At 37.5% G+C, this 71070-nt stretch overlaps 4 protein-coding genes across 9 annotated transcripts; 2 read left to right on the forward strand and 2 right to left on the reverse strand.

Annotated features, from left to right (window-relative positions):
• Positions 1 to 7377: 7377 nt before the first annotated feature.
• Positions 7378 to 33861, forward strand: LOC121976819 (myosin-11-like). 2 transcript variants are annotated; one of them, XM_042529181.1, is made up of 39 exons: positions 7378 to 7691; positions 7882 to 8010; positions 8217 to 8360; positions 8450 to 8595; positions 8674 to 8830; positions 8937 to 8995; positions 9059 to 9218; positions 9318 to 9467; positions 9550 to 9686; positions 9766 to 9912; positions 10021 to 10122; positions 10213 to 10270; positions 10546 to 10647; positions 22703 to 22740; positions 22834 to 22960; positions 23032 to 23202; positions 23302 to 23433; positions 23534 to 23643; positions 23757 to 23814; positions 24085 to 24262; positions 24336 to 24541; positions 24646 to 24765; positions 26109 to 26207; positions 26390 to 26611; positions 27594 to 27733; positions 28371 to 28482; positions 28571 to 28621; positions 28704 to 28787; positions 28892 to 29062; positions 29155 to 29304; positions 29387 to 29593; positions 29781 to 29924; positions 30034 to 30104; positions 30188 to 30287; positions 32567 to 32623; positions 32874 to 32930; positions 33010 to 33090; positions 33183 to 33265; positions 33367 to 33861. In XM_042529181.1, exons 1-39 carry the CDS (start codon positions 7689 to 7691, stop codon positions 33488 to 33490), a joined length of 4587 nt encoding a protein of 1528 aa, XP_042385115.1. In that variant the 5' UTR covers positions 7378 to 7688; the 3' UTR covers positions 33491 to 33861. The 2 variants fall into 2 exon arrangements, with proteins under 2 accessions (XP_042385115.1, XP_042385114.1); XM_042529180.1 differs by having other exon boundaries at positions 29149 to 29304; positions 33367 to 33860.
• Positions 33862 to 35058: 1197 nt separating this feature from the next.
• LOC121976821 (deSI-like protein At4g17486) lies at positions 35059 to 39067 on the reverse strand. Of its 2 annotated transcripts, none has more exons than XM_042529186.1 (4): positions 39048 to 39067; positions 37812 to 38026; positions 37064 to 37351; positions 35059 to 35725 (listed from the first exon to the last, which is right to left on the reverse strand). In XM_042529186.1, the coding sequence occupies exons 2-4, from the start codon at positions 38020 to 38022 to the stop codon at positions 35481 to 35483; spliced, it is 744 nt and encodes a 247-aa protein (XP_042385120.1). In that variant the 5' UTR covers positions 38023 to 38026; positions 39048 to 39067; the 3' UTR covers positions 35059 to 35480. The 2 variants fall into 2 exon arrangements, with proteins under 2 accessions (XP_042385120.1, XP_042385119.1); XM_042529185.1 differs by lacking the exon at positions 39048 to 39067 and adding an exon at positions 38900 to 39004.
• A 1632-nt stretch (positions 39068 to 40699) lies between these two features.
• LOC121976820 (myosin-9-like) lies at positions 40700 to 51974 on the forward strand. 3 transcript variants are annotated; one of them, XM_042529183.1, is made up of 26 exons: positions 40796 to 40854; positions 40948 to 41074; positions 41146 to 41316; positions 41416 to 41547; positions 41648 to 41757; positions 41871 to 41928; positions 42199 to 42376; positions 42450 to 42655; positions 42760 to 42879; positions 44223 to 44321; positions 44504 to 44725; positions 45708 to 45847; positions 46485 to 46596; positions 46685 to 46735; positions 46818 to 46901; positions 47006 to 47176; positions 47269 to 47418; positions 47501 to 47707; positions 47895 to 48038; positions 48148 to 48218; positions 48301 to 48400; positions 50680 to 50736; positions 50987 to 51043; positions 51123 to 51203; positions 51296 to 51378; positions 51480 to 51974. In XM_042529183.1, exons 2-26 carry the CDS (start codon positions 40949 to 40951, stop codon positions 51601 to 51603), a joined length of 3054 nt encoding a protein of 1017 aa, XP_042385117.1. In that variant the 5' UTR covers positions 40796 to 40854; position 40948; the 3' UTR covers positions 51604 to 51974. The 3 variants fall into 3 exon arrangements, with proteins under 3 accessions (XP_042385118.1, XP_042385117.1, XP_042385116.1); XM_042529182.1 differs by having other exon boundaries at positions 40797 to 40854; positions 47263 to 47418; positions 51480 to 51973; XM_042529184.1 differs by lacking the exon at positions 40948 to 41074 and having other exon boundaries at positions 40700 to 40854; positions 47263 to 47418; positions 51480 to 51973.
• A 1215-nt stretch (positions 51975 to 53189) lies between these two features.
• Positions 53190 to 57441, reverse strand: LOC121976823 (deSI-like protein At4g17486). Of its 2 annotated transcripts, none has more exons than XM_042529188.1 (4): positions 57178 to 57441; positions 55942 to 56156; positions 55194 to 55481; positions 53190 to 53856 (listed from the first exon to the last, which is right to left on the reverse strand). In XM_042529188.1, the coding sequence occupies exons 2-4, from the start codon at positions 56150 to 56152 to the stop codon at positions 53612 to 53614; spliced, it is 744 nt and encodes a 247-aa protein (XP_042385122.1). In that variant the 5' UTR covers positions 56153 to 56156; positions 57178 to 57441; the 3' UTR covers positions 53190 to 53611. The 2 variants fall into 2 exon arrangements, with proteins under 2 accessions (XP_042385122.1, XP_042385121.1); XM_042529187.1 differs by lacking the exon at positions 57178 to 57441 and adding an exon at positions 57030 to 57134.
• Between the last annotated feature and the right edge of the window lie 13629 nt (positions 57442 to 71070).

The following is a 71070-nucleotide window of genomic DNA, read 5'->3' on the forward strand; positions in this document are numbered from 1 at the left end:
GCCTATTATACCCAATAACTGCAAAGAAGACCAGCTGAGGTCGACGGAGGAGTACTGGGTCGAGCGGCTATCTCGCTAGGCCGATCAGTAGGATCGCTGACCTATCTCGGGATATCCTTTTGGGAGATGGGCCGCCGACATAGGGCATGGTCAACAGGCGGATCATATGACGACAAATCGGAGGGCGTGCCCGTAACCAATTGGAGAGTGTGTCCATAATCGCGTGTCCATAATCACGTGCCCAGGATCAATTGGAGAACGTGTTCATGACCACGTGTCCAGGACCAATTAGAGAATGTGTTCGTGACCATGTGTCCAGGACCAATTGGGGAGCGTGTCCACGACTAATGGGAGAACGTGACCATGCCTAAAAAAGCGCACATGATGTGATAAGTAGAGAGGGGAGGGGTATTTTGGTCATTTTATTGTAGTACCATTTTTTAGGGCACTGTTCACGCGAAGGAAAAGGGGAGGCTTTGGCTTGGGTTTTTCTGCTCCGCAGCTATGAAGGAGAGGAGGGCACCTTCACTGTGACGCCAACCACCTCTAAGGCTGACCATCTCTGATGTCGGCGACCTGCTTCCTTCTCGACACCAACGACTTTGGACTCGCGCCGTCAGCGTCGCTTCTCCCTCTCGGCATTGCACCTCGCTGCCTCCTCCTCTCAACACGCGCTGCCTCCAATCGCCGTCAATGCTAGCAGCCGCCTCCTTCCCCTTCTCCCTCTCTACGCGCCACAATCTTGCTCGCCGGCAACCATCCAACACCGCAGCCACGGCCGCCGACACCTCCTTCGGCTTCTCACACCACAACCGCCTCACGGGCCCACGCTAGGATGTCGCCTCTCCCCACCCCACCCCGCCCCCTCCCTCTTTCTCTCCTGAGGCCAAGCTATCGCTAGTGGATGCTCGTCGTCTCCCTCGTGGCTCGCCATATGCTTCACCTCGCATGTAAGGCACCGCTTCCATTGCCAGATAGGCCTTCGACCGTCGGCGACACTCCCAACAGGCCGCCTCGCTAGCTTCGTCACATGCCGACGCACTCCACGCAGTCACTACCTCCGCCTCTTCTCCTTCGCTGCAGCCAACCACTATCGTCGGTCAGGCACACCGTCGGCCGCACTTTTGCCGTATAGTGTCTTCATTCGCTCCACAGCCACTGGCGAGCGATCCCTACCCGTCGGCGCCCCCACCGTCGGATCTGATCACTTGACATTCTTGCCTTCCAATCTGTCAGTCCGGTTCTCCGGCTCTCGATCCGCATTGTCATACGCCTCCGATGTCGATCGGGCCCCTGAGCCCTCGCTATCATTATGTTCTGACTTGACTTGTGTGATGTTTTTATGTTTCGGCCTTCGTACCGCCCTTGTATCCCGGCCTGTCCACCGATGTCTTATTTCAGCCTGCGTGCCGATATCTTATCCCGGTCTGCGTGCCGATGTCATATTCCGGCCTACGTGCTGAGGTCACATTCGATTTCATGCCACCGTGTCAGGCTCCACATCGTCAGATCCAGCTCTGCACCCTGCTCAGAGTCATCTACTCTTCCAGACCATGACAACTCGAGTAACATCCCGGCCAGCTCACCAATCCACCCAAGGGCGCCCCCATGAGCCAGGGTACGTCTTTCGTTCATATTCTATACGTATTTCATTATTTTATATCTTAGTCTGTTACTTATATATTCGTTGGATTTGTCTCGAGCATCAGGTACCAGGAATCGGGGTGGCTCGGTCGCTGGCTGCAAGTAGCGTTGACCAAAGGACTTTTGACGACTTGGTCAACATAGAAGTCATCTCAGCATACGCCCTTCGGGACGTCGTGATTTGGTCAACATTCCATCCACCTCATCCGGTGGTTCGTCTGACTCAGATTCTGGACAGGATCAGCACACATCGCCCATCAGGGTATTATATAAAAGGGGTTCGTATATCGGTGGAGGTACGCATTATTCACTGTTTACACTTGTGCTATTGTTGTTTCATCTTCTTCTTTGTGCCGGTGACTGACTTGAGTATCAGAGGGCCAACGCCGAGGACCCCTTCCCTAACTCGGCACTGACGTTTTTTATGCTTACAGATCAGAGCGTGGTCTATATCCAGTAAATGCAACAGATACGTTCCCAACTTTCCGTCTCCATAATTTTTGTACAGGATCAGAAACCATCTTAAACTCTTTCATGCAAGTATCTACACTACTTAAAGGTCTTTGAAAGCTTGGATAAAACCAAACACTTGATAGTTTCTTCAGTCTGCACATCACCTTTTATATTTAAAAGAAGAGATAAATTATAAACGTGCTAGTTAAGGATAGCAAGAGATTTATCTTATTTGGAGTGACTTACTAAATGAGTCATATGAAATACAAGGTCTTTCACCCACATTAAATCTGTTTTAGCATGCATTTTCTTTATGAAATACAAGATTATTTTCACTAGTTATTGATGTATTTGACACAATCCAACATATATTTTGGAAATCTTCCAAACATTTTTGGATTTTGTCTACTGCCTAACTGCTTGAGGTACAAGTAAAAAATGAAGCACTGCAATCTTCCATACATCTGGGAGTTTGTTCAAAATCAATACAATCTTGTACCATCAACAAATCCATCACAACTCTTCTAGTCTATATAAACTACTCAACTAGCAATGAACTCACAAGTTAAAGGAGTTTAATGCACCAAAGAAAAAAAAAAGAAAGAAAGAAAAAGCTGTTTGCATCTATGCCTTGGTGCATTCTGCCAAAGAACTTTCAGCTTGTTCTTCCTTCTTCGTAATGATTGATTATTTGATTGCATCAATTTAGACAGCTGGTTAGAACATGTGCAAACTTGAATGAATGCCTCGATATATTTGTGAGAATGAGATGTTAATGCTGCACCCTTTTTGGAGGGGACCTGCTGATTTAGGGGGACAATGGAACGCATGCAATTCTATAACATTGACATTCTGCATGCTGCAGCATGTGTGTCGCCATAACTGTTGCTGTGGACTTGGTAAATGCACGAAGGAATTCCTCCCATGTGAGCTCATTCAATCCCATTTAAGTGTTTTGCTACCAAAAGTTGGATTCACGATAAGATATTGTCTGTGTCGAGTGGTAAAAGTTTTTGAGTGGGAGGGATTGACTTCTGGATGTCTAAACAGTGGAACTGGTGTGATCTACGTGGTCCAGTACTTGTCTTCGGTAGCTGTCTCTGAGGCTGTTCCATTCTGCATTCAATTCCCTTCCCTTCTACGTATACACTCCTCCTCCTCCTCCTCCTCCTCCTCTTCTTCTTAAACATTTGTCCCTCGATTCTATTGGATTACGATGGAGGAGGAAGAGGTGGTTGAAGGTGTGATCAGCTCAGAACACTACAGCAGCGGATCGTGCCAGTCTGGTTGGACTGCCTACTTAGACCACCAGTCTTGGCCATGCCACCACTCTCTTCTTTTCTGCGACAAAAACTCTGTTTCTTCTTCTTCTTCTTCGTTCTCCTTCTTCTGCAGTCATGTTCATCCTCGACAGGAACAGGAATAGGAACAGGAGGAGGACATGTCCATGGTGTCTGATGCATCCTCCAGACCACCTCAATTGCATCGAGCAATACACAGGCATGATGATGATGGCAGGAAGAGGAGGGCTGAGGCAGACCGACAAAAGGGCTGCTCCAGCTCCCTTTTGGAGGACACTGCTAGCTCTCAGCTTAAGGTACAAACACAGTGCAGAGTCATTTCCTTCTTTGACTATGATTTTTTTTTTTAGAATTCTCCATCGATTTTCAGAGGAAGAAAATGAGCTACCTTGAGTCCTTCCCTGCCATGAAGCCGACTGCTAGACCAGTTGAGTGATTTCCTTCTTTCCTTTCCTTTCCTTACCTCTTTCTTCTACCTCAGAATTGTTAATCCTTCACATATTCTGTGCATTTGGTATCTGAAAAGGCAGTAGGTGTCGAGGAAGGAGGAGAAGAGGAAGAACTGATGGATGATCTGTGAAGAGCTCATTTGCCCTGCCACTGTTGTAGTAACCAATTAAATTTAAGTAATTTCAAGTGAGCTGAAGTTGATAAAGAATTTTAATATAAAATTATTATATGAATAATATTTTTGATAAGTTGAATATTTTTTTTCCAACGCCATTGTAACTTGTTTCTATAATAATGCCGCAACAATAATATTTTTGATACGAAACATAAAAATATGATGAAATATTTTTATTTTTTATTTTAAAAAAAGAGCCCTTTTGATTTTATCCAATAAAAACATTTGAAATTGAAAAGAAAACATTAAAAGAAGTTGGTGTATTTTTAGGAGACGTTTTCTTATTTTAATTAATCAAATTAATTAGTTTTTTATAATTTAATTAATTTAATTTATTCACTGGATTCTTTATTAAATATTGACGGCTGCCAATTGATTAATTTAATTAATTGAGGTTAATTAAATATCATTTAAATTAGACTAATTCTTGTCCTTTTCGCAGTCTAGTTTTGAAATCGGTTGATTACATAATTAATTTAATTATTTGACGTTAATTAAATTAGATTAATTAGATCAATAGTGTTTCGTGTCTAATAAATTATCATATCATAATAGACTGCTAACGTCCCGTAAATAATAATTTGTACAACCTTATAAATTGACTTACTATACAATTGACTTCCATAAAAAAAAAAAAAAAAAAATTATTTTCTAGCCTTTCATAGAAGGTATATCAAAACCAGACCCAACAAAATATCTTGTCTTATAGATCGAATCCTCTGGTCCTATCTATCATAGTTCATTCTTGGATCAAGGTAGTGATTGGAGGAATTCAACGATCTCTACCTATTTAACAGGTGGGGATCATTGAATCCCTCCAATCAATATCGTGGATCAAGATCTAATCCATTAAAAATAGATCAGAGAATCTCTGCTCCTTGTCTTGGTCAATAAACATCTACCATATAAAAAACGTTTAAATAAGCATAACATTATTATGTAAGTAGATATATTTTATTCTATATATAGTCAAATTCTAATCCTTTTCTATAGAATCACAATCGGGCCTCTAAAGAATACGTGCTATTGTATTTCCATCTCTTACCTATAGAAATTACATTACCTGTCCTTCAAATAGTTTTACCTATCCTTGATGGGAAGATGGCTCTAAATGTAATTGCATATTTGGGTTGGATATACAACTTTTATGCTGTCCATACCCGATGTTTCTTTGTGCTAGGATGTCTAAAAAAAGTCATATATACTTCTTAGCCATCCCTTTGTCCCGTTCAAACCACTCCATCATCTTTGTATACCATCTACTGACAATCTCGATATTGAAAGTATAAGATCCCAATATAAAGTACCTATTTAATTAGGAATGAATCTAAATACACCACCTCTCAAGTTCATACATCAACACGTCTCAAGTAAATATAATGTATCCACTTAATTCAAAGAGTAACCTCTTATAACTGTATCATGCAAAGTACCTTAGTAGTAAGATAAAGTTTCAAACATTTAAAATTTAAAATCTCAAGCCTCCTCATCTTTCTTTCATATCTTGAAATTATTTTATCAATAATTTTACATCTTTTATTGATCCTATAAAAATTAATATAATATATATTTAATCATTTTTTTTTTAAAAACATAAGTATACAACCTTTACACTTACTGAAAAAATCAAATAACGATTAAGGAAAAGATTTAATTGCTAATAAAATGAATCTATAATACACTAATCTAATAAAAAAAAAATCTATTTTTTTTAAATTCTTGAGTGCTATAAAATAAGAAAAATTGAATTAAAAAACTATGTTATAATTATATAGGATATTTACATTTTTAGAATTATATAATATGTCTTAGGTTATAATAATATTAGAATAATTTAAAAATAAATAAACGCTAAAATAATAATGATGACGAGTAATTAAATTCATATTCGAATGCGTTGAATTTCGATCATAAGACTTTCATGTTACAATATCCTGTATCAACTATCTTAACGTCCCGAGAGAAAAAAATGAAATATACTAAAACATTGCTCTTGGGATGGCAATGTTTTAGTATATTTCATTTTTGTTGATGCATAGACCATGTTAGTAAAATGTGCGCATCATTATTCTTATTCTAAAATATAGTTAAAAGTAAAAAAAAAAGAATGAAATTAAAGAAAATGTATATATATGATAGTTATGAGCACAAATTTTTTGGATCACTTTTTTATAATTCAAGGGATGTGTCACTCATATTTGTGGTTGGATCATGATCGCGATCCGGTCGCAAATGGTTACGATCCTTTCTTGAATTCATCGTCCCCATCAAGTTATAGTTTTTGTTCGAAACGGGCGGCCGGAGGCTGCCCGGAGGCCTCCGATGGTGGATAAGTGGCCAGGTTACTTAGCGCCGAGCGAGGGTGTCCTCCGGCCGCCCGCTCCGAACAAAAACTATAATCTGGTGGGGACAGTGAACCTAGGAAATGATCGCAACCATTTGCGACCGGATCACAACCACGATCCGATCGCAAATATGAATGGTACATCCCTTTGATCACAAAAAATGGTCTAGGAGATCCTACCTCTCAATAGTTACTTACAGACTTAATGTTATGTTAAAAACTAAAAAAATATATTTTAACACTTAACTATATTTAAGCCAAAAATATATTTGTATGTCAAATAAGAATTATGAAGAGTAAATTTTTTAAATATGGCCATTTAAAAAAATATAAAAAATTACGATTTAGAACTTTTATTTTTTTAAAAAATAATTGAGTCTAAGAATAACTTATAGCCACTTTTTAGTATATTCGTTTCATTTTATAAATTTGCATATCATTGCTTTCATTTTGACACTCAATATTTTGATAAGACAAAAACAAAATACAATTTATGGCCGCATGTGATTTTTAAGAATAATAAATAAATTTTAGCTTAAATATGGTGGAATGTTAAAATAGAGTTAAAGACATTGATAAATAATTAAAAAAACATTTAAAATCTTATTATTTAAGTAAACTATATTTTTGATATTAAATCTAAAATTTTATATTTCTTCTTGATAATTGATATGCAGAATAGTTAATTTTTTTAAAAAATATTTATTATAATTATTTATAAGTTTCTTCTTAAAAAATTATACATTATCATTCTTTGTGAATCATGTAAAATATGATTGAGTAAGAGGGTGAAGAGTTTATACTTTTAAATATTCAATTTAATGTATTTATATTTATTGATAAAACAGATAAATTATTATTTTTCCTTTTACATTATTTTTTTATTCAAAAAATATTCTTTTCGAATATACGAATGTTTTATTCATATATTGTTTACTGGGATGCCGTAGGTAATTCATTAAAAGAGAGGGGGGTTAATAAAATTATCCAATTAGCCATTTCTGGTAGGTTTGAAGAACGCGGGACGGTGAGGTCCGATGGAGGTGGCGAGGGTGAAGGGGAACATCGGCAAACGGGCACCACCAGCGACCGCGGATGAAACGGGAGGTTTCGTGGCTCACCTCGCGCGGCCTCTTCCAATGGCTAGACCATGCGCTAAATCGTTTTTGGTTCAAGCACTCCCCCCTCCTTGCTCTTCACTCCCCTCGCCTTGCCTCGTTTCAGGGTTTCCTGCCCCGCTTCCTCCTTCCTTCCCTACCTTCTCATCTACTCTCCTCCTCCTCTTCCTCAGGAGAAGTGGTTTGATGCGAACTGATAAAAAATGGTGCGTAATCCTAAACCGAAGGCCGAAGCCCTCCATTGGTTCCCTATCTTGCAACATTTTGTTATTTCTCAGCCCTCAGTAACAATCTTCCAGTATTTTTTTTTTCTGGGGAAAAGAAAAACACCTCTTTTTTTTGTTTTTTTGTTTTACTACCAGAAGTGGAAATTGTAAAAACTCTCCTTTTTTGTAGGGAACTTCCGTTAACATTATTATGGGTTCCAATGTGTGGGTTGAAGATCCACAATTGTCTTGGGTTGATGGACAGGTCACTAAAATTACTGGTGAAAACGCCGAGGTTCAGACTTCTAATGGCAAAACGGTAAGCTAAATGCTAATGCCGCTGTCCCTATTTCGTTCAAGCGTATCAATTAATGGTTTTAACGTCTAAAAGAGTCAGTCACATTTTTTTTTTGAAAAAAAAAATTATCTTGAAGCAAAAAGGTGGAAACCCATCAATTCATTCGGAGAATATATTTTAATCACATGTAAATGGCAGCCTCACGTATATAGTTCTGTTGATATTAGGTTGTCACTACTCTGTCAAAACTATATCCAAAAGATATGGAAGCCCCTCCCGGCGGGGTTGATGACATGACAAAGCTCTCGTATTTGCATGAACCTGGAGTTCTGCAGAATTTGTCCGCTAGATACCAACTGAATGAAATTTATGTATGTTCTACCTCGTTATTGTCTGTTTTTATTGGATAAAATGTTTTGGTATAGTGTTCTAATCTTGATAAGCATTTTTTTCATGGCAGACTTACACAGGAAATATTCTAATTGCTATAAATCCATTCCAAAGGTTAACCCATCTATATGATTCTCACATGATGACCCAATATAAAGGGGCTCCATTAGGCGAGCTAAGTCCTCATGTGTTTGCAGTGGCAGATGTGGCATTCAGGTTTTACTTAAATGCTGTTGCTAAAAGGATTGTATTCCTTAACTTAAGACTATGAGCATTTAAATTATGTATGAGCAGGGCAATGGTAAATGAGGGAAAGAGCAACTCCATTCTAGTTAGTGGTGAAAGTGGTGCTGGAAAAACTGAGACAACAAAGATGCTTATGCGTTATCTCGCTTACTTGGGTGGACGTGCAGCCACTGAAGGGCGAACTGTAGAGCAGCAAGTTCTTGAAGTAAGTTGAGGGTTTATAATGGTTACCAAGCACTGTTGAACTAGAGCTCTCTACAAGCCAATTCTATCATTTAGTACTAAATGTTTGAAATGTGTCTATTTTTCAGTCAAATCCAGTTCTTGAAGCATTTGGCAATGCAAAAACTGTGAGAAATAACAACTCAAGGTAATGCATGTGTTGTCATCTTGTAGCGGTACTCTTTACTAATTCGGATTTTAATGAATGCAGCCGTTTTGGAAAGTTTGTGGAAATTCAGTTTGATAATAAAGGTAGAATATCTGGTGCTGCCATCCGGACCTACCTTCTTGAGAGGTCACGAGTATGCCAGATATCAGATCCAGAGCGTAACTACCACTGCTTTTACCTTCTATGCGCGGCACCAACAGAGGTGTGTCTTTATTATTCTTGGATTATTATTTGCATTGTACTTATGTGCTATGAAGTGACATGGTGATTGATGAAACAATTTGCCATCATAACTTCCCAGGTGACTGAAAAGTACAAATTAGGAAAACCAAACACATTCCATTATCTTAACCAATCAAACTGTTACGAATTGGTTGGTGTGAATGATGCCTACGAGTATCTAGCCACTAGAAGGGCTATGGATATTGTTGGAATCAGTGCACAAGAACAGGTATAGATTTTATATATTTAACAGCTATCATGGCTGACAAAATGGAATGATCTGATTATATTCTGTTTGATTCTCTTTGTAGGATGCCATTTTTAGGGTTGTCGCAGCCATTCTTCATCTTGGAAATATTAATTTTGCCAAGGGACAAGAGATAGATTCATCTGTTCCCAAGGATGACAAAGCTAAGTTCCATCTTAAGATGGCTGCTGAACTTCTCATGTGAAGTCTAGATTCTCATTTACTTATTTTCTTGCTATGATGCTGTTTCTCCAAGTTTGTGATAATTATCATATTTTAGGTGTGATGCTGAGGGTTTACAAGATGCACTGTGTAAGCGTATGATGATAACTCCTGAAGAAGTCATTAAGAGGCCGCTTGATCCTCAATCTGCAGCTGTAAGCAGGGACGGCTTAGCTAAAACAATATATTCTCGCTTGTTTGACTGGTAAAGAAATGTCTGACAAATTATATTTGATAGTTATCTTAATTTTTGTGATACAAACATTATGAATTTTGGGGGATTGTTTGATGATCTATTTCATTGTACCAACAGGATTGTCGATAAAATAAATGTTTCAATTGGACAAGATCAAGCTTCCAAGTCACTGATTGGTGTCTTAGACATCTATGGTTTTGAAAGTTTTAAAACGAACAGGTAGTTACTAACAAACAAGAGTTCATTAATGATGCAGCATATCTTAGCCATTTTAATATTTTATTTTATATTGTCAACTGTTATTCACAGCTTTGAGCAGTTCTGTATCAACTACACAAATGAGAAACTACAACAACATTTCAACCAAGTAAGATTTTCCAATATGGTTTATTCATTCTTGGCTCTAGCAATTACAGTATGCCAGGAAGCACAATTTCACTCTGTAGACGTGATATGCAATTTCTAATACTTCCAAGTTATTTTCCAATTTGACAAAATTTTCAATTGCAAGCCACTTTTCAAGATAATGTTTGTGAATAATGTTTTTAACCCACACGAAGAATTTGATCATTCAATGAAATAATTATTAATACTTCGAATGATTAGTTAACATTTAATCCAGATTGCAACTTTTTATTTCAGCACGTTTTCAAGATGGAGCAGGAAGAATACACAAAAGAGGCAATAGATTGGAGTTACATCGAATTTGTTGATAACCAAGATGTTCTGGATCTTATCGAGAAGGTTCTCTCAAATTACCATACTAGCTCAAGATCTATTACAATTTTCTTCTTTCTATCTCTCGGTTTCATGTTCAGTGGTATGCCTATTTTTCTAAGCAGTGCATTGTTGGTGAATCTTGATCATTGTTCTGAATAGTGTCTATAGTGACTAAAATGATGCATGAAATTCAGATGGTTATATTGTAGTTGAAATGGGAGTAATGTTGATTTTTTAAGAATATGTTTAATCTGAGTATAGATCTCATTAAAATATCTATCAAATTTATTACCTGAAGACTGGCCTGTTAGGAGATTTTCTGCAAGTCCAAGCATTGTGTACCGGGATCAGCTTAATCTGTGACCTTAGATCATGAGAATAAGCAAGCATAGTCATTTCTTGGACCCTTTGAGGATTTGGTTGGCCAATCTTCCTGCAAATTACTGAAGCTGATGAATTGCAATTCTCTTTGATAAAGTGGAAATCAATCTTTAGTGCTTACGTGATTTGTCCTTTTATGGGATACTAGACTAGAAGCTATGTGTATGGCAAACAAATTGTCACAATACAACTTCATAGTCTCTGGGAATATATTTCAATTCAGTCATTAACTTTTTAATCCAAATGAGTTTACTATTACTAAAGCCATAGCTCTAAAGTTTGCCTCTGTTGTTGACTTGGTACTACAATCCTCGACTTGGAACGGCAATCTACTTCTTTCTCTTCTAGGAATTAAATTACCTCTCAAAGAGTATACTCGCTTGATATGGATCAATTATCCGGAGGAGAATGTGCCCAATTAGCACTAGTGAACTCTTAAATGTGAAAATAGTCTTAATTCTAAAACAACAGCCTTTCCCAAAGGATTTTAAACAGTACCGTATAATTCTTAGGTTGCCTCCCAATGATCATCATATAGGACTAACAAATTAGTGAATTACATTTATCACAAATGAGATGTCATGTCTTGCAAGTGGGAGGTAGTTCAATTTTCTTATGAGTCTTCTGTACTTCCCTATATCAGATAATGACTCTCCCTATCTTGATAGAAATTTTACAATATGACCCATAGGAATGTTAACGGGTTAGGTCCCTAACATACCAATTTTTCCAAACCTATCATCTATCATCTACATACTTGTAGTGAGAGATGTAAATTACCCTGATCCTGTCTGAAGGCTAGTGAGATGGCGCGCTGGTTCCAGTGGATGGTCTGTTGACCAGCGGAAGACTTCTTTAACTGGCGATGAAGCTCCTCCACGATCCTACACACAATCCAACAATCTGACAAAGCGTTAGTGGCTAAAGACCAGGGAAGGGATTCTGGCAAGGCCCTCTGACGCTTAAGTCAGTACAATCTCCAGCGGATGAATGAAGAACAGCAGAGGATGAGCGTAATGTTTAGATTATGCCAATTGTGTACCTTACCAACGGAGAGGATCCCCCTTTATATACCACCTTTCACAACTTCTATGATCGTGAGGTGGCCCATTGCGTCAAAGTTTGTTAGGTGATGGAAAAAGTATAGTCTGGGTGATCCACAATGATAGTCCGAGGAATCTTTTATTTTACCCACAGATGTACCTCTTTTGTCGCTTACGACTTAGGCCTTTGGTGAAGTTATTGGAGTATACTTATTATAACGGATCAATTAGTGAAGAAATCCCCCTTGAGAATATTCCCCGACAACTCTGATAGGCTGTTAGAATGTTGTATGCTGCTTGTCTGCTAAATATATCTCGGCCGGTCCTTAAGCAGACTGCTTAATTGGAATATCTTTTATTGAATATATTTCGGTTGATCTCTCATTTGGCTGGGCATTTATGGTAAACCCCATAAAATGGAGCACCTTTAACCCGTATTGGTATCAATGTCTGTGCTAAATGCTGCAAAGATCCGTTCAAAGACTAATATAGTGACTACAGTATGCCAGAAATCCATTCAAGGAGCCATATGATAAATTATGTATGTTAGAGTCTTTATTTCTAGGGACAATATGACATCAGGTGTTTTTAAGCCCACCCGGGCGAGCCTTATGTTTGCCTGGCCTTTATCTGACTGATCATATATTAACAGCTTTGTGAGGCTAAGTGTCTTTAAGCCCACTCGGTCTTTGCCCAGTCGGGCGTACACAGAGAGCTTTATGTTTGACTGGTCTTAATTTGATCGATCATATATTAACAGCTTTGTGAGGCTAAATGTTTTTAAGCCTGTCCGATCTTTGCCCAGCCGGGTGTACACAAAAAGCCTTATGTTTGACCGGCCTTTATTTGACCAATCATATATTAACAGCTTTGTGAGGCTAAGTATCTTTAAGTCCGCCCGGTCTTTGCTCAGCCGGGCGTACACAGAGAGCCTTATGTTTGATCAACATTTATCTGACTGATTATATATTAATGGCTTTGTGAGGCTAAGTGACTTTAAGCCCGCCCGGTCTTTGCTCGGCCGAGCGTACATAGAGAGTCTTATGTTTGACCGGTCTTTATTTGGCCGATCATATATTAACAGCTTTGTGAGGCTAAGTGTTTTTAAGTTCACCTGATCTTTGCCCGGCCGAATGTACACAGAGAGTCCTATGTTTGATCGGTTTTTATCTGACCGATCATATATTAACGGCTTTATGAGGCTAAGTATTTTTAAACCCGCCTGGTCTTTGCCTAGCCAGGCATACATAGAGAGGCTTATGTTTGACCGGCCTTTATCTGGTTGATCATATATTAACGGCTTTGTGAGGCTAATTGTCTTTAAGCCCGACCGAGCAAATTTATGTTTGACTGATCTTTATCTGATCGATCATATATTAACGACTTTGTGAAGCTAAGTGTCTTTAAGGCCGCCCAATCTTTGCCCGACTGGGCATACACAGAGAACTTTATGTTTGATCGACCTTTATCTGACAGATCATATATTAACAGCTTTGTGAGGTTAAGTGTCTTTAAGCCCGCCTGGTTTTTGTCCGGCCGGGCGTACACAGAGAGCCTTATGTTTGACCGGCCTTTGTCCGATCGATCGAGTATAAAGAGGTTTTAGAAGGCTTGAGTGTTTAGAGCCCGATCATCCTTTCATCCTGCCAGGCTCCCCTGAATTCGGCCGGCTATTTGACTAACCAGGTATATTACTTCTTGATTCCATAGTAAAATACTAGAATCCTTTTATCCGGCTGGCTTTATGGCCGGTCGGCCCTATCTGAGCGTCCTGCTTTGGAGCCACTCGGACAGGACCCGAGAACTTTGACGCTGGGCGATTAACAGAATCAGAGGGGAGTGCTCCTCCATTCTGACTTTGACCGCCACATCACCTTGACTTTGATCGTCACGTCATCTTCTAGATTCGCTCGTTATAACCCGTATCATACCCTTTGAGTAAGCAACCTTTGTGCTGAAGAGATACTTAAGTTCATCTAGGTTTTGTATAAAATGTTGATAGAGGTACTCCTTCAATCATGCAATTCTAATGAAATCATAACCAATAATGATGATACTAGAAGGATGTGCCTTCTTGACTAAGAAGGAGAACTTTCTTGACGAAGGAGAAAACTAATTTTTGAATAAAGTGCTTGAAAGTTGCTTTAGCCCATACAACATTTTTTTCCCAACTTTTATTTGGTCAATCTCCTCCTTAGCAGTAAATTCTTGAGGTTGCTCCATATCTCCTTAGTAAGATCGCCATGAAGGAAGATATCCTTAATGATGAGTTGATGAAAGAATAAACAAAAGGCAACTACTAAGGTAAGAAATATGTGACTTGGATTAAGCATGGCCATATGAAAGAAAGTGTCAAGTAGTCCACATCATAAACTTAAGTCTATTTTCAAATGATCTATAGTAGCATGTGCATTTAACACCATGATGAAAATCCACTTCTAGCCTATAGTAATCTTACTTGAGGGAGAGTAACCATTTATTACTAGAGGGGAGATCATCTAGCTTATCAATCATGACCTACCTCTAAAGAGGACAAAAATATGGAATTTGGGTGTCACACTAAGTAGAACACTTTTAAGTATCGTTATATAATGGTAAGATGCATGTGAGAGGTAGAATCCAAGATGATGATAGGCAAAAAGAGAATTGGAGAGCTGCTTGGATATACTGGAAACATGTAGAGTTGGCTTGTTGGGTTAGAGGATGTGGTGGTAGGAGGTATGAGAATGATCATTGAAGAAAATATAGGAAGTACCTACACCTACCCAAAATGATGGTGTAGAGATGAGAAGGGAGTCAATTTAAAGAAAGCCATATCATCAGAGTTAAACCCACAACGTTACTCTAGAGAGTAGAGAGAGGTTACTTTGGAGAGAGAAATAATGGTAGCCCTTCTGGAGATATAGGTAGCCAAGAAAGACATACTTAGTAGATCTAGGGATAACTTGTCCAACCAAGAAAATGAGAGATTGACAAAGCATGTACAACCAAACATTTGTGAGGGAATTAAATACAAAGCATCCCTAGGAAAGAGGAATGTCAAAGGAACCTGTTTTGAAGAGTAGGGGATGACATATGATTTTATAAGATTCCATGTAGTGAGAGGTACATCAATCCAAAAGGAAAAAAGGAATAAGCATATGTGGAAGTAGATCATTAGCAGTCTCAACTAAATGAAGATTCTTCCTTTGTAATTATGCTATGGGATGTAAAGGCAAGAAGGCTAATGAAGAGTACTTAAGTTCAAAAGAAATTACTGAATTATAAAAGAATTACTTCTTAATATTATCACCGTGAAGAACTTTAATAGACACTTAATTTTAGTGTATAGAGAAAGAGAAAAATACCACGTCATTCGAGAATATCCATCAACTAAAGTTACGAAGTACTTAAATCCAAGAGTGAAACTAACACGACTCAAAACCATATATTTTAAATTCTAGAAACTAAGAGGACCTAAAGAGGTGGTGGGACTAAAAAACACATCACATCTAGCAGGTAAAGTTGGCAACACTTATGCTCTCGCTTTGCTTGTTATTCAATGCTGAATAAAACAAAAGTGACATTGAATGTTACAAAACAATTAGATGATTTAGTTTGTTTGCTAATAGACAATGAATTTAATGGAAAATCAAGTATAGGAAGATAACTAGAATAAAGGTGAAAGAGAAACATTGTGAGACCTATTGACTATGTGGCATTGGTAGGACAATGCTAATAGTGTAAAGACAGATAAAGAAAGATGCTTTTAGAGTTGTACTTGCATGCCTCAAAATTTAGAATCTTGGATAATGGTCCAAATGCTTAGGACTAGTAGGCAGTAAATGCACCTCCATAAGTCATAAAAGTAATTGGTTGAGATGAGGCACTTATGATAACTAGAATTAAAGAAAGAGTGAATAATACTTGGCAAGAACTATAATAATGATACTAGACTTAGAGTAGGTGTGGGTGGATAGATTCTTTTGAGAAGTAGAATTTGACTGGGCCATATATACAAGCAATGTGTAAAGGATGATTGATGCAGGATCATCCCAACATGACCCCTTGAACTTCAAACGGTCATAATTTTTTACTCAGAACTCAAAATCAGATTTTGTTTATCGTCACGCGTGCGGAATTTAAAAATTTGCATCCGTAATCGCCAATTTTCGGGCCTAAATTCCACCATTTAGGCCCTCAACTGAGGCTCCAAAGATTTTATTACTATTTTTAATAATTTTTTGTTTTTATGGTATTTAGGGTATTTTTGGTATTCCTGGTAATTATGGGTCATAATTAGTCTATAATACTGTCCTGTTTTATTAATTTTAATTTCTGTCAAGAGATTACCTTTTCTGGAAAAATCTTTCTCTCTTTACAAGATTGGAATTGAGGTCCCTATATTGGGATTTCTTTCCTTTCTTTGTCTTAGGGTTTAGAGTCTATATAAACATCTGTCTAGTTGTATGAGGATTAATCCCTCTTTAATTAATAAAGTTTTCTTTTCTGGTAAATTCGACGAGTTTTTCTTGTTTTTTTTTTTGGCATTCTCTCCTTTTGAGCTTCTCCTCCAATGTTCCCTCTCATTAGCATGTAGGATAATCGCTAGCCTGCTCGGCGTCAGTTGGTATCAGAGCTGGTTGTGTCTGATTGAGGAAGTTGAGCGTCAGATTCCATGGAGGATCATTGTGGTCGCGGTTGCAACACTCGGCAGGTTTCGATTGAGGAAGCCGAGCACCATGGGCGCAGCCTCGAGGATATAATGACGATTGAGGACTTACGAAGGCAAGTTGCATAGTTAACTCATCAAATGGTAGCAATGGTGGCGGTATAAAATCTTGAAGGTCAGGAGATTTCAGATCAAGGATTTGAGTCTATCTTTGAGAATCCTTACTACTGTTAGACTGCTAGCCCGAAACGTCATGTTCGGGAGGAGCCTTATGAAGACCTTGGTGTTTGGTTGAACTATCCGAATTTTTTGGTATGTTTCAAGTAGAGAGTTTTGTTGATTGACTGAATGAAGTGGAGCGAATCTTTGAATATAAGCAGGTTCTGGATTGGATGAAGGCGAAGCTGATTGCCATCAGACTGAAGGGGCAAGCATCAGTGTGGTGGGAACAGATGCATCGTTCACAGGGCAGACAGGGCAAGTCCAAATAGATGAATGGGAGAAGATGAAAAAGCTTAGGGGTCACTTTCTACCTTTCGGCTACACCCAAATTATGTTTCAACGACTTCACTCGTTGCGATAGGGCACGAGATCGGTTGATGATTATATTGAAGAGTTCCACCAGCTGATCGCCCGAAACGACCTATCCGAGACGGAGGAGTAGATGGTTGCACGATACTTAGGGGGGTTACGTCAGTCCCTACAAGATGCCCTTAGCTTTCATTCATTTCTGACGGTGTTTGAAGCATACTAGTGCGCACTAGTTGTTGAAAAACAATAAAATCGAAAGGCAGTGGTGAGGGGCGACAAAAACAATCGATTAATTCGTCCTAAGGCTCACGTTCTATACTGCAGCAGCCTTCGCAGTAACCTTCATAAGTTAATCCTAATGCTCCTGCCACATGTTATTGTTGTAGCGAATAAGGACACAAGGCTAAATGATGCAGGAAACCTTCTCTTACTAATCAGAAAGGAAAAAAATCTGTTGATCGAGGAAAATATGGAAAAAGAGACCGAAGCAATTGACGACCCGGAATATGATGTGTTTGACGAGGTGAATTATGGTGATGGCTAAGAGACATTGGTTGTTCGTAAGAGTGCTGATTTCCAAGGGCAATTCGAAGGAAAATTAGTTAAAAGCCAATATTTTTTATACTACCTGCACCATCGTTGATAAAGTCTGTAAGATAATCATCGATAGCAGCAGTTGTGAGAACGTAGTCTCCGCTGAGGTTGCCCAGAAATTTTAGCTGAAAACAGACTGTCATCCTAAACCACAAGTTATCATAACTTAATAAAGATAGTGAGGTATCTGTAGATCAACGAGATAGTAGATTAACGATTTCTTGTGTCTTTTTTAATTGACAAATATTTTGAGAGTGCTTGGTGTGATGTGATGGTCATGGATGTATGTCATGTATTATTGGGGCAACCTTGGTAGTATGATCACAGTGTTGTTCATGATGGGTGGAGAATACATATACCCTTCAGGTCAAGGGAAAAAAGATTGTATTGGCGATACGTTGGGAAGGAACCACTTCAATTTCGGTAGCCAAGAATACTAATCTACTTTCTATATCCAGGTTTTTAGATGAGATGGAGCATATGAGCATTGTCTATGCTTTACTACCGTGCCAAAGCGAAGTTGTAGCCATAGACGTTGAGTTACCGGTCGAAGTACAACAGTTGTTAGTAGATTATGATGAACTGATGCCAGAAGATCTTCTTTATGGGCTCCCACCGATATGAGATATCCAACATTAGATTGACTTTGTTCCGGGGTCGAGCTTACCTAATCGACCAACATATCATCTCATTCCCAAGGAGGTTGAAGAATTGTAGCGACAGATGATGGAATTATTGGAGAAAGGCTATATCCATGAGAGCATGAGCCCATGTGCAGTTCCATCCCTACTAGTGCCAAATAAAGATGGTTCATGACGTATGTGTGTTGACAGCCGAGCCATCAATAAGATCACGGTGAAGTACATATTCTCAATTCCTCGCTTAGACGACATATTGGATTAACTCTCCAGTTCTAAGGTCTTCTAAAAAATTAACCTTAAAAGCATATACCGCCAAAATAGGATAAGGCCCGGAGATCAATGGAAAACTGCATTCAAGACACAACACGAGCTATATGAGTGGATGATCATGCCTTTTGAATTGTCCAATGCGCCCAACACCTTCATGAGGTTTATGCATCAGATTCTGTGGCCTTTCATGGGAAAGTTTGTGGTGGTCTACTTTAATGATATTCTCGTCTATGGTCCGACATGGGCATCTCACTTTGATTACCTCTATGCTGGTTTTGAAAAATTAAAGACAACGTGCTTATTTATCAACATGAAGAAGTGTTCTTGCTTTATTACATTGGTAACTTTCTTTGGCTTTATTGTATCTATTGATGGTGTACACACAGATCAAGCAAAGATAGCCGCAGTCTTGGAGTGGCCGCAGCCGATGACCTTGCACAATGTCAGAAGTTTCAACGGCTTGGCTTCTTTCTACCGTCGGTTCATCAAAAATTTTAGCACTCCTATTGCTCCCATCACCGAATGTCTCAAGGCATGAGATTTCAAGTGATCTAAAGAGGCAAAGATTAGTTTTCAACTGGTCAAGCAGAAGATGATCGAAACATCAGTCCTGACACTTCCTGATTTTGACTAAGTGTTCGAGGTCAATTGTGATGCATCTAACATTGGTATAGGAGGTGTTCTGAGTCAGTCTGAACATCCAGTTGCTTTCTTGAATTAGAAGTTGTCCGAGTTCAAAAAGAATTACTCTACTATGACTTAGAGTTCTATATCATTGTTCAATTTTTAAAACATTGGCGTCACTACCTAATACAGAAGGAATTCATCCTGTTTACTAATCATGAAGCATTGAAATGCATCAATGGTCAACACAAGTTGAGTAGACGACATGCCAAGTAGGCGGCTTATTTATAAGAGTTCACCTTCATGCTGAGACACTAAGCTGGAAGTCTGAATCGTGTCGCAGATGCCTTAAGTCATTGTTCTTCATTGCTCACCATCATGAGTACCAGTGTTGTGGGCTTTGAAGTTTTTCTAAATATGTACGTAGCTGACCCATCATGTTCTCCGACATGATTTTATTTTGCGTAATGGTTATCTATTTCGTAAGTTAACTGCATTCCAGATTATTCTTTGAGGCAACAGATCATGAGCGAGCTTCATAATGAAGGGCATTTCGAACATGATAAGATGTTGCCCTCATCTTTGCTGATTTTTATTGGCCCAAGTTGACTAGCGATGTGACCTACTTTGTGAACCGATGTTCTGTATGACAGCAATCTAAGGGGGTGCTCACCAATGCAAGCTTGTACACTCCCTTACCTGTCCTTGAAGCTCCTTGGTTCGATGCCAACATGGATTTTGCATTGAGATTACCTCGCACCCAACGAACCTTGGATTCTTTTCTTGTTGTGGTTGACAGGTTTTCAAAGATGACACACTTTGTAGCTTGCAGGAAGACTATGGATGCTGTCTGGATTGCCCATCTTTACTTCAAGGAGATCGTGCGCTTACATGGCATACCTCTATTCATGACTTTATACCAAGTTTATCAGCAATTTTTGGAAAAGCTTATGAGAAAAACTGGGAACACAATTGAACTTTAGCAGTGCCTATCACCCCAAACAGATGGTTAGACTAAGGTGATGAATCAGAGTTTGGGCAATCTTCTAAGGCGTCTTACAAGAACTAAGCCAAAGCAGTGGAACTTGACGTTACCTCAAGCAGAGTTTGCCTACAACAGATCGAGAAACAAGACGTTTGAGTCCTTTAGAGATTGTCTATGAGTGGAACTCATCATATGTTTTGGACTTAGCCCCTGTTCCACGTATAGGATGATATAATCCTAAAGCAGGTGAGATGGTAGAACATCTTTGGAACATTCATGAGTAGGTGGCAATTTTGGATAGCAATACCAAGTATAGAACTCGGGTTGACGGTCATTATCATCAAGTACTTTTTGAGGTCAAATATTTTATCTGGGTTGTTTTAACTCATGATCGTTTCCTTGTTGGTGAGTACAATAAGCTGAAGGATCATAAAATTGGACTATGTGAGATATTACAAAAGATCAACAATAATGCCTACAGGTTATCTGAAGACCTTTGATGTCTTCAATGTGAAGCACTTGACTTCTTATTCTGTGGATGTTGATGAGGCTACTATGAACTTAAGGGCGAGTTCTTTTCAACCCGGAGAGACTGATGGAGGATTAACTCAACGTAACCCCTTGAACTTCAAACAGTCATAACTCTTGATTCGGGACTCGAAATCAAGCTCTGTTTGTCGCCACACGTGTGAGAAATCGTAGCCGTCAATTTTCAGGCATAAATTCTACCGTTTAGGTCCTCAACCGAGCCTCTAAAGATTTTATTACTATTTTTGGTAATTTCTATTTTTATGGTATTTAGGGTATTTTTGGTATTCCCGATAATTATGGGTCATAATTAGTCTATAACAACGTTCTATTTTATTAATTTTAATTTTTGTCAAGAGATTTTCTTTTCTAGAAAAATCTCTTTATTTCTTTACAAGATTGGAATTGAGGTCCATATATTGAGATTTCTTTCCTTTGTTTTTTTGTCTGGTTTAGAGTCTATATAAATACCTGTATAGTTGTATGAGGATTAATCTCTCTTTAATTAATAAAGTTTCCTTTTTTGGTAAATCCGATGAGTTATTCCTTGTTTTTTTTAGCGTTCTCTTCTCTTGAGCTTCTCCTCCAATCTGCCCTCTTATTAGCCCACAGGATAATCGCTATCCTGTCCGACGTCAATGATGAGGTGGGTGGCCATGTATAGTAGCAATCATTTTTGAAACGCCTAAATTTCCTGCACTTGGAAAACTTGGGATTGACTTGTCCACTAAGATCATTTGCCACAACCATCAATGAGCCTCATTGAGAATCTCCTCTACAGCTATGTGATCCTCTAGATGGAAATTGAACCACCAATGTTGGTTGGTTCACTGTGGCATCAGAGGATGATGAGACAGTGATACAAGTCTGCAACATCCTCATGTACATGTGTGATATAAGCCTGCACTGGGGTGAGCGTTGCTACAAGAAAAGTGATATAAGCCTGCAACATCCTCATGTACACATCTGGCATGAGTGGAATGGAAGAGCCTTCTAAAATCCTTGTAATCAGCTTGATACTTTCCTATGTAAACACAAAGAACTTGACACTATCAATCTAGATCTGGGTTCTATTCTTACAAGTTATTCAAGGCAGACCGCACCTCCTCTGGACATTCTAAGATCAGAAGTCCTAGGAGCCAACTCAATATCATCCATCTAGACCTGTGGTTTTATCTTAACCAAGTTATTCGAGGAAGACTACACCTCTGAACATTCTAAGATCAGCAGTCCTAGGAGCCAATCCATTCCACCCAACCCAATACATATTTCAATCAGGTTAGCATTAGCAGAATTAAAACTCCACAGGTGCTAATACCAATGAGCAAAACCCTACATAAATCCTTATATCTATTAATCATGGTGCCTTAATTGGATTAGAAAAAAATTAGTACTTTTCTCTTGATCATACCTAGTTTAACTTGGATTTAGATTCCACTTAGATGTTTACAAAGATCATAATATTTGGTCCCTCCTAAACATAAACAATTGTTTTTCCTATACTGCATGCTTCTACTGTAGTTTCTATGAATTTATTAGCCCCTTGCTACTAACTTTCCTTCATATGTTGCTCATAGTTCCAGGATTTCATGTTATTTGATGAGATGTCTTATCTCATGCAAACTAGCATGAATTCTATTTTACATGTTGCCTCTTATACTGTTTTATTTCTCTTTGTTTGATGGAAATTTTATTTTCCTTAATAACTCACTTGATTTTCTGGTATTTTACTACTGATTAAGACTGTAAATGTTCTGCAAATGGTTATAAATTGTTGTAATGAATAGAGATTCATACGAGGAAGCTTATTCTGCTATTCCTTTTTTTACAGAAACCTGGAGGTGTGATTGCACTTCTTGATGAAGCATGGTTTGGATTTTCATCTTAGTTTTTAACACTTACCTTCTGGATTTAAATTTTGAGAGCGGATAAATTATTGTCTGATAATCTACTTATATGCAGCATGTTTCCTAAATCAACACATGAAACCTTTGCACAAAAACTTTATCAGACATTTAAAACGCACAAACGCTTCATCAAGCCCAAGCTTTCACGCACTGATTTTGCAATTAATCATTATGCCGGAGAGGTTGAATTCTTGATTTAGCCTACAATTATTATAAACACTTTTATATTAATGTGTTTGTTTTCTATTATTAGGTTGTGTATCAATCTGATCTTTTTCTGGACAAAAACAAGGATTATGTTGTGGCAGAACACCAAGATTTGTTGGGTGCTTCAAAATGCTCATTTGTTTCAGGCCTTTTTCCTCCTCTGCCTGAGGAAACAAGCAAGTCTTCTAAATTTTCATCAATCGGTGCTCGCTTTAAGGTTCTCTTCTACTATTGTTGAAAATATTCTTGCTTGAGAACATTAGAAGGCCCATCTATATGGAATGATGTTTCTCACTGTAGTTTGCATTTGCTTCAGCTACAACTGCAGGCTTTGATGGATACATTAAATTCCACAGAACCCCATTATATCAGATGTGTGAAGCCAAATAACCTTCTAAAACCTGCCATATTTGAGAATTCCAATGTCATGCAACAATTACGCTGTGGTGTGAGTAGCTTAGGCCATGTTATTTGGTTTTGAAAATTGTTATTTCATACCACTTGTCATTCTGTTATATCTTTTGTTATAATGTTTTTGGGAACATCAGGGTGTTCTTGAGGCTATAAGAATCAGCTGTGCTGGATTTCCTACGCGTCGTATTTTCTATGAATTTTTACATCGTTTTGGTGTTTTTGCTCCAGAAGCTTTTGTTGGGAAGTAAGTTCTATCTAATCTTGCAAATGATAGAATGTTTGGGGTTTAAATTAGATTATATGACTTTATATTTATGTGGAATTTTTTTTTTTTTTTGATTTTGTATTCATGATTAGCGATGAAAAGACAGCTTGCAGGAAGATTCTGGAAAGTAAAGGCTTGAAAGGATTTCAGGTGATTCCTTGACCATATTTGTCACAATAGTTTTCTCTTTGCTTCATTATTTTTGAATTCTTCCTACCATAGTCTATTTAGGAATATACACTACGTTGGCTATATTGACTAAAATTTTCAGAGTTATGTAGGCCGCAGGCCACTTTTATCTGGAATGAGCTTTGCATCATGATCCTGATTTTTGTGGCGTTTGCCTTTGCTTTCAAATTTCTTGGGGTCAATTCTCAACTATTCTTCATGTCTTTCTTGCAATGCTTCCTGAATTTCCAGATAGGTAAAACAAAAGTTTTCCTTAGAGCCGGTCAGATGGCAGAGTTAGATGCTCTACGAGCTGAAGTTCTTAACAGAGCAGCAAAGACTATTCAAAATCAAATACGAACACATATTTTGCAGAAGCAATTTATTGCTTTACGGAAGGCTGCCATTCATGTGCAATCATTGTGGAGAAGTGTGTCCAACTGATCTCATTGTCTCATTATATTCTTTGGTTTTTTACTCATCTAACATGATTGTGTTTATAGGAAGATTGGCTTGTAAGTTGTATGATAACATGAGAAGGGAGAATGCTGCAATTATAGTTCAGAAAAATTGGCAGCGACATAACTCTAAGAAGGCTTACAAAAAACTGCAATATTCAGTTCTTGTCCTACAAAGTGGTTTTAGATTTTTGGCTGCTCGGAATGAGTTTAGATTTAGGAGACAAACAAAGGCAGCAATTTTTATTCAGGTGGTTCTTTCATGATAAGACCATCAGTTTCTTCTCAGTTTTATAATATCTATAATATTAAATCTGTTTTTTTTCATAGTACTGCTATCTTGTCTTCTTTGCAGGCTAAATGGCGTTGTTATAGAGCTCATTCATACCACAAGAAACTAAAGAGAGCAGCAATTGTTACCCAGTGTCGATGGAGGGGAAGGGTTGCAAGGATAGAGCTTAGGAAGCTAAAAATGGTTGGTACTTCGCTCTTGCAATTTAGCTATTTCTGCAGGTTCATGGTGATAGAAACATGTGATCAAATTGGGTTCTTTATGTTTTCTTCTTCATTAGCTTAATGTTTGCTTGCATATCCTTTCAAATTTTTTAACCATCACTGAGAAAAGTGTTTGTGTTTCTATTATATATGTGTGTATTTTTATTATTATTTTCTTACATATTTTCTTGGAGATGTGAACTACTTTCGTTTGAACAAGGTTTGCAATACAAAACACTTTTGGATGAAACATGCTGACACATATATACTCGGAGACAGTAATGTAGATGAACATGCCAAGGATTACTTGTTTTCTTTTATGTGGCCTATGTAAAAAAAAAAACATGGTACTGCTACATTAGCGACCCCCTCATAACTGCCCTACGCCATTGAGAGGGAGTTCAACATGAACCCAAATTGACAAGTACATGGGTGGGGTCCGCAGAGGTGATGAAATCTCCTATTGAGTTTTGACCCCTCAACCACTACCGTCATTATCCCATGCACATACCAACTGAGCCTGGGGGTAGAATGTATGCACTAGCATAAAAGGCTACATGAATTTTGATGAGAGAGCAAATACATTTTATTTCACCATGGAATGCCAGTGCCATAGGAACATATAACCACAACTTGTATGACTAGGATTTCTATGAAGTTTTTGGTTAGTTTTGATGAGGTCCCAAGCTGTTATAGTAGTGCATATGATTTACTCTGGGATATGCTCGAAATTGATTTACGCTTTAATTTTAAGAGAATAAGGTACAATTAGTTGTAAACTGGAAATTTTAAAAACCCTCCATAGTTTTATTGTTCTCTAAACAGTCATGTATGAAATCATTGCATAAATCCAGAATCAAGACTATATTTCTGTTGCTTGGAATTTCATGGGCATAAATTAGTATACATTCTTTGCATTAGTCTGAGAGCACACATTTGAAAAGGAAAGTATAAGCATCTGCCCCTTTCCTTCCTATCCTTATGTTTAAAAACAAAACAACAATAAGATGCTACTAGCCCAACTACTTGGGAACTTCCACTATGAATCATATCAATGATTGTGTATATGCATTGTGCTGAGTAATAATACTCTATTTTCTTGAGTTGGAACAACTGCAAAGAATGGAGAGAATGGAAATACCACAGCTGTTTCATTCCAAGTACTTATTCTTTCATTAGACCTCATCCATTGACAAAATACTTCCAAACACAATTGCATCCTTCTCAATTTTCACTTACAAAAATTGTTTGGCAGAGGAATACTTGTAATCCATGATATGGCCATCATTATTAGTTCTTTTCTGTTTCTTTTGTTTGTTTCAGGCTGCACGAGAAACAGGTGCCCTCAAGGAAGCAAAGGATAAACTCGAAAAGGCAGTAGAAGATCTTACATGGCGTTTGCAGTTGGAAAAGCGTTTGCGGGTAATGTTTGGATATTTGGTAGTTACTACTTTAACAGCTGCAATGATGGATTTAACCTACAGTGAATAATCATGAAAGGGACACAGATCTTCATGCTTTGTTTTATGTATTCTCTTACACATTTTGTTTCATTTTAAACATTATACTGAAGTTGATTTAGGTTAATCATGTGATGCATACAGACAGACTTAGAGGAAGCTAAAGGACAAGAAATTGCAAAATTACAGAACTCTTTGCAAGAACTGCAAAGTAAAGTAGATGAGACAACTGCAATGCTTGTCAAGGAACGAGAGGCAGCTAGGAAGACTATTGAGGAAGCACCTCCTGTTGTCAAGGAAACTACTGTTCTTGTGCAAGATACTGAGAAGATTGACTCCTTGACAGCTGAGGTGGAGAATTTGAAGGTGCTTGTCTTCATCTGTGGCCATACCTTTAGCATAATGTTTGACTTTTCCTATATTGCAAGGTCTAGTGGGTATGATGTTCTTTCAATGGTTTGCAATCAAGATTTATTTAACAGAGACTTATTTCCCTCCTTCATGTTCACATCTTGGGGTAGTAGCTTCAGGATGATTCTACCAATAGATTTTATCAGTAAGCATAAGCATTTTCCTTAATGGAATGAGAAGTGGAAATACATAGCATTTTCCTTTCCAAAGAGGGAATGGATAATGTCGTATCATGGTTCAACATGTGTATGCTTATCTAAGAGGAATTTACTCAATACCAGACAAGGATTGTGATGCGGACAACAAAGCTTTGAGTGGCCATAACTTTTGACTCGGGTTGAGTCAGGACCTATAATATATCAAATCGAAACTTGTTCTGAGAGTTTTTGGGTGTAACCCGTAAAGGCCTAGTTTTAGGGGGGGAAAATGTGGCCTTTTTGGAGGCTTTGAAGGAGTTTAGTCCTTTATTTATCATTTGGAGGTTATTTTCGTCTTTTGCAGAGTTAGTTTGAGACTATTTAAACCATTGTTTAGTTGATTTTTAGGGCAGCTGTTTTTTTCATCAATAAATGTTTTTGGCATTCCTTTCCCCAAGACGGCGAGTTTTGGATGTCTATTTTCCTGAATCAACAAATTTTTAGAAGATTGTTTTCGGGGTTTGTGTTCAAATCAAAAGATTCAATAATTTCCGCTGTCATATTGACAAAGTTTAGTTTTCCACATTTGATGTTTTTATATAGTTTAAGGTTATTCAATTTGGTACATACACTAGTGTTGTTTATGCTTATCATTAATCTGGAGGATTTCTCTAGTGAAGCAAATATCTAGGAAAGTATGTTGTTTTTATTATTTGTATTTTACACGTCTTCCAGAAAGCTGTGCCCTTTACAATGTGGACTTATTGATTAATTTCAATGCAATTTTCTTGTCCTTTTAGGCTTCACTACAGTTTGAAAAACAAAGAGCTGATGATGTTGAAAGCAAATACACTGAAGAACGACAAGCAAACGAAGAAAAAACGAAGAAGTCACTTGAAGATGGAGGACAAATACTTCAACTGAAGGAAACCGTGCATAGGTTTTTTACTTTCCCTCTCTCACAGGTCATCACTATTAATACGAATGTTTAGTAGCTCTTTCTCATATGCATAATTATGGTGAAATCAAGGACTCCATAGAGCTTAATAGGTAAATATTATTAGATAAATATGTTGGCCTTAGCATCAATTTCTCATCTATCTGGTGTCTAGTCTACTTCACTTTTGAGACCTTCATTGTAAAAGTTGCTCACAAGTTGACTTACCCTGCTATGATTGTTATGAAATTTCCACTTTAGGAGTACTTCAAGAAGTATATTTGAAAATCAATGCTGCAGAGGTTGAAATTATTTGCACCAGCATTTATTCTCTACCAGTGATTGGTATAGTGAAAAACATTATAGAGCTTGTCTGATTGTGTTACAATAACTTTCTTAAAAGTTGCTACTATCTGGCCATGGAAGGTTTGCTTTATTTCGTTGAAGGAGGCTGCGAACACCAAAAATTATGGCCTTGATTGGAGTTCCATTTGGTGTGAAAATGCTTTCTAATATTCACTTCATGTGGCATGATAAGAGAAAATAGCTATCTAAAGTTCTAAACCTGTTTCTATTGCTAAGTTGTATAGTAGCAATTTCCAGTTTAGATACGTTAATAATATTCTTCTTGCTCAATTAGGCTTGAAGAGAAGCTAGCAAACGTGGACTCAGAAAATAAGGTATTTCGTCAGCAGGCTTTATCCATGGCACCCAATAAATTGTTATCTGGACGCACAAAATCAATACTTCAGGTGAATGCAACAAAATTATTATTTTCTTTATCATGCCTATAGTTTTTTTTCCCTATTAAACCTTTTCTTTTCCTGAATGTTACACCAGAGGAGTTCTGAAAATGGTCATTCTATCAATGGCGAGACTAGAAGTCTCACAGTAAGATGAGGCTTCTTTCTGTTAATATTCTAGCTTTGTACAGAATAACTGGACATGATTTTTTTCTATTGATGTGATTTAGGATTCCCTTAGTTCATCATTTAACATGAGGGAGAGTTCTGAAATAGAGGATAAGCCACAAAGAAATCTCAATGAAAAACAACAGGTTGATTAACTTATTACCTTTATTCTGCCTAAAGAATGGTTCTCTAATTGTGCACCTTTGTTTGATTCTGTCACATCAATCTGACTTGTTTACTGCTATTACAGGAAAACCAAGAATTGATGATTAGGTGTATTGCACAAGACTTGGGATTTTCAGGAAAAAGACCTGTTGCTGCTTGTATTACTTATAAATGTCTTCTGCAATGGCGATCATTTGAAGTGGAGCGCACAAGTGTTTTTGATCGTATTATTCAGACAATTGGTCATGCCATCGAGGTTTGAAACGATCTATTATTTCTGTTATATTTTCTTGCTTTTGAATAATTTTATTGATCATGTTATGTTATTCTTTCTATATTAAGACTCAGGATAATAATCAGATATTGGCTTATTGGCTTTCCAATTCTTCAACGTTATTGTTGCTGCTCCAACGCACATTGAAAGCAAGTGGTGCAGCAGGCATGGCACCCCAACGTCGCCGCTCATCATCGGCTACTCTTTTTGGGAGGATGACTCAAGTCTGGAATTATGTTATTTATACATTTTGCATTTGGAAGCAAATCTGCATGACACTTTCTTATTGTACACTTTTTTCATCAGAGTTTTAGAGGTACACCACAAGGTGTGAACCTTGCGTTAATTAATGGGAGTTTGACAAGTGGAGTAGATAAATTACGCCAAGTTGAAGCAAAGTATCCTGCTCTATTATTCAAGCAACAGCTCACTGCATATGTGGAGAAAATATATGGAATGATCCGGGATAATTTGAAGAAAGAGATATCTCCATTGGTTGGTTCATGCATTCAGGTAAAATTGGGCAGTTTGTGTTCTGATACTAGTCTAAGAATGGACTTTTGACTTTCAGTTCATGCTATTGCCTTGCTAACTTTGTGTTACAAGTTTGGTCATGATCCTTTGTTTCTAGTTAAGTAATGTCTTTATGATTTGTGTTTTCCTAATTCTTTGGGTTTGCTTCTGTAATTAAATAAATCAGGCCCCACGAACATCAAGAGCTAGTCTCGTCAAAGGGTCTTCTCGTTCACCTGGAACTACTGCCGCACAACAAATTTTGATTGCTCACTGGCAAGGGATTGTTAAGAGTCTTGACAGTTTCTTGACCACGTTGCAAGCAAATCACGTCAGTTTATTCTCCATACTCTGAACCTCTTTTTACTTTCTCTAGCGTTTATTTACTTGTACATGATTGTCAATCCTCTAAATCATGATATTTGTTCTTCTATGACCAGGTGCCTCCGTTCTTAGTTCGGAAGGTCTTTACACAGATATTCTCCTTTATAAATGTACAATTATTTAACAGGTGCACATTTTATACGGCCTGCTTCTGAAAGAAATTTTGTGCTTGACAAGGAAAAAAAATTCTAACTTTGTCCCTTGGTGCAGTCTTCTTTTAAGGAGAGAATGCTGCTCATTTAGTAATGGTGAGTTTGTTAAAGCAGGATTAGCTGAACTGGAACATTGGTGCTACAAAGCAACTGATGAGGTAGCTATCTTATTCCAAAATAATAATCTTGTTAATGGTTTTTATGCCCGGACAAACAAGTTGGTGTTATGGAATACACTTTATCCTTGTTTCACTTATCTTATTTTTTTTCAAGGTTAATCTGTTCTTTAAAATGAGAGTGTCATATGAAAAGTAGGCTAAACTTGTTAAATTAGTTATCTTTATTAATTATTTAATCTATGATAAATTTTACATAACAAAATTGAGAAATTTGACACTAATAGGTGTTAGACGCCAATATGAAAATAATATAAGAGCAAAATGTTAGTACTACAATAGTCTGTGACCTATTTGTTAATATTTTGTGAGAAAAGGGGAACAGGTACCCAATTGAATTTTTCCAATAAGATGGTACCAAAAGCTAGAATAGCTTCCATAAGGTCTCATTGTTCCCCTCCCAGATCACATTAACACTTAACGAGTTTCGGTCACACTCCTTGTTGCCAACCTTTGATAGTGCAAGCTCAAGGAGTTTCGAAGGTGACTGTAATGCTCAAGCTCGGTTTGAGAAATCTTCTAGTTTTGAAGGTTCTCCTCAAGTGGCATCAATTCCTGTGAGTTGATAATTGTACCACGTCAAGGGTAGTGACAATAAGACTTGTGCCCTTTTTCTCTCTAGTGTTGGCATGTTCATAGTCGATCGGTTAGTCCACTAAGATTTAATATGAGTGCACTGTTTGATCGCTGAAGGTCTTGCTAGGTTGTCTTCGAACCTATGATCTTCTCCTACATTCAATCCCATACCCATTTCGTTCAGTGGAACTCAACAAACAACTGCATATGGTGAAATAATTTCTGTTGGAGCTCAAAATCCCAATGTGAATAAGAAACTAAATGCGACAAGTGGCATCAGCTCAATTGTATCAATCGACTTTAGTAGTTGTTGACTAAGCAACTTCACCTCTTCTCTCAAGTATCTCCCACCAACTGGGTTTTCTTAAAGTACATTAAGCCAATTTGCATTATTACTTGATTATAGATTATAGAGGTATATCTATTGTTTGCTTATCCCATGGAGTTGGATTTTCTCTATGAATTTTGTATTCATATGCCTCTAATGTTTTGGGTAATATATTTTCTTTCTCTAAGCTCACACCACCATCTAGTTCTACCAATGTCACCAAGTCTGCGAGTCTCATCTATTAGTTAAAGACATTAGAAGGGTTTCTATATTATCATCATTACATATCTTGTCCATCTTTTGCATTCCTGAATTTCCATTTAGCTTATTATTAGTTTGTAAATTAAACAGATTCTCGAATTGCTCCGTCATGTTTAATGCTATTTCTGTTGTCGTCCAAGATTTGAGGACCAATAAAATGTTTGGCATAGGGTATGAAATTTATGGAATATAGGACTAGATGTGATTCTTTTGTCTTTTTCATGTTCATCTTTTATGGTTACTCCATTACCCTTACAAATTCATAGTCACCTTATTCTTCCTAATCTCCAACATCTAAAATAGATGGAATCCTCTTTGTTTAATCTTTCATCTATTGAGTGCTAGTCATATTTACTAGATAAAACATACCTCATTTGCTAATAGAATGCATGAGCATGCATTTATACACTTTGCCTTGATTTGTTTCGATATATGGGGGTCAAGCTGTGTAAGCTTTACTTTTGGGTTATAGAAGTTTATTACATTTATTAATGAATATTCTCGAATGATTTGGTGCTTCCTAATAAAAGTATTTTGAACTTGTCTCGATTTTTTCTTTATTCTACATCGAGATTAAGCCCAATTTGGTTTGTTAATTGAAGCTCTTCAAAACGAAAATGATAAAGAGTACACCCATATTTCCCAATTATTTCTTTCAGACCGTAGGATTATCCACCAATCGTCTTGCCACAAACATCCAAATAGAATAGCGTTGTTGCAGAAAGAAAGTATTGACACCTTACTGAAACTCCTCCTACTCAATGCTACTTATACACATCGTCATGTATATTCTCCCGCCGTCATTCTCATTACTAGAATTAGTGTTCAAAGTGCTTCGTGTTCCTACCAATGTTCTTATAATTTGTTGCCACCTGCATAGTTCTGGATAAAGAAAATTTGGCATAGTTGATTACCTAATAATCTAAATGCAGCATTAGCAATGACAAGCTAATGCCCCAACTATTTGATGTACAGGAAGGTTGTTTGCTTGCTTAAAACAGTCGCTGCAAGTTGATTTGAAATTTAATCCAACTAGGTTGCTTGAGAATACTTTGTTTATCTTCTTCCAAATTTATCCTTTTCCTGGTTATTACAGTATGCAGGTTCGTCGTGGGATGAACTAAAGCATATAAGACAGGCTATTGGGTTCCTGGTAATTATACCCGCTTCATTTGAAAGTGTACATCAGACTTTTAGAACTATGACAGATGATTCGCTATGGTACAATTTTATGATGGATAATTATCTGCAATTTGAACATATGCGAGAATAAATATATCCTTCACTTAGCTCTTCCTATAACTAATTGCATAATTGAAAAATTAGAAACAGAAAACGATTGCTAAGTCTGTACAACTTCAAATTAGAGAATATACAAATCATCTCAACTATGTGTTTTTCAGGTCATCCATCAAAAGCCAAAGAAGACCTTGGATGAAATTAGCCATGACCTTTGTCCTGTGAGTTAAAAGTTTTTACATCTTGCATCTCCACTGAGCTTTACTGATAATCCAACAAATTTTACTTCTAAATATGCAGGTACTCAGTGTGCAACAATTATATCGGATAAGTACAATGTACTGGGATGATAAATATGGAACGCATAGTGTGTCTCCTGAGGCAAGATGCTTGTCAAATACATTCATGAAAAATGTTACAAGTAAAACTATTTAAGTGCAAAATGTCTAATAGTTTATCTATAAATTGACTAGGTTATATCCGACATGAGGGTGCTGATGATTGAAGATTCAAACAATCCTGTAAGCACCTCGTTCTTATTAGATGATGACTCAAGGTAAGCAATTCCAGATTGACTTGTTTAAGTTGACCTTGTTTTTAATTGCTATTCTACCATTAAGAATCTTTTGGAAGCTCATTTCTTGTTTGATCATGCAGCATACCATTTTCAGTTGATGATATATCAAAGTCAATGGAACCGATTGACATTGCTGACATAGAGCCACCCCCACTTGTTCAGGAGAACTCAGGTTTCATGTTCTTGTTGCCTCGTGTTGACTAAGAACCAAAGCTATTTCCCTGTATTCATCATCTTCGATTTGTGGGATATTTGAATCTCTGAGGTGCTAACGACCAACCACTTCAATATACTTCAAACTTGCAAGATTAGCATTATTCGCACTCATGATGCAGTCTTGCCAGCTACACTAAAGAACACCAGTACCTGAGTCTCTCTTTGTTTGTTTCAAGGGGGCATTTTGTTAGGGTATTTTGGTTGTATGTATATTAGTTTTTGTATCTTAGTTTCTCCAAAGATTCATGCATGTATTCAGCTGAACAATTAATTGTTTCTTCTATATGATCAACGTTATAAAGATTTAGACACCCAAGCTGGTTAAGATTCTTGGGGAAAAAATTGTTCGTGTTTCAGCTTAATTTCAGATTACATTATAATCGGTTAAACTAGTTGATAACTGCTTTGCACAAATGTTTTAGTCTAAAATATAATTTTAATGTTGTTTTTATGGATTATATACAATGTTTTTTTTTTGCACACTAGGAGTTCTTAAAATGTTTTAGTTATTCATACAAATTGTATAATATATAGTAACTTTGATAGTATTAAAACCCCAGATGTAATAATTATACGTGATAAAGCAAAATAAACTCCATATTACATTATATTTCTTAGGTTGCATTTTATTAACTTCAACAAATTTTTATTAATAATCCCTCATTAATCTCCTCTCCATATATTTCTACAAGGTAGGAAAATACTTTAAAGCAAATCTAACAAAAAATACATAAAATACTATAAAATTTCTTCTAAATCTAATTACAAGTTGATTGTTCTTGTTTCTAATTCTACATCAATACTTATTCTTATATGCTAGTAAATTATTATTTTTTAATAGTGGCGTATGTAAAATAAAAAAAATTATACTTACTGACTTTGGCAAATCAAAAAATAACTTCTCCAAACTTGAGCAAGAGAGACATATCCTACCCCACAGGCACAATACAGCGGTAAAACACTTGGAAGAACAAACAAGAACATGAAAGTTCGAATCAAATTTTCTAAAAATCAGTCTCTTATAAGTTGTGCTCTAAGTGTTTATAAGTTGTGCTCTAGATTTACTCAATCAGTGTACCCCCAAGATTAGTTGGGCAAGACTTGACACCTTGATTATTGAGAGAGAGAGAGAGAGAGAGAGAGAGAGAGAGAGAGAGATCCAAATGCAGTTGAACTCCTTACAAGTTGGGCATCTAATCCTTCAACATAGACAGTGTCCATTGTAGTTAGACATGCCTAATAATTCATTGCATCACTAATCAAACTCTGTTAGCCATTAAGCAAACTATTAGTCTTGAGTTTGGCACAGGATTAATATAGACAGGAGGATGAGTTGAAGAGATAGCAAAGTCTCAGAGGCAATCTAGAGATCTTGTGCCAATGCATGAGTATGACTTGAACTACATGAAGATTTATGGAATCGGCTGAATTATTTGGTGACAGATTTATGCAAGGTTCCTCTTTATTCTTATGTAATATGGTCTGAATCCTTCTACACGGCTTGAGATCTTCAAAAAGAATAAGCTGATAAATCTGAGCTTTTGACACAGTAGTACTTCAAAGTAAACAGAAGAATAGCTCAGCATAATACAGTTGATTACATTCCCAACTTTGGCTTATCACTTTTCAGTGCCACTAATAGGCTTTCACATTGCTCATCCAAAATATGGGCATTAGGTTTTGGGTATGACAAAATCATACGAGAAACTTCAGTGAATAGGGTATTAAATCATTCTGCTAAGTCAGCTACCTACCAGAATTCCCAACAGCAGAAAAGCATCGTACCTTAATTTTGAAATGAAACAAAGACTTCGTCAAGCCCTTCTGTCCATGGCAAGCTTATAAAGCAGGAGCATAGCATATTAGGATGTTCTGGCCTGCAATCTCCCCGTACCATGATAAACATTCATAACAAGCTTCCAAACATGGAAAAGATCTCAGAAACTATCAAACTACTTGTCAGGAGATTATAATATTTTCAATTGTCTTTTAAAGCAATAGCTCCTGATCTTCTTAACTCCCAGTGTGAAAGGCAGCCTCTGAGAGGAGATGTTAATAAAAGAGAAGAAGTTGAGAACTGTCTTTGACGCATAGAAATAGAAGAAAGACAACTGAATGCACTTCTGAGCCTCCTTTTCTCGCCATCTTCACTCTGGGAATCAGGATCATGTTGGACAGCAGTTATCTTAAGGGCTTCAGGCAAAAGACAATTGCAAAGGGAGCCTGCAGAATTGTATATACTATATATTTAAAACAAATAAAATAGATAAATAAATGATGACTCTAAAATAAGATGAAATCACAATTTATTTTTATTAAATATAAATTATGTACTTGTGACAAAAATAGATGGAAAATGATATCAAAGAAAATCGTTTTCCAACCAGTAGCTTTGATTGATGGAGAATGTTTTAGGTCTAGAGCTTCAACTCAGTTCACAGTGGAAATTTACTACATAATACTCGACATGGATAAGACTGCGTACAATGGATCCTTCCCCGGGACCCCGCATGGCGGGAGCTTCGTGCACCGGGCTGCCCTTTTTTACTCGACATGGATAAATTCTTCTAGAGGATGGTCTCAACATATCTTGCTTGGTTGGCTGGACACAGATAAATGGTTTGATTCACTTGAATCTAGACAAAAATGATATAATTCACTTGAACCTAGATGACCGGTCATCTGATTCACTCAAATCTAGACATAATGGAAGACTTCAATCGCCAAGCAGTTTAATGCTATGCTAGTCTATGAGTTTGTATATCTCTTAAGACTGAATTTGGTTTGTATCCAGTTATTCCTATGGGTTTCCTGACATTGTGTAGGGTGCAAGAAAATCTGGAACTCATTTCATGGAAAAGGTGAACATTAAATTCATACATCTGATTAAAGAAACTCAAAATGTATGCAGAAAACATCAAGTATCCCAAGCAAGAAGTATCCAATGTAAATGGTACCAAAATACATAATTAATTGGCAATATCACATTCACATTTGAAAGTTATGTAGTTGTGTCAGCGTGTGAACCCTATACAAGTACAGCATCAGTATAACAATATTACACAGTTGTTGCCGGTTCTAATCAGAGCGGCACATGGATATCTAGAGAGCATAATGAATATCTATGTTGGCAAAGGAAGCTGGCATTGAACAGCCATTGCTTCTTCCTTACGTACCTCAAGTTGGAATGGAACAACTAACTTCAAAAGAAATAATTTAGCTGATAAGTATAGTAAATTGTAGATGCAGTGAATGGAAAAGTTTCAACTTTCTACTTGGCCAAATATAGCAATTAACAATTCCATAAATTTATCTAAACAACTGGAGTTGCTGAGCAAGGAGGATATGCAAATTTGATATCCTAGGATTGTTTAGGACCAGCTGCACCATACTAACCTAGTAAAGTAAGCTATAGTTTCCACTCACTATTCTCAGAAGACGTGTGATTTGAGGTACAATAGTTGCATAAACAAACTGTAGTAGTTTATGATCAATAAAAAAACATAATTTTATAAGAAAGAATAATATGTATATGTGAAAAGTATATGTGAAAAAGGATACCTATCCTAGCAAGTCGGTTTACCCATTTTGGGATTGAGTTGCCGGTCAACTTGTAACAGATATCTTTGCAGAAATGGTTGCAGTTTTTCATAATCAGGTGATATGCATCACCATTATAATTAACAGATTGCAGTTCCATAAACTCTCTGACTTGCAATGGGTCTAAACAAGTTGTACCCATGAATATTGACTTCCTAAACCTGAAGCCCGGACATTGGCGAGGCTCAACTTCAAAGACTCCACTTGTTGGATAGTCATGTGCTCCGAATGCATATTCCACTCCATGTACTACAAGAGCAAATACGATCAGAACTGATATAAGCCTGAAGAAATGTGTATCTTTTGAAATTTAAGAGACAAAATATGAAAAACAGTTGTTCAGAGGCAGCAATCAGACCACCACTTCATGAACATAGACACAAAGGAATGTGAATGTCCTGTAACTCTGACAATATTAATGAAGTAAGCTATTTTCCACCAACTCTTAAGTGCGCAAAATCAACTTATCAAATATTTTGCAAACAGTATCAAATATTTTGCATATACGTATCTTAACTAATAAAGACATTGCAAAGATCTCACAAACTTAAATGAAGTTAGTTAAATAGTAGTCACACAATTTCAAGAGGCATACTAATTTTCAGATGCAAACAGTTCATGAGAAAGAAGCAAATTCAATAAATAACAACCGTGTAGTTTTTTCTCTATGGACTACTTATTCAAGTCAAAGAGGGAGAGCAAACAGTACCTTCAATCCCTGTGTGAAATACCCCAAGGCCTGCCCAATACATGTAGCCATTTATATGTGTCAAGTCATATACATTCAAATAAACTGGTGTGTTTCCTGTTGTTTTACTGGCTGATCGAACCTTGGGGAACATACAAAAACGGGAGGAGGATCTCCTGCCTAGCCGAAGAGGCATGAAAGATTTCCAAGCCTTCTTTGAACCCAGCTTCATGTTCCTTTAAAAAAAAGAAGTGATAACAGTTAGAAAAGAAGTTGTCTAAATGAAGAAGAAAATTATTGAATTCTAGCAAGAGTATTCTGAAAAAGACAGCCGATCAGTAGAACCATCCAGATATCTCTTGACGCTATTTTTCCATAAAATACTAATTGTTTCCCGATTGATTTGAAGTTAGGGAAAAAAATATTTTAGATAGAAAAGCAATCCTAGAAAAACGGAACAGGAGAAGGGCAATTAGACCCAAAAATATGGTAAATATTAAAGAACGGCCGAGTAAATTTGCCAACAATCAGGCATCCAAAAGATCAAACACGGCTAATTGGATCTAGCGAGCTCAGAAGCACAAATTTTCATGCGATCCTCTGAGCAATAATACAAGATCTTGCCATCATAAGAAATTAAGTTGACACTAATACAGCTAAGGAAAAACCGGAGGAGCAATAAATACGTCATGCTTTTCAAAGAACAGTGACGAAAGATGACTACTGGTAGTGTATGAGGATGCTCGGAGAAGAAACCCTCAAACACTTGAAAAGAATGGAAGAACCAAAAAACAAACAAAAGAACGGGGAGATCTTGATTTGTATCTCTAGGCGACCTAATGGGAACAAGCGTAACTCGTTCCCTTCAACAAGTTTACTTCTTTCGAAGTTCGAACAAAATAACGAAACAACATCTACAACTAAACTTTCTGAACAGGGAAGAAAAAATCTAGATGCCTGTAGGAAAAAACTCATTTCCTTTTCTTCGAATATACCGCAATCTGCTGCCAGAAAAGATCAACACCTCTAAGCCAAAGAAGAAAATGAAAGTGAAAAAAAAAGAAAGAAAAAAGAAAGAAGAAAAGAAAAACAAACAAACTTGCCCGAACCTGCAGGAAACCATTGAAAAAAAAAAAGAAAAAGAGAGACGATTGTGTAAAGATTTCCTCCGCATTTAACAGATCACGAGCAAGCTAGTGCTAGAATAACCAAAACTGCAAAAAGCTGCTAAAGAAAAGGTCACACAAATGTATCAACCTAAGAAAAAAGGCACTCGCCCTAATTCCTTTTAGGGTTCCCCCTCGGATCAGGTCATCGACCAGCACTGGCGCGAAGGGTCGCGCGCAAAGGGGACCGAAGAGGGTTCGAGATTCGGAGCAGGGAGAAAAGAGATCTGCTGCGCTTGCTTGCTTGCTTCCGGATAACTTGAGAAGCAGAACAGCGCTGCTCTGCTGTGATCGACACGGGAACTAGGCGAGCGAGCTGGTGCAGCACAGCACAGCCAAATTAAATCAGATAGAGCGCTTTCAACAAAAAAAAAAAAAAAATAAAATAAAATCAACATAAATAATAACATGACATAAACGGCCATTTCGCCTCGTTGTCTCTTGTAGCTATTTTCCATCAAATCAAGTTTCTTTGCCAAAAGGGTCCACCTGCGTCAATTCTTCCCTGAAAATCACGTTACTTGACGTGGCAACATCTCCAAGCTACTAGTCTTCTCGTTAGACTTCGGTGCGCGACGAGCACGGCGGGTCTAGACTTATATTTTCTTACCGTGATTTACTTTCCTTTTATAGGTCTTGAGAGGTGGGTCATCTTGTAAGATTTTTTTTAATGAGAAATGTAATCATATGATATTAAATTTCTCAACGGTCCACCTCATTACTTTTTGATTTATCGGAATAATTAGTAGAAAATTTTCGTAGAAAGTTGGGTTGATCAATTTGATGTTATCTGATTTAATATTTTTTTTTTTTTTTAAAGATGGACAGTGAATGAGATGAGCATTATCTTTAATAAATTAATTTGGTTAAACTAATCGGGTTTAAAATGAATTAAATTATTGAAATAGTTGTTCAAGTTTAACTTAATTTTTTTTATGAGTTTAAATTTGATTTAATTTGGATTTGACTTGATTCATTTAGATGTTATTGAACATTCAATTTAAAATTATTTGATTGTTTGAAATTTTTATATTTTAAAATTTTGATACTTTCCTATGTAAACACAAAGAACTTGACACTATCAATCTAGATCTGGGTTCTATTCTTACAAGTTATTCAAGGCAGACCGCACCTCCTCTGGACATTCTAAGATCAGAAGTCCTAGGAGCCAACTCAATATCATCCATCTAGACCTGTGGTTTTATCTTAACCAAGTTATTCGAGGAAGACTACACCTCTGAACATTCTAAGATCAGCAGTCCTAGGAGCCAATCCATTCCACCCAACCCAATACATATTTCAATCAGGTTAGCATTAGCAGAATTAAAACTCCACAGGTGCTAATACCAATGAGCAAAACCCTACATAAATCCTTATATCTATTAATCATGGTGCCTTAATTGGATTAGAAAAAAATTAGTACTTTTCTCTTGATCATACCTAGTTTAACTTGGATTTAGATTCCACTTAGATGTTTACAAAGATCATAATATTTGGTCCCTCCTAAACATAAACAATTGTTTTTCCTATACTGCATGCTTCTACTGTAGTTTCTATGAATTTATTAGCCCCTTGCTACTAACTTTCCTTCATATGTTGCTCATAGTTCCAGGATTTCATGTTATTTGATGAGATGTCTTATCTCATGCAAACTAGCATGAATTCTATTTTACATGTTGCCTCTTATACTGTTTTATTTCTCTTTGTTTGATGGAAATTTTATTTTCCTTAATAACTCACTTGATTTTCTGGTATTTTACTACTGATTAAGACTGTAAATGTTCTGCAAATGGTTATAAATTGTTGTAATGAATAGAGATTCATACGAGGAAGCTTATTCTGCTATTCCTTTTTTTACAGAAACCTGGAGGTGTGATTGCACTTCTTGATGAAGCATGGTTTGGATTTTCATCTTAGTTTTTAACACTTACCTTCTGGATTTAAATTTTGAGAGCGGATAAATTATTGTCTGATAATCTACTTATATGCAGCATGTTTCCTAAATCAACACATGAAACCTTTGCACAAAAACTTTATCAGACATTTAAAACGCACAAACGCTTCATCAAGCCCAAGCTTTCACGCACTGATTTTGCAATTAATCATTATGCCGGAGAGGTTGAATTCTTGATTTAGCCTACAATTATTATAAACACTTTTATAATAATGTGTTTGTTTTCTATTATTAGGTTGTGTATCAATCTGATCTTTTTCTGGACAAAAACAAGGATTATGTTGTGGCAGAACACCAAGATTTGTTGGGTGCTTCAAAATGCTCATTTGTTTCAGGCCTTTTTCCTCCTCTGCCTGAGGAAACAAGCAAGTCTTCTAAATTTTCATCAATCGGTGCTCGCTTTAAGGTTCTCTTCTACTATTGTTGAAAATATTCTTGCTTGAGAACATTAGAAGGCCCATCTATATGGAATGATGTTTCTCACTGTAGTTTGCATTTGCTTCAGCTACAACTGCAGGCTTTGATGGATACATTAAATTCCACAGAACCCCATTATATCAGATGTGTGAAGCCAAATAACCTTCTAAAACCTGCCATATTTGAGAATTCCAATGTCATGCAACAATTACGCTGTGGTGTGAGTAGCTTAGGCCATGTTATTTGGTTTTGAAAATTGTTATTTCATACCACTTGTCATTCTGTTATATCTTTTGTTATAATGTTTTTGGGAACATCAGGGTGTTCTTGAGGCTATAAGAATCAGCTGTGCTGGATTTCCTACGCGTCGTATTTTCTATGAATTTTTACATCGTTTTGGTGTTTTTGCTCCAGAAGCTTTTGTTGGGAAGTAAGTTCTATCTAATCTTGCAAATGATAGAATGTTTGGGGTTTAAATTAGATTATATGACTTTATATTTATGTGGAATTTTTTTTTTTTTTTGATTTTGTATTCATGATTAGCGATGAAAAGACAGCTTGCAGGAAGATTCTGGAAAGTAAAGGCTTGAAAGGATTTCAGGTGATTCCTTGACCATATTTGTCACAATAGTTTTCTCTTTGCTTCATTATTTTTGAATTCTTCCTACCATAGTCTATTTAGGAATATACACTACGTTGGCTATATTGACTAAAATTTTCAGAGTTATGTAGGCCGCAGGCCACTTTTATCTGGAATGAGCTTTGCATCATGATCCTGATTTTTGTGGCGTTTGCCTTTGCTTTCAAATTTCTTGGGGTCAATTCTCAACTATTCTTCATGTCTTTCTTGCAATGCTTCCTGAATTTCCAGATAGGTAAAACAAAAGTTTTCCTTAGAGCCGGTCAGATGGCAGAGTTAGATGCTCTACGAGCTGAAGTTCTTAACAGAGCAGCAAAGACTATTCAAAATCAAATACGAACACATATTTTGCAGAAGCAATTTATTGCTTTACGGAAGGCTGCCATTCATGTGCAATCATTGTGGAGAAGTGTGTCCAACTGATCTCATTGTCTCATTATATTCTTTGGTTTTTTACTCATCTAACATGATTGTGTTTATAGGAAGATTGGCTTGTAAGTTGTATGATAACATGAGAAGGGAGAATGCTGCAATTATAGTTCAGAAAAATTGGCAGCGACATAACTCTAAGAAGGCTTACAAAAAACTGCAATATTCAGTTCTTGTCCTACAAAGTGGTTTTAGATTTTTGGCTGCTCGGAATGAGTTTAGATTTAGGAGACAAACAAAGGCAGCAATTTTTATTCAGGTGGTTCTTTCATGATAAGACCATCAGTTTCTTCTCAGTTTTATAATATCTATAATATTAAATCTGTTTTTTTTCATAGTACTGCTATCTTGTCTTCTTTGCAGGCTAAATGGCGTTGTTATAGAGCTCATTCATACCACAAGAAACTAAAGAGAGCAGCAATTGTTACCCAGTGTCGATGGAGGGGAAGGGTTGCAAGGATAGAGCTTAGGAAGCTAAAAATGGTTGGTACTTCGCTCTTGCAATTTAGCTATTTCTGCAGGTTCATGGTGATAGAAACATGTGATCAAATTGGGTTCTTTATGTTTTCTTCTTCATTAGCTTAATGTTTGCTTGCATATCCTTTCAAATTTTTTAACCATCACTGAGAAAAGTGTTTGTGTTTCTATTATATATGTGTGTATTTTTATTATTATTTTCTTACATATTTTCTTGGAGATGTGAACTACTTTCGTTTGAACAAGGTTTGCAATACAAAACACTTTTGGATGAAACATGCTGACACATATATACTCGGAGACAGTAATGTAGATGAACATGCCAAGGATTACTTGTTTTCTTTTATGTGGCCTATGTAAAAAAAAAAACATGGTACTGCTACATTAGCGACCCCCTCATAACTGCCCTACGCCATTGAGAGGGAGTTCAACATGAACCCAAATTGACAAGTACATGGGTGGGGTCCGCAGAGGTGATGAAATCTCCTATTGAGTTTTGACCCCTCAACCACTACCGTCATTATCCCATGCACATACCAACTGAGCCTGGGGGTAGAATGTATGCACTAGCATAAAAGGCTACATGAATTTTGATGAGAGAGCAAATACATTTTATTTCACCATGGAATGCCAGTGCCATAGGAACATATAACCACAACTTGTATGACTAGGATTTCTATGAAGTTTTTGGTTAGTTTTGATGAGGTCCCAAGCTGTTATAGTAGTGCATATGATTTACTCTGGGATATGCTCGAAATTGATTTACGCTTTAATTTTAAGAGAATAAGGTACAATTAGTTGTAAACTGGAAATTTTAAAAACCCTCCATAGTTTTATTGTTCTCTAAACAGTCATGTATGAAATCATTGCATAAATCCAGAATCAAGACTATATTTCTGTTGCTTGGAATTTCATGGGCATAAATTAGTATACATTCTTTGCATTAGTCTGAGAGCACACATTTGAAAAGGAAAGTATAAGCATCTGCCCCTTTCCTTCCTATCCTTATGTTTAAAAACAAAACAACAATAAGATGCTACTAGCCCAACTACTTGGGAACTTCCACTATGAATCATATCAATGATTGTGTATATGCATTGTGCTGAGTAATAATACTCTATTTTCTTGAGTTGGAACAACTGCAAAGAATGGAGAGAATGGAAATACCACAGCTGTTTCATTCCAAGTACTTATTCTTTCATTAGACCTCATCCATTGACAAAATACTTCCAAACACAATTGCATCCTTCTCAATTTTCACTTACAAAAATTGTTTGGCAGAGGAATACTTGTAATCCATGATATGGCCATCATTATTAGTTCTTTTCTGTTTCTTTTGTTTGTTTCAGGCTGCACGAGAAACAGGTGCCCTCAAGGAAGCAAAGGATAAACTCGAAAAGGCAGTAGAAGATCTTACATGGCGTTTGCAGTTGGAAAAGCGTTTGCGGGTAATGTTTGGATATTTGGTAGTTACTACTTTAACAGCTGCAATGATGGATTTAACCTACAGTGAATAATCATGAAAGGGACACAGATCTTCATGCTTTGTTTTATGTATTCTCTTACACATTTTGTTTCATTTTAAACATTATACTGAAGTTGATTTAGGTTAATCATGTGATGCATACAGACAGACTTAGAGGAAGCTAAAGGACAAGAAATTGCAAAATTACAGAACTCTTTGCAAGAACTGCAAAGTAAAGTAGATGAGACAACTGCAATGCTTGTCAAGGAACGAGAGGCAGCTAGGAAGACTATTGAGGAAGCACCTCCTGTTGTCAAGGAAACTACTGTTCTTGTGCAAGATACTGAGAAGATTGACTCCTTGACAGCTGAGGTGGAGAATTTGAAGGTGCTTGTCTTCATCTGTGGCCATACCTTTAGCATAATGTTTGACTTTTCCTATATTGCAAGGTCTAGTGGGTATGATGTTCTTTCAATGGTTTGCAATCAAGATTTATTTAACAGAGACTTATTTCCCTCCTTCATGTTCACATCTTGGGGTAGTAGCTTCAGGATGATTCTACCAATAGATTTTATCAGTAAGCATAAGCATTTTCCTTAATGGAATGAGAAGTGGAAATACATAGCATTTTCCTTTCCAAAGAGGGAATGGATAATGTCGTATCATGGTTCAACATGTGTATGCTTATCTAAGAGGAATTTACTCAATACCAGACAAGGATTGTGATGCGGACAACAAAGCTTTGAGTGGCCATAACTTTTGACTCGGGTTGAGTCAGGACCTATAATATATCAAATCGAAACTTGTTCTGAGAGTTTTTGGGTGTAACCCGTAAAGGCCTAGTTTTAGGGGGGGAAAATGTGGCCTTTTTGGAGGCTTTGAAGGAGTTTAGTCCTTTATTTATCATTTGGAGGTTATTTTCGTCTTTTGCAGAGTTAGTTTGAGACTATTTAAACCATTGTTTAGTTGATTTTTAGGGCAGCTGTTTTTTTCATCAATAAATGTTTTTGGCATTCCTTTCCCCAAGACGGCGAGTTTTGGATGTCTATTTTCCTGAATCAACAAATTTTTAGAAGATTGTTTTCGGGGTTTGTGTTCAAATCAAAAGATTCAATAATTTCCGCTGTCATATCGACAAAGTTTAGTTTTCCACATTTGATGTTTTTATATAGTTTAAGGTTATTCAATTTGGTACATACACTAGTGTTGTTTATGCTTATCATTAATCTGGAGGATTTCTCTAGTGAAGCAAATATCTAGGAAAGTATGTTGTTTTTATTATTTGTATTTTACACGTCTTCCAGAAAGCTGTGCCCTTTACAATGTGGACTTATTGATTAATTTCAATGCAATTTTCTTGTCCTTTTAGGCTTCACTACAGTTTGAAAAACAAAGAGCTGATGATGTTGAAAGCAAATACACTGAAGAACGACAAGCAAACGAAGAAAAAACGAAGAAGTCACTTGAAGATGGAGGACAAATACTTCAACTGAAGGAAACCGTGCATAGGTTTTTTACTTTCCCTCTCTCACAGGTCATCACTATTAATACGAATGTTTAGTAGCTCTTTCTCATATGCATAATTATGGTGAAATCAAGGACTCCATAGAGCTTAATAGGTAAATATTATTAGATAAATATGTTGGCCTTAGCATCAATTTCTCATCTATCTGGTGTCTAGTCTACTTCACTTTTGAGACCTTCATTGTAAAAGTTGCTCACAAGTTGACTTACCCTGCTATGATTGTTATGAAATTTCCACTTTAGGAGTACTTCAAGAAGTATATTTGAAAATCAATGCTGCAGAGGTTGAAATTATTTGCACCAGCATTTATTCTCTACCAGTGATTGGTATAGTGAAAAACATTATAGAGCTTGTCTGATTGTGTTACAATAACTTTCTTAAAAGTTGCTACTATCTGGCCATGGAAGGTTTGCTTTATTTCGTTGAAGGAGGCTGCGAACACCAAAAATTATGGCCTTGATTGGAGTTCCATTTGGTGTGAAAATGCTTTCTAATATTCACTTCATGTGGCATGATAAGAGAAAATAGCTATCTAAAGTTCTAAACCTGTTTCTATTGCTAAGTTGTATAGTAGCAATTTCCAGTTTAGATACGTTAATAATATTCTTCTTGCTCAATTAGGCTTGAAGAGAAGCTAGCAAACGTGGACTCAGAAAATAAGGTATTTCGTCAGCAGGCTTTATCCATGGCACCCAATAAATTGTTATCTGGACGCACAAAATCAATACTTCAGGTGAATGCAACAAAATTATTATTTTCTTTATCATGCCTATAGTTTTTTTTCCCTATTAAACCTTTTCTTTTCCTGAATGTTACACCAGAGGAGTTCTGAAAATGGTCATTCTATCAATGGCGAAACTAGAAGTCTCACAGTAAGATGAGGCTTCTTTCTGTTAATATTCTAGCTTTGTACAGAATAACTGGACATGATTTTTTTCTATTGATGTGATTTAGGATTCCCTTAGTTCATCATTTAACATGAGGGAGAGTTCTGAAATAGAGGATAAACCACAAAGAAATCTCAATGAAAAACAACAGGTTGATTAACTTATTACCTTTATTCTGCCTAAAGAATGGTTCTCTAATTGTGCACCTTTGTTTGATTCTGTCACATCAATCTGACTTGTTTACTGCTATTACAGGAAAACCAAGAATTGATGATTAGGTGTATTGCACAAGACTTGGGATTTTCAGGAAAAAGACCTGTTGCTGCTTGTATTACTTATAAATGTCTTCTGCAATGGCGATCATTTGAAGTGGAGCGCACAAGTGTTTTTGATCGTATTATTCAGACAATTGGTCATGCCATCGAGGTTTGAAACGATCTATTATTTCTGTTATATTTTCTTGCTTTTGAATAATTTTATTGATCATGTTATGTTATTCTTTCTATATTAAGACTCAGGATAATAATCAGATATTGGCTTATTGGCTTTCCAATTCTTCAACGTTATTGTTGCTGCTCCAACGCACATTGAAAGCAAGTGGTGCAGCAGGCATGGCACCCCAACGTCGCCGCTCATCATCGGCTACTCTTTTTGGGAGGATGACTCAAGTCTGGAATTATGTTATTTATACATTTTGCATTTGGAAGCAAATCTGCATGACACTTTCTTATTGTACACTTTTTTCATCAGAGTTTTAGAGGTACACCACAAGGTGTGAACCTTGCGTTAATTAATGGGAGTTTGACAAGTGGAGTAGATAAATTACGCCAAGTTGAAGCAAAGTATCCTGCTCTATTATTCAAGCAACAGCTCACTGCATATGTGGAGAAAATATATGGAATGATCCGGGATAATTTGAAGAAAGAGATATCTCCATTGGTTGGTTCATGCATTCAGGTAAAATTGGGCAGTTTGTGTTCTGATACTAGTCTAAGAATGGACTTTTGACTTTCAGTTCATGCTATTGCCTTGCTAACTTTGTGTTACAAGTTTGGTCATGATCCTTTGTTTCTAGTTAAGTAATGTCTTTATGATTTGTGTTTTCCTAATTCTTTGGGTTTGCTTCTGTAATTAAATAAATCAGGCCCCACGAACATCAAGAGCTAGTCTCGTCAAAGGGTCTTCTCGTTCACCTGGAACTACTGCCGCACAACAAATTTTGATTGCTCACTGGCAAGGGATTGTTAAGAGTCTTGACAGTTTCTTGACCACGTTGCAAGCAAATCACGTCAGTTTATTCTCCATACTCTGAACCTCTTTTTACTTTCTCTAGCGTTTATTTACTTGTACATGATTGTCAATCCTCTAAATCATGATATTTGTTCTTCTATGACCAGGTGCCTCCGTTCTTAGTTCGGAAGGTCTTTACACAGATATTCTCCTTTATAAATGTACAATTATTTAACAGGTGCACATTTTATACGGCCTGCTTCTGAAAGAAATTTTGTGCTTGACAAGGAAAAAAATTCTAACTTTGTCCCTTGGTGCAGTCTTCTTTTAAGGAGAGAATGCTGCTCATTTAGTAATGGTGAGTTTGTTAAAGCAGGATTAGCTGAACTGGAACATTGGTGCTACAAAGCAACTGATGAGGTAGCTATCTTATTCCAAAATAATAATCTTGTTAATGGTTTTTATGCCCGGACAAACAAGTTGGTGTTATGGAATACACTTTATCCTTGTTTCACTTATCTTATTTTTTTTCAAGGTTAATCTGTTCTTTAAAATGAGAGTGTCATATGAAAAGTAGGCTAAACTTGTTAAATTAGTTATCTTTATTAATTATTTAATCTATGATAAATTTTACATAACAAAATTGAGAAATTTGACACTAATAGGTGTTAGACGCCAATATGAAAATAATATAAGAGCAAAATGTTAGTACTACAATAGTCTGTGACCTATTTGTTAATATTTTGTGAGAAAAGGGGAACAGGTACCCAATTGAATTTTTCCAATAAGATGGTACCAAAAGCTAGAATAGCTTCCATAAGGTCTCATTGTTCCCCTCCCAGATCACATTAACACTTAACGAGTTTCGGTCACACTCCTTGTTGCCAACCTTTGATAGTGCAAGCTCAAGGAGTTTCGAAGGTGACTGTAATGCTCAAGCTCGGTTTGAGAAATCTTCTAGTTTTGAAGGTTCTCCTCAAGTGGCATCAATTCCTGTGAGTTGATAATTGTACCACGTCAAGGGTAGTGACAATAAGACTTGTGCCCTTTTTCTCTCTAGTGTTGGCATGTTCATAGTCGATCGGTTAGTCCACTAAGATTTAATATGAGTGCACTGTTTGATCGCTGAAGGTCTTGCTAGGTTGTCTTCGAACCTATGATCTTCTCCTACATTCAATCCCATACCCATTTCGTTCAGTGGAACTCAACAAACAACTGCATATGGTGAAATAATTTCTGTTGGAGCTCAAAATCCCAATGTGAATAAGAAACTAAATGCGACAAGTGGCATCAGCTCAATTGTATCAATCGACTTTAGTAGTTGTTGACTAAGCAACTTCACCTCTTCTCTCAAGTATCTCCCACCAACTGGGTTTTCTTAAAGTACATTAAGCCAATTTGCATTATTACTTGATTATAGATTATAGAGGTATATCTATTGTTTGCTTATCCCATGGAGTTGGATTTTCTCTATGAATTTTGTATTCATATGCCTCTAATGTTTTGGGTAATATATTTTCTTTCTCTAAGCTCACACCACCATCTAGTTCTACCAATGTCACCAAGTCTGCGAGTCTCATCTATTAGTTAAAGACATTAGAAGGGTTTCTATATTATCATCATTACATATCTTGTCCATCTTTTGCATTCCTGAATTTCCATTTAGCTTATTATTAGTTTGTAAATTAAACAGATTCTCGAATTGCTCCGTCATGTTTAATGCTATTTCTGTTGTCGTCCAAGATTTGAGGACCAATAAAATGTTTGGCATAGGGTATGAAATTTATGGAATATAGGACTAGATGTGATTCTTTTGTCTTTTTCATGTTCATCTTTTATGGTTACTCCATTACCCTTACAAATTCATAGTCACCTTATTCTTCCTAATCTCCAACATCTAAAATAGATGGAATCCTCTTTGTTTAATCTTTCATCTATTGAGTGCTAGTCATATTTACTAGATAAAACATACCTCATTTGCTAATAGAATGCATGAGCATGCATTTATACACTTTGCCTTGATTTGTTTCGATATATGGGGGTCAAGCTGTGTAAGCTTTACTTTTGGGTTATAGAAGTTTATTACATTTATTAATGAATATTCTCGAATGATTTGGTGCTTCCTAATAAAAGTATTTTGAACTTGTCTCGATTTTTTCTTTATTCTACATCGAGATTAAGCCCAATTTGGTTTGTTAATTGAAGCTCTTCAAAACGAAAATGATAAAGAGTACACCCATATTTCCCAATTATTTCTTTCAGACCGTAGGATTATCCACCAATCGTCTTGCCACAAACATCCAAATAGAATAGCGTTGTTGCAGAAAGAAAGTATTGACACCTTACTGAAACTCCTCCTACTCAATGCTACTTATACACATCGTCATGTATATTCTCCCGCCGTCATTCTCATTACTAGAATTAGTGTTCAAAGTGCTTCGTGTTCCTACCAATGTTCTTATAATTTGTTGCCACCTGCATAGTTCTGGATAAAGAAAATTTGGCATAGTTGATTACCTAATAATCTAAATGCAGCATTAGCAATGACAAGCTAATGCCCCAACTATTTGATGTACAGGAAGGTTGTTTGCTTGCTTAAAACAGTCGCTGCAAGTTGATTTGAAATTTAATCCAACTAGGTTGCTTGAGAATACTTTGTTTATCTTCTTCCAAATTTATCCTTTTCCTGGTTATTACAGTATGCAGGTTCGTCGTGGGATGAACTAAAGCATATAAGACAGGCTATTGGGTTCCTGGTAATTATACCCGCTTCATTTGAAAGTGTACATCAGACTTTTAGAACTATGACAGATGATTCGCTATGGTACAATTTTATGATGGATAATTATCTGCAATTTGAACATATGCGAGAATAAATATATCCTTCACTTAGCTCTTCCTATAACTAATTGCATAATTGAAAAATTAGAAACAGAAAACGATTGCTAAGTCTGTACAACTTCAAATTAGAGAATATACAAATCATCTCAACTATGTGTTTTTCAGGTCATCCATCAAAAGCCAAAGAAGACCTTGGATGAAATTAGCCATGACCTTTGTCCTGTGAGTTAAAAGTTTTTACATCTTGCATCTCCACTGAGCTTTACTGATAATCCAACAAATTTTACTTCTAAATATGCAGGTACTCAGTGTGCAACAATTATATCGGATAAGTACAATGTACTGGGATGATAAATATGGAACGCATAGTGTGTCTCCTGAGGCAAGATGCTTGTCAAATACATTCATGAAAAATGTTACAAGTAAAACTATTTAAGTGCAAAATGTCTAATAGTTTATCTATAAATTGACTAGGTTATATCCGACATGAGGGTGCTGATGATTGAAGATTCAAACAATCCTGTAAGCACCTCGTTCTTATTAGATGATGACTCAAGGTAAGCAATTCCAGATTGACTTGTTTAAGTTGACCTTGTTTTTAATTGCTATTCTACCATTAAGAATCTTTTGGAAGCTCATTTCTTGTTTGATCATGCAGCATACCATTTTCAGTTGATGATATATCAAAGTCAATGGAACCGATTGACATTGCTGACATAGAGCCACCCCCACTTGTTCAGGAGAACTCAGGTTTCATGTTCTTGTTGCCTCGTGTTGACTAAGAACCAAAGCTATTTCCCTGTATTCATCATCTTCGATTTGTGGGATATTTGAATCTCTGAGGTGCTAACGACCAACCACTTCAATATACTTCAAACTTGCAAGATTAGCATTATTCGCACTCATGATGCAGTCTTGCCAGCTACACTAAAGAACACCAGTACCTGAGTCTCTCTTTGTTTGTTTCAAGGGGGCATTTTGTTAGGGTATTTTGGTTGTATGTATATTAGTTTTTGTATCTTAGTTTCTCCAAAGATTCATGCATGTATTCAGCTGAACAATTAATTGTTTCTTCTATATGATCAACGTTATAAAGATTTAGACACCCAAGCTGGTTAAGATTCTTGGGGAAAAAATTGTTCGTGTTTCAGCTTAATTTCAGATTACATTATAATCGGTTAAACTAGTTGATAACTGCTTTGCACAAATGTTTTAGTCTAAAATATAATTTTAATGTTGTTTTTATGGATTATATACAATGTTTTTTTTTTGCACACTAGGAGTTCTTAAAATGTTTTAGTTATTCATACAAATTGTATAATATATGGTAACTTTGATAGTATTAAAACCCCAGATGTAATAATTATACGTGATAAAGCAAAATAAACTCCAGATTACATTATATTTCTTAGGTTGCATTTTATTAACTTACAACAAATTTTTATTAATAATCCCTCATTAATCTCCTCTCCATTTATTTCTATAAGGTAGGAAAATACTTTAAAGCAAATCTAACAATAAATACATAAAATACTATAAAATTTCTTCTAAATCTAATTACAAGTTGATTGTTCTTGTTTCTAATTCTACATCAATACTTATTCTTATATGCTAGTAAATTATTATTTTTTTATAGTGGCGTATGTAAAATAAAAAAAATTATACTTACTGACTTTGGCAAATCAAAAAATAACTTCTCCAAACTTGAGCAAGAGAGACATATCCTACCCCACAGGCACAATACAGCGGTAAAACACTTGGAAGAACAAACAAGAACATGAAAGTTCGAATCAAATTTTCTAAAAATCAGTCTCTTATAAGTTGTGCTCTAAGTGTTTATAAGTTGTGCTCTAGATTTACTCAATCAGTGTACCCCCAAGATTAGTTGGGCAAGACTTGACACCTTGATTATTGAGAGAGAGAGAGAGAGAGAGAGAGAGAGAGAGAGAGAGATCCAAATGCAGTTGAACTCCTTACAAGTTGGGCATCTAATCCTTCAACATAGACAGTGTCCATTGTAGTTAGACATGCCTAATAATTCATTGCATCACTAATCAAACTCTGTTAGCCATTAAGCAAACTATTAGTCTTGAGTTTGGCACAGGATTAATATAGACAGGAGGATGAGTTGAAGAGATAGCAAAGTCTCAGAGGCAAAGTCTAGAGATCATGTGCAAACTGATCTTGTGCCAATGCATGAGTATGACTTGAACTACATGAAGATTTATGGAATCGGCTGAATTATTTGGTGACAGATTTATGCAAGGTTCCTCTTTATTCTTATGTAATATGGTCTGAATCCTTCTACACGGCTTGAGATCTTCAAAAAGAATAAGCTGATAAATCTGAGCTTTTGACACAGTAGTACTTCAAAGTAAACAGAAGAATAGCTCAGCATAATACAGTTGATTACATTCCCAACTTTGGCTTATCACTTTTCAGTGCCACTAATAGGCTTTCACATTGCTCATCCAAAATATGGGCATTAGGTTTTGGGTATGACAAAATCATACGAGAAACTTCAGTGAATAGGGTATTAAATCATTCTGCTAAGTCAGCTACCTACCAGAATTCCCAACAGCAGAAAAGCATCGTACCTTAATTTTGAAATGAAACAAAGACTTCGTCAAGCCCTTCTGTCCATGGCAAGCTTACAAAGCAGGAGCATAGCATATTAGGATGTTCTGGCCTGCAATCTCCCCGTACCATGATAAACATTCATAACAAGCTTCCAAACATGGAAAAGATCTCAGAAACTATCAAACTACTTGTCAGGAGATTATAATATTTTCAATTGTCTTTTAAAGCAATAGCTCCTGATCTTCTTAACTCCCAGTGTGAAAGGCAGCCTCTGAGAGGAGATGTTAATAAAAGAGAAGAAGTTGAGAACTGTCTTTGACGCATAGAAATAGAAGAAAGACAACTGAATGCACTTCTGAGCCTCCTTTTCTCGCCATCTTCACTCTGGGAATCAGGATCATGTTGGACAGCAGTTATCTTAAGGGCTTCAGGCAAAAGACAATTGCAAAGGGAGCCTGCAGAATTGTATATACTATATATTTAAAACAAATAAAATAGATAAATAAATGATGACTCTAAAATAAGATGAAATCACAATTTATTTTTATTAAATATAAATTATGTACTTGTGACAAAAATAGATGGAAAATGATATCAAAGAAAATCGTTTTCCAACCAGTAGCTTTGATTGATGGAGAATGTTTTAGGTCTAGAGCTTCAACTCAGTTCACAGTGGAAATTTACTACATAATACTCGACATGGATAAGGCTGCGTACAATGGATCCTTCCCCGGGACCCGCACGGCGGGAGCTTCGTGCACCGGTCTGCCCTTTTATACTCCACAGGGATATCTTCTCCTAGAGGATGGCCGCAACATATCTTGCTTGGTTGGCGGGACACAGATAAATGGTTTGATTCACATGCATCTAGACAAAAATGATATAATTCACGTGAACCTAGATGACCGGTCATCTGATTCACTTAAATCTAGACATAATGGAAGACTTCAATCGCCAAGCAGTTTAATGCTATGCTAGTCTAAGAGTTTGTATATCTCTTAAGACTGAATTTGGTTTGTATCCAGTTATTCCTATGGGTTTCCTGACATTGTGTAGGGTGCAAGAAAATCTGGAACTCATTTCATGGAAAAGGTGAACATTAAATTCATACATCTGATTAAAGAAACTCAAAATGTATGCAGAAAACATCAAGTATCCCAAGCAAGAAGTATCCAATGTAAATGGTACCAAAATACATAATTAATTGGCAATATCACATTCACATTTGAAAGTTATGTAGTTGTGTCAGCGTGTGAACCCTATACAAGTACAGCATCAGTATAACAATATTACACAGTTGTTGCCGGTTCTAATCAGAGCGGCACATGGATATCTAGAGAGCATAATGAATATCTATGTTGGCAAAGGAAGCTGGCATTGAACAGCCATTGCTTCTTCCTTACGTACCTCAAGTTGGAATGGAACAACTAACTTCAAAAGAAATAATTTAGCTGATAAGTATAGTAAATTGTAGATGCAGTGAATGGAAAAGTTTCAACTTTCTACTTGGCCAAATATAGCAATTAACAATTCCATAAATTTATCTAAACAACTGGAGTTGCTGAGCAAGGAGGATATGCAAATTTGATATCCTAGGATTGTTTAGGACCAGCTGCACCATACTAACCTAGTAAAGTAAGCTATAGTTTCCACTCACTATTCTCAGAAGACGTGTGATTTGAGGTACAATAGTTGCATAAACAAACTGTAGTAGTTTATGATCAATAAAAAAACATAATTTTATAAGAAAGAATAATATGTATATGTGAAAAGTATATGTGAAAAAGGATACCTATCCTAGCAAGTCGGTTTACCCATTTTGGGATTGAGTTGCCGGTCAACTTGTAACAGATATCTTTGCAGAAATGGTTGCAGTTTTTCATAATCAGGTGATATGCATCACCATTATAATTAACAGATTGCAGTTCCATAAACTCTCTGACTTGCAATGGGTCTAAACAAGTTGTACCCATGAATATTGACTTCCTAAACCTGAAGCCCGGACATTGGCGAGGCTCAACTTCAAAGACTCCACTTGTTGGATAGTCATGTGCTCCGAATGCATATTCCACTCCATGTACTACAAGAGCAAATACGATCAGAACTGATATAAGCCTGAAGAAATGTGTATCTTTTGAAATTTAAGAGACAAAATATGAAAAACAGTTGTTCAGAGGCAGCAATCAGACCACCACTTCATGAACATAGACACAAAGGAATGTGAATGTCCTGTAACTCTGACAATATTAATGAAGTAAGCTATTTTCCACCAACTCTTAAGTGCGCAAAATCAACTTATCAAATATTTTGCAAACAGTATCAAATATTTTGCATATACGTATCTTAACTAATAAAGACATTGCAAAGATCTCACAAACTTAAATGAAGTTAGTTAAATAGTAGTCACACAATTTCAAGAGGCATACTAATTTTCAGATGCAAACAGTTCATGAGAAAGAAGCAAATTCAATAAATAACAACCGTGTAGTTTTTTCTCTATGGACTACTTATTCAAGTCAAAGAGGGAGAGCAAACAGTACCTTCAATCCCTGTGTGAAATACCCCAAGGCCTGCCCAATACATGTAGCCATTTATATGTGTCAAGTCATATACATTCAAATAAACTGGTGTGTTTCCTGTTGTTTTACTGGCTGATCGAACCTTGGGGAACATACAAAAACGGGAGGAGGATCTCCTGCCTAGCCGAAGAGGCATGAAAGATTTCCAAGCCTTCTTTGAACCCAGCTTCATGTTCCTTTAAAAAAAAGAAGTGATAACAGTTAGAAAAGAAGTTGTCTAAATGAAGAAGAAAATTATTGAATTCTAGCAAGAGTATTCTGAAAAAGACAGCCGATCAGTAGAACCATCCAGATATCTCTTGACGCTATTTTTCCATAAAATACTAATTGTTTCCCGATTGATTTGAAGTTAGGGAAAAAAATATTTTAGATAGAAAAGCAATCCTAGAAAAACGGAACAGGAGAAGGGCAATTAGACCCAAAAATATGGTAAATATTAAAGAACGGCCGAGTAAATTTGCCAACAATCAGGCATCCAAAAGATCAAACACGGCTAATTGGATCTAGCGAGCTCAGAAGCACAAATTTTCATGCGATCCTCTGAGCAATAATACAAGATCTTGCCATCATAAGAAATTAAGTTGACACTAATACAGCTAAGGAAAAACCGGAGGAGCAATAAATACGTCATGCTTTTCAAAGAACAGTGACGAAAGATGACTACTGGTAGTGTATGAGGATGCTCGGAGAAGAAACCCTCAAACACTTGAAAAGAATGGAAGAACCAAAAAACAAACAAAAGAACGGGGAGATCTTGATTTGTATCTCTAGGCGACCTAATGGGAACAAGCGTAACTCGTTCCCTTCAACAAGTTTACTTCTTTCGAAGTTCGAACAAAATAACGAAACAACATCTACAACTAAACTTTCTGAACAGGGAAGAAAAAATCTAGATGTCTGTAGGAAAAAACTCATTTCCTTTTCTTCGAATATACCGCAATCTGCTGCCAGAAAAGATCAACACCTCTAAGCCAAAGAAGAAAATGAAAGTGAAAAGAAAAGAAAGAAAAAAGAAAGAAGAAAAGAAAAACAAACAAACTTGCCCGAACCTGCAGGAAACCATTGAAAAAAAAAAAGAAAAAGAGAGACGATTGTGTAAAGATTTCCTCCGCATTTAACAGATCACGAGCAAGCTAGTGCTAGAATAACCAAAACTGCAAAAAGCTGCAAAAGAAAAGGGCACACAAATGTACCAACCTAAGAAAAAAGGCACTCGCCCTAAATCCTTTTAGGGTTCCCCCTCGGATCAGGTCATCGACCAGCACTATCGCGAAGGGACGCGCGCAAAGGGGACCGAAGAGGGTTCGAGATTCGGAGCGGGGAGAAAAGAGATCTGCTGCGCTTGCTTGCTTGCTTCCGGATAACTTGAGAAGCAGAACAGCGCTGCTCTGCTGTGATCGACACGGGAACTAGGCGAGCGAGCTGGTGCAGCACAGCACAGCCAAATTAAATCAGATAGAGCGCTTTCAACAAAAAAAAAATAAAAAAAAAAAATAAAAAATAAAATCAACATAAATAATAACATGACATAAACGGCCATTTCGCCTCGTTGTCTCTTGTAGCTATTTTCCATCAAATCAAGTTTCTTTGCCAAAAAAGGGTCCACCTGCGTCAATTCTTCCCTGAAAATCACGTTACTTACGTGGCAACATCTCCAAGCTACTAGTCTTCTCGTTAGACTTCGGTGCGCGACGAGCACGGTGGGTCTAGACTTATATTTTCTTACCGTGATTTACTTTCCTTTTATAGGTCTTGAGAGGTGGGTCATCTTGTAAGATTTTTTTTAATGAGACATGTAATCATATGATATTAAATTTCTAAACGGTCCACCTCATTACTTTTTGATTTATCGGAATAATTAGTAGAAAATTTTCGTAGAAAGTTGGGTTGATCAATTTGATGTTATCTGATTTAATATTTTTTTTTTTTTTTAAAGATGGACAGTGAATGAGATGAGCATTATCTTTAATAAATTAATTTGGTTAAACTAATCGGGTTTAAAATGAATTAAATTATTGAAATAGTTGTTCAAGTTTAACTTAATTTTTTTTATGAGTTTAAATTTGATTTAATTTGGATTTGACTTGATTCATTTAGATGTTATTGAACATTCAATTTAAAATTATTTGATTGTTTGAAATTTTTATATTTTAAAATTTATTTAGTTGATTAGTGAACTTGATGATCCGGTGAAGAGATTAGGGAGGAGGGCAGTATGGACATTTGGCAGGGGTAGGTTTTTGAGATAAAGGCAGCACTGTTCACAGATAAAAGGAGGGGGTTTCGGGTTTTGGAGGAGGCGGTCTCCATCTGATGCTACTCACTGACGCCGGCACCGGCTATCGTCGCCTCTCACCTCCTCCTCGCGGCGCCGACCTCCAGCTCCTCGGACCATCCCTCTCCTTCCTCGCCGACAAACCTCCACGAACAGACCGCAGCCCTCGCGACGGCCAGCAGCCGAACCTCGTGCTCTCTTCGTCCTCGTCTCTCTTTTCCACACCGGCAGCGCATCGGAGCACAGCTGTCGCCTCATGTAGCCATCGTTGCTACCTCTAGTGGCCGGAGCCGCCGCCTGCGACCACCACAGTGGCCAGCAGTCGCCTCTTCCAGCGCCAGCCGCCGTCTGCAACGGCTGCCGCCGCCTCTTTCCGCGTTTACCACTGTACAGCGGCCGTTGTCTCCTGTCCCAGCCTCTACCGCCTCTTCCGGTAGTCCTACAGCCGACTCCGGCGTCCCGACAGTCGGCTCCGATGGTTGTACATTTGTTGTCTCCACTGCTTTTGTCGTAGATCCGGCCCTCAGCGGTGTTTCTGTGCATCCGCTGTGTTTTCCGGCCATCGAGCCGTGATTCTTTGCTATTTGTATTACTGCTATGATGATTCATCCATCCGGCAGAGCCGTGACGACTCGATCTGTATCCGACCAGCTCACCCATCCATCCGAGGGCGCCCCCCCGGGCCAGGGTACGTTCTCGTACCTTCATCGCACTCATACTAATTACTTATTTTACTGCTCTATTTTATGTGATCGCTTATATGTATGTGGGATTCGCCTCGAGCACCGAGGTACCAGAGGCTGGGGCGACCCGATCGCTGGATACAGGTACAGTTGACCGGAGGAGGACTTCAGACGACCTGGTCAACGCAGCGGACAGATCATCGACCGGGTCATGGGGATGCGGTCAACCTTCCAGGTCATCATAGCAGTTCGTCTTCTCCTTCCGAGCGAGAACAAAATGGCGTGCGTCGTGAGGGAACGCGATCGGGCGTGAAGATGGGCGGGAGGATTCTATCCTCATGACCTAGTCGGTCTTCCGCTTATCTGTTCTCGGTTAGTTATGTGATTTGTAGTAGTTCTTGAGCCAAGGCCCCCCCTGGAGGTTTATATCCGAGCCACGGGCTGAAACCCCAAGCCGTTCGGTAGGAGGTTTATATCAAGCCATAGGCTCTGTGACAACCCGGCCGTTCGTAGGAGGTTTATATCCGAGCCAGGCTCGATCTCAAAACCCGGCCGATCGTGGGAGGTTTATATCAGGCGAGGGCTGGCGAAGGCCCCGACGATCGGTAGAGGTTTATCAGGGCTCGATGGCGATGAGCCCAGGCGTTGGTCCGGAGGTTTATATCCGAGCCACAGGCTCGAGGCGAAACCCGCCGTTCGTAGGGAGGTTTATATCCAGAGCAGGGCTCGGCGGCCAAGGCCCCAAGGCCGATCGTAGAGAGGTTTATATCCGAGCAGGGGCTCGAGGCGAGGCCCGGCACTTTCGGTGGGAGGTATATGTATGAGCCAAAGCTCATCCAGAAGACCCCGAGTTTGGTAGGCTGCGTAGGTGATCGGCTAGGCATGAAAACGAGACCTCAACCATTCGGTTAGGTCGAGATTATCGTAATATCCTGACCGTTCGTAGGAAGGGTATCACGAGACCATTCGGTAGGTGCATACTATTATGGCGGGATGGGAAACCAAAACCTACTGTGTTGTTCAAGATGATAGAGGAGGTTATTGCCTTGGTGAGTACTACCTCGGGAGGCGAAGGCTGAGAGCCGCTCGGCCAGTACATTTTAGTACTACCTCGGGGCGAAGGCTGGCTCGGCGGCATTACATTATTGAGTACTACCTCGGGAGCGAAGGCTGGCCAGCTCGGCAGTATCTATTCTTCCGATCGACATCATTCGGTCAGCCTGTATCGTCATGCCCGGCATTTATCCGATCGATCGACATCATTCCGATCGCCCGTTCAAGTCTGTCGGTTATCCGATCGACATCATTCGTAACAGTCACGTGTGTTGTGCATCACCGACCGATACATCATTCCGGTCGCACGCGCGGTATCGTCCGCCCGGCATTTATCCAACCGATCGACATCATTCCGGTTGCATCGTCTGCCGGCATTTATCCGATCGATCGACATCATTCCGATCGCCCATTCGCATAGTCGTCCGTCCGGCATTTATCCGATCGATCATCATTCTTCGGTGGCTCAGTTGGCATTCTCTTGATCCATCGATTGGCATCTTCGCGGTCGCACGCTCTGCACTGCTCGCCTAATGTCTCTTCACCTGATTGGTGTCCTTCTGATCGCCCGATCGACATCTTCGCAGTCACGGGCCCAGCATCGCTCGCCTGCTCGATCAGCTCGGCATCCCACTTGCTGCTTGGGCATTGTTTTCGTGGCTCATTTGACATTCGTGCAGTAGCTCGCTCGACATTCACCCGGTTACTGACTTAGTACTATTTTTCATCTTTCGCTCAGTATCGCTACCATTTCTCGCTCGACACCACTATTATAGCGACCGCTCGAGCGATATTGTATTATTGGTTTAGCGATTTGGCTTTGACATCGAGAGTGGTTCAACTCTTTGCAATAGACAGTCCAGTCAGTCGGACTCATGCCTCCTTCGACTAGACTCGAAGGGGAGGCTTGTGATCCGGTGAAGAGATTAGGGAGGAGGGCAGTATGGACATTTGGCAGGGGTAGGTTTTTGAGATAAAGGCAGCACTGTTCACAGATAAAAGGAGGGGGTTTCGGGTTTTGGAGGAGGCGGCCGCCAACACAAAGGAAATGAGGGGGGGGCTTTTCTTCCTCTCCATCTGATGCTACTCACTGACGCCGGCACCGGCTATCGTCGCCTCTCACCTCCTCCTCGCGGCGCCGACCTCCAGCTCCTCGGACCATCCCTCTCCTTCCTCGCCGACAAACCTCCACGAGCAGACCGCAGCCCTCGCGACGGCCAGCAGCCGAACCTCGGGCTCTCTTCGTCCTCGTCTCTCTTTTCCACACCGGCAACGCATCGGAGCACAACTGTCGCCTCATGTAGCCATCGTTGCTGCCTCTATTGGTCGGAGCCGCCGCCTGCGACCGCCACGGTGGCCAGCAGTCGCCTCTTCCAGCGCCAGCCGCCGCCTCTTTCCGCGTTTACCACTGTACAGCGGCCGTTGTCTCCTATCCCAGCCTCTACCGCCTCTTCCGGTAGTCCTACAGCCGACTCCGGCGTCCCGACAGTCGGCTCCGATGGTTGTACATTTGTTGTCTCCACTGCTTTTGTCGTAGATCCGGCCCTCAGCGGTGTTTCTGTGCATCCGTTGTGTTTTCCGGCCATCGAGCCGTGATTCTTTGCTATTTGTATTACTGCTATGATGATTCATCCATCCGGCAGAGCCGTGACGACTCGATCTGTATCCGACCAGCTCACCCATCCATCCGAGGGCGCCCCCCCGGGCCAGGGTATGTTCTCGTACCTTCATCGCACTCATACTAATTACTTATTTTACTGCTCTATTTTATGTGATCGCTTATATGTATGTGGGATTCGCCTCGAGCACCGAGGTACCAGAGGCCGGGGCGACCCGGTCGCTGGATACAGGTACAGTTGACCGGAGGAGGACTTCAGACGACCTGGTCAACGCAGCGGACAGATCATCGACCGGGTCATGGGGATGCGGTCAACCTTCCAGACACGTCATACCGGCAGGTTCGTGTTCTCAGCTTCCAGACAGGATCACTTGATATTACAAGTTTTTTTTTATTTACTATATTGATAAGAATCTTATTGATAAATATAATTTATGAAATTTTATTCGTGAATATTATTCATAAACATTAACAAACTATTAGCATTTGTCAAGTTAAGTCCCCTATGATAACTTTTGAAGTATAGTAGCAAGAAGAGGAGAGGAGGCCCCTACGAATCGAATTTTATCTAGTACACATTATATATGTGGAGTTCAAAATACATTGATGTTTCTTGATTTACTCTGACATGCCCTACACCACCAAGACGGAGTTGAAGAAGTGGTAGTAGTTGATCTAATATCCCTCAATTTTCGATGGAGACAAAAATACTAATAGCTCTTCTACGATCTTGCGTAGGGCTTCTTGCATCTGAAAATTAAAAAAGGAAAAAAAAATCAGAAAGGAGATATGAAAATCCCTGTTAGTGAAATTATACGAACAAATGTCTAAATTAAATTATACTATTGCTGTTCCAATTTGTAATATTTGTCAAAGTGAAACTAGATAAATATCACCATATGAAAAATGAAAATGCTTGTTGCACTTCCCACTATTAGTGAGGAGACCCCACTCGATTTTATATGAACAAATCTTTCTCTGCAAACTTACAGTGTTAGTCAGTGATCTTACAGAGCTAAGTCATCGGTTTGCAGAGACTGTTAGTCAGTGACCTTACAGAGCTAAGTCATCGGTTTGCAGACACACGAACCATAAGAAATTCTGTTTTCCTTATCCTATTTTGATCATTCTAGGCAAAGGAATTTTTCCAGACCACTTTGTGCTGTTGCATATGTCTGGAACACTACAGCAGAAGAGCTTTTACACAAGAATTGCCATGGATGACTTTGCTGCAGATCTGTTTTGAGCATCTCTCTAGCCGCTAATAATCGTCGATGAGAACGCAATGCCATAGATGCCAATGCAAATTGATTGCCCTTTGCTACGACTTTGATCATTCTAGCTAGTCATAAATAACTGGATGTCGTCGCAGTTGAACTTTTAATTGTTATTTTGAAATTCTTCAATAATGAGGAGGAATCTGTCATAGTTGTTAAGCAGCTATCTGTGCCAGAAGACTAAATCACTAGAAGGCGCTGACATAAAGCTATAGGTCAAAAAGATAGTCTTTCAGGAATCTCTAAAGAATGTCGATCTCAAGTTTTCCTGTCCAGTGACAAGGGAGCCTGCTGACTGGTCCTGCAACATTTGTCTGCTTCAAGTTTATGCAAGGTGTACAGGTAGATGATTAAACTACACAAAAGCTATTCAAGTGAAACTGAACTCATTAGATCAAACATTCAAAAAGGAAAAGAAAAAGATAAGACACATTTGAAGAATTGATCAAGACTGGTGAGCCATACTCCTCTGAAACATGACAAAGTAGCTGCCAAGTACCCGTCAGTCATTTTCCAATCTTACGCAGATTTGAAGTTTGAAAGTGTTAAATGATTAGGTTGATATGGTGGCCAATGTGGATCCAAAAGGTTCTGAGAGTCCATGGCAACGCCCTGCTCCTTTAATTTATGGTCCCGGAACATTCCAAGAGGTGAGTTATTTTTGTATACCAACTTGTCTGAGCTAGCATTTATAGCAGTGCAAATTTGTTCATCCATAGTTTGTGAGCTGAAGATCATCACCTGCTCATCATTTCACCATAAGTCCATGATTGGAAGGAAGTTCATGAACTCTAATGCATCACTGATATTCAAACAAATTCTAGTGCTTCTTGTTAGATATGTATATATCAAGATAACAGAGGATGATTTAAATCTAAAAACTATAAGTATTAGCATGCAACAATTTTAAATAATCAAGGACAGAATTTTTACCAAGGAAATAAGATTAAAATAAAATAAAATAAGACAATTATCTCTCATTATTTTCTTTCTCTTGTTTGGAGATTTCCATCCAAATGAAGTGCTAAGAGAAAACTGATCAACTTGAGATGGAGATAAATTTAACATATATCTAATTATTATAACAATAATATATATGTAGGATTAAGTTCATATATGGGTGGACTAAATCAAATTAAATTTATATAGATGAACTTAATCTTTATAAGGTAGGCTTACACTTGATTAACACACACATACAATTAATTATCATTAGAGTAACTAAACCTAATTAAGTGATCTAATGCTTCAATACATATAAAGATGGTTTGGATTAAATAGATGTGGATTTAATGTGTAAATCTAATAACCCGGTTTATTAACATTGATGAGCTATTAATAATGGATGAGTTTTAAGGTGGATAGCCCCTATAGGATGAGCTTGGTATATAAAGGAAGATGCTTATGAATTAGGATATACTCTAGAGCTTTTTTCAATCTCCTTTCTTTCCCATTGAGAAAGAACTAAGGATTATCACCGTCCACTCCTGTACAAGACTATTCCGCATTAGTAGGAACACCGACGACAAGTAATAAGTGATAGCTTTGCGATGGATTCACGTCAACTTGTGCTAGCTATTGTTTCGATTTTCTATTGAGCTTTAGAGATTGATGATAGCAAGATCCTATTGTAGATGCATCCTTTAGTTCATGTATGATGTATTGCAATTCTAACAATTGTAATCAGAGCTTAGGATTGACTTATTATTAGTTTTTAAAGCGTAAAGATTATTTTTCAACGTTTTGGCACATATACATCAATTTTTCCATTTGATTTTATATGAATGAGCGAAATTGGTGTGTATTCGTTGAATGTAGCATGGATAGATTAGGACTTAACCTATAAATCGAGATTTTCGCATTATCAGTGAAGAACTAGATTAGCGGCGTGATTTTAGGGCTGAAAATTACATTCAGAAATTAGATTTTTTTTCATATTAATCGATTAGGAAGGTTCTCAATCGATTGGTAGTCGCAAATTCATGAACAGAAGTTTTCTGAATCGATTAGTTGGTCGATTGATATTTACCAATCGATTGGTGTAAGGCTCAATCGATTGGGATGCTCAAATTGGCGAACAAAGGGGGTCCGGAATCGATCAATTGATTGATTGGTATTTACCAATCAATCAGCATAAAGAGTCAATCGATTGAGATTGCTCGATTACTATGAAGGTCCCAAATCTATTGGGTGATCGATTCGAGTTCTTTAATCGATCACGCAATCGATTTTGGAATCATTGGAAGTCCACAAAAGGCTTCTGAATTGATCGGTTGATCGATTGGTATTCACCAATTGATCAGTCAATTGATTGAAGTTTATAAGGAAGTCCACATAGAACTTCTAAAATGATCGACCAATCGATTGGGGTTCACTAATCAATCGGATAATCGATTGACATTCGTTGGATTGTCCATTAAAGGTTTCCGAATCGATTGGTGAATCAATTGACATTAGTCAATTGATTAACTAATCGATTAGGGTTAATGAACAAGCGAACAGAGACCTTCTGGATCGATCAGTGGATCGATTCATATGTATTTAATCAATTGATCAATTAATTGACACGCGCGTGAATTGATTCACATCCATTCTTGATCGATGGACAAGGGTGTCAATCAATTGATATCTAATACCAATCGATTGATAACTGAAGTTAGCTTAGTTTTCAACAGTTTCTTCCTGAATTCTTCTTCGCTCTTGCTACTTAGTCAAATCTATACCATCACCAAAGTGAGAACTATTGGAGAGGCTAGGAGTATTAGTGTAGAGGGATGTATGCCCATTCTAAGGGTGATTGGCCCAAAGGAAAATCATTCTTATGTCGGATATATGTTTAAGGAAGCTTACAAATTGAGTTAAATTTCCTGATAATGCACATGGTATGTCGGCCAAAAGGAAGGGGCATCATGTGACTGATCAGAAGTATTGTGAGTAATATTAGAAAACATAAGCTAACTAAGGAAGCTCATGAATAAAATATCATGCGCATAATGCATCGGTCCAAAGAAAGGCGAGTTATGTGGCAGATAATCATGAGTTATTTAGAGAGCACCAATAGCAAGTTACAATATAGTCCAAAGACTTAATGTAATGTTGTACTAAATATCTCTATTAATGACTATATAGTTGCATGCTTTATTTGTTGCATTTTGTTATTGCACAACTATAAAGATATATGCCTTATTTGTTAAATTAAGCTATGTTCTTTATTTTTGTTTATGTAGTACTTTCAATGTTTGCTAACTCAAACAATATCCCTGTGCTTACTGATACAAACTTTGGACAATGGAAAGAGCATATTAAAGTTTTATTGGGCTCATGAATTTGGACTATGCATTTAGGCATGATCGCCCTGCACCTTTAACTGATGCTTCCATTGTGGATCAAAATGTGAACTTTGAAAAGTGGGAGTGATCTAATTGCATGAGTCTGATGATTATGAGAATGTCAATTCCAAAGTCATTTAGGGGTTTGATAACTGAGAAGAAGGATACTAAAACCTTTCTTAAGGAATTAGCAGAACGATTCATCTCAAATGAAAAAGTTGAGACTACCACATTTCTCATGAAGTTAGTGTCCATGTGGTACACAAGGAAGGATAATATTAGATAGTACATCATGGAGATGTCCAACTTTGTTACATGACTTAAGACACTAACGTTAGACATGTTTGAAAGTGTTCTTGTAAATCCTATCTTAATCTCTCTGCCTACATAGTTCACTGCTTTTAAGATTAACTATAATACTCAAAAGGAGAAATGGACACTAAATGAGCTCATAGCTCAGTGTGTACAAGAAGAAGAGAGATTGAGAGGTGACACATTTCAAAGTACTCACTATACATCCTCAGCTCAGTATTCGAATAAGAAAAAGAAGGATAATGGTAAGAGTTGTTAGTTAGAGCCCTAGAGCCAATCATTTGATGATTGTATGGACTCATGTATATCATATTCATGTATATATATTAAGGCATTTGATTTTTGATTATTATGCTTATTTGTATTAGTGCCAGATAAAATAAGTATAGTAACGTCCTAGAGTAGAAAGGTTCTTACCTATATCAATCGATTGGTTAAATCGATAGTGAGATGATATAGGGAACACTACTCTAAATCATTCCTAGTCGAGTATTAACATTCAGGGACAATGTTAATACAATAAGACTAGCATGTAGGTCAGCTCGATGACTTGATCTCACAAGTCATGGATATAGAGATATCAAGCTGACACATGGGTATGCATTAGAGAATGTATACTGAATGACCCGCCATGAGAAAGTATCATGGATCGTTATATGAGTGTCATATACTTTCTCATGTGGCTATTAGTATGACTATTAGTCCTTTGACCTGAAGTCACCATGGATCCCTACATAAGGAGTTATGTACTTTGGTTTCGTCAAACGTCACCCGTAACTGGGTGGACTATAAAGGCGATTACTGGGTATGTAATAAATTATGCAGAGGGATGTGAGTGATGTAGATGGGATCTATCCCTCCCATATGACGGGAGCGACATCAATATTCTTGATAGAGTTAGACCACGAAGTGCATGGCCATGCCCAAATGAGTCAACATGAGATGTTGAGCTCATTTGATCGAGTGAGTCTACTTGGAGTTCAAGATTTAGATTGATTAGAGGATGACACGGTCTATGCCTCACATTGATCAATCTAGATGTCAAGGATAGAAGGACATTTGACATATTTTATGAGGAGTCACAATTGGTAGTCACAAGGTGATGTCGGATCTCGACATTCTTGTAACTTGGGTAGTAATGATGTGTTGCTAGATACCGCTCATTACTTATGCTCCTAAATGGGTTTAGGGCATTGCCAACGTTACAAGAACCTATAGGGTCACACACTAAGGACAATTAGATGGAGATTTGGTTCATATGATGAACCAAGAGGATTAGATTCATTTGATGAATCATATTGGATTAAGAGTAATCTAAATTGGGCTAATTGAGTTGGACTCAAGTTGATTCATGTATTCAATGAGTCTAATTTAGATTATGACTCATTAAATCAACTTAATTTAATGAATTAGATTCATTATATTAAGTTGGCTTGAATCATATGGTTGGATTAGATCAACCATGAGAGAGATTTGATCAAGTTTGACTTGATTTGAGAGGAAGAGAAAAAGTCATGTTTGACTTGACTTTTTGCCACATACTAGTGAGTTGGCAAGATGTGGACCAATAGGATTGCTCCACATCATAAATGTGTGCCACCTCATGGAGGTTATTTAATGTGGCCGGCCCACATTAAATGAGGAGGTTACACTTGTTGCCATGTCATTTAGTGAGGTGGCAAGATGTGGACCAATAGTGTTGATCCACATCATCCTAGAGTGCCACCTCATGGGGGTTACAACTCTTAATGGTCTCCACATTAATTGGAATTAATGTGGGGGTTACACCTCCTAGAGTGGCCGGCCACTTGATGGCTAAGGGGTTTTTTGAATTTCCTCTCAATTGATTCATTCACTCTTCTTCTCCCTTGGGTGCTCTCTCTTCTCCTTCTCCCATTCCTTGGCCGAAAACTCCATTGGTGCTAGCACACCTTGTGTTTTGGTCATCTCCTTCTACTTGTGTCCGTGTGGATACATATAGAGGTTGTCTACTTTGACAACTAGAGATCCGGCGATATCTTGGACAAGCGGGAACGCGAAGGGCTTCGCTACAAGGGTAATGATCTTAACTTTAGTGTAGATCTAAAGTTTTTACAAACTCGTACAAGAAAAGTTTTTTCGAAAATTTTGTTTACGAATCTTTGCACGAGATCCATGGCTTTGGGTGACTCGGGGTTTCCGCGACGCGAAAAAGCGGTTTTCGCGGCCCGAAGAACCCAACAGTAAGAGTAAGGGTAAACAACTTGCAGTGACTGAGGCTTTAGGACATAAGGTGTAAAAGCAACAAGATCCGGATCCAACTTGTTTCTTTTGTAAAAAGAAAGGTCATCTGAAGAATGATTGCTCTAGATACATTAATTAACGTGCCAAGAAAAGTATACTTCTCTACTTTGTTAGTTCAGAAGTCAACCTAACTACTGTACCTAATAACACTTAGTTGATAAATACTGATGCAATTACTCACATAAGTGTAACTATGCAGAGTTGTCTCACAAGCTAAATGCCAATTGATGCAAAAAAATTCATCTATACGGGAATGGGTAAGAAGACAAAAGTAGAGACAATAAGTATCTTTAAAGTTTATTTGGGGAATAATGTACTTTTAAATTTAGAAGTAGAAAATTTAGTATTTTTTAAAATTCTATCTTGTGTGATATTGGTTTCCTGATTAACAAACTATATAAATTGGACACTGAAACTTATATGGATAATCTTGTGATGTATAGTATAAGTGTGAAGCATAATGTGGCAAATGAGAATTCATCCATGTTATGGAATAGGCGTTTAGGGCATATCTCTAAACAATGCATATAAAGGTTAATGCCATAAGAAACTCTTGATTGCCTTGATATGTTAGATTTTTGAATCTGCATTGAGTGTATCAAAGAGAAAACATCTAACAAAAGTAATAAGGGTTCAAGACAAAGTAATGAAGTCTTAGAGTTTATGCATATGAATATATATAGATTATTCCTTAAAGCTCTTGGAATGATCAAGCATACTTTAGAAGCTTTATAGATAATTATTCCCGATGTTGATATTTGTACCTTATTCATGAGAAGTCGTAATCCCTAGATATGTTTAAAACCTTCAAAGTTGAAGTTGAACATGAACTTGGTAAGAAGATTAAGGTCATAAGATCCGACCATGGTAGTGAATACTATGGTAGGTCTGACAGATCAGGTGAACAACATTCTAGGTTATTTGTTAATTACCTTATTGAGTGTGGTATCATGGCACAATCCACCATACCTAAGACACCTTAGCAGAATGGTGTAGCAGAGCGATGAAGCCGGGCCCTTAAGGATATGGTGGGAAGTATAATTATAGTTTCTTCTTTATCAGAGTCCTTGTGGAGTGAAACACTCAAGACTGCAGTTTAACTGCTCAAAGAGTTCCTAGTAAGGTAATAATGAAAACCCCATACGAGTTGTGGACAGGTAGAGCGCCTAGTCTAAAGCATCTACATGTCTGGGGTTGTCCAGCTGAAGCTAAGCCCCATAGGCCTAACGAAAGAAAATTGAACTCAAGAACTAACTGTCACTTTGTAGGATACTCTAAAAACTCAAGAGGTTTCAAGTTCTATAACCCTTTGAGTAGATCTTTTTCCGAGATGGGTAATGTCAAATTCATTAAGAATGATGAGAGTGATAAAGCTAGGGAAATATTATTTGAGGAGAACATTAGTGATTTTGATATGATAACTACTAATGTAGTTAATAGTAAAATAGTCACCGTTCCACATATAATTGAAGTCGCATAATCGGAAGGGATAGTTGGTCATAATATTCACATGTCACCTTCAATTCATTTGGAAGGTACATCATCTCAAATAAAGGTATTCCCTCCTATGATTGAGAATGACTTCCAACCACTTCAAGATCAAGTGCCACCAAGAAGATCCATTAGAGAGAGGAGATCCACGATGTTTCATGATTATGTATATCTCTAAGAGCATGAATTTGACATTGGATTGAAAGATGATCCCACATCATTCTAAGAAGTCAAACAATGCCTTCACCTAGAAAAATGGATCAATACCATGAAGGAAGAGATAAAGTCTATGACGAATAATAACGTTTGAGAACTTGTAGAATTGCCTAAAGATGTGAAACCCATTGGTTGTAAATGGATATTTAAAATCAAATGAGATTCGCATGCCAATATCAAAAAGTATAAGACATGCCTAGTCACCAAGGGATTTACTCAGAAGGAGGACATCAATTACAAGGAGATTTTTTCATTAGTTTCGATGAAAGACTCTCTTAGAGTAATCATGATACTTGTAGCTCATGTTGATCTAGAGCAACACCAAATAGACGTTAAGACTATATTTTTCAATGGAAACATTGAAGAAACTATATAAATGGTGCAATAAGAGAACTTTGAGTCGGATTATTCAAGTACTTAGTATGTAAACTAAGGAAGTCTATTTATGCTTTAAAACAGATATCTCATCAATGATACTGGAAGTTTGATCAAGTGGTTTCTTCATATGACTTCAAGAATAACCCGATTGATCAATGTTTGTATATCAAGTTTA

The sequence above is a fragment of the Zingiber officinale genome, chromosome 4B (assembly GCF_018446385.1).
Source record: "Zingiber officinale cultivar Zhangliang chromosome 4B, Zo_v1.1, whole genome shotgun sequence".
Classification (NCBI taxonomy): Eukaryota; Viridiplantae; Streptophyta; class Magnoliopsida; order Zingiberales; family Zingiberaceae; genus Zingiber; species Zingiber officinale.

Bases quoted from the DNA above. Each gene is read 5' to 3' on its own strand.
- LOC121976819 (XM_042529180.1), top strand. The intron at 8,011-8,216 runs GTAAGCTAAATG...TGTTGATATTAG, and splicing joins AGACTTCTAATGGCAAAACG to GTTGTCACTACTCTGTCAAA. The intron at 28,483-28,570 runs GTGAATGCAACA...ATGTTACACCAG, and splicing joins GCACAAAATCAATACTTCAG to AGGAGTTCTGAAAATGGTCA.
- LOC121976821 (XM_042529185.1), bottom strand. From the start codon at position 38,964: ATGCGGAGGAAATCTTTACACAATCGTCTCTCTTTTTCTTTTTTTTTT. The intron at 37,352-37,811 runs GTACTGTTTGCT...TTGCTCTTGTAG, and splicing joins ATTTCACACAGGGATTGAAG to TACATGGAGTGGAATATGCA. The intron at 35,726-37,063 runs GTATCCTTTTTC...ACAATTCTGCAG, and splicing joins AAACCGACTTGCTAGGATAG to GCTCCCTTTGCAATTGTCTT.
- LOC121976820 (XM_042529182.1), top strand. From the start codon at position 40,949: ATGTTTCCTAAATCAACACATGAAACCTTTGCACAAAAACTTTATCAG. The intron at 46,597-46,684 runs GTGAATGCAACA...ATGTTACACCAG, and splicing joins GCACAAAATCAATACTTCAG to AGGAGTTCTGAAAATGGTCA. The intron at 46,902-47,005 runs GTTGATTAACTT...CTGCTATTACAG, and splicing joins ATCTCAATGAAAAACAACAG to GAAAACCAAGAATTGATGAT.
- LOC121976823 (XM_042529187.1), bottom strand. From the start codon at position 57,094: ATGCGGAGGAAATCTTTACACAATCGTCTCTCTTTTTCTTTTTTTTTT. The intron at 56,157-57,029 runs GTTCGGGCAAGT...TTTTTTTTAAAG, and splicing joins TTTTCAATGGTTTCCTGCAG to GAACATGAAGCTGGGTTCAA. The intron at 53,857-55,193 runs GTATCCTTTTTC...ACAATTCTGCAG, and splicing joins AAACCGACTTGCTAGGATAG to GCTCCCTTTGCAATTGTCTT.